The 72,089-nt window shown below is 37.8% G+C and overlaps 1 pseudogene; it reads left to right on the top strand.

Annotated features, from left to right (window-relative positions):
• Positions 1–24,101: 24,101 nt before the first annotated feature.
• On the top strand, positions 24,102–71,212 carry LOC148778846 (protein lin-28 homolog A pseudogene; annotated as a pseudogene).
• The last annotated feature ends 877 nt before the right edge of the window (positions 71,213–72,089 follow it).

Below are 72,089 nucleotides of genomic sequence, written 5' to 3'. Positions count from 1 at the left end.
CATACTGTTCATGGTGTTCTCAAGGGAAGTATACTGAAGTGGTTTGCCATTCCTTTCTCCAGTGGACCACATTCTGTCAGCAATTAAATAATCTGAAAAATTAATTTTAACCATGATTTCTAAAAAAATCATGTATCCACACTAGTAAGGTAGCAAATTAATGGCAAACACTAATTTTTAACAAAAGTAGTGCTTTGAAAATTTGCCAACATTGTTTTCTAGTGACAGAAAGCAAATATTTGACTTTTTTTTATTTTTGTGTTAATATGAATATCATTTATACATTTAGGAACATAAATATGGCAAAAATAACACTCATATTTTCTAAATTTTTAACTTTCCTAATAGTAGTACGATCAATTTTAAAGAATTATAATGTTTTACTAGGGAACATTTTTATTTCTTTTTATAGCTTACTGGAAAAAGGACACATAATTAACTCAAATAAAAAGGAAAGACGAAATAAACATAATGGTTATATCTGTGGTGAGCTGCTTTTCTTTTTAATTTACCTGCAATTATTTTCATTGCTGAAAAATTCTCTCTTCCACTATCTACTCCTGTGCATATTTCTTGAACTCCCAGACACTTGGTTTTCTTTACTAGCTAAACAACATCAGGGAAGATTTGCTGGCTTTCTATATATATATAGATGATACCAAGAATATTAGCATGCTTCTCTCCCAGGCTGACACACAAAATTGTGAATTATTCCATTTTTTGAAATTTATTTTGTAAAAATATTTTTGAGCTTTATGCTTATGATTTGTATGCATCGCTATGTATGTACTGATGCTTCAGTTTTACAAATTTACTTTAAAAAATGCAAAGGGTGGAATTTGAGACTGAAAAAATAGAATAGTGAGTTGATCAGATCTGGGCATGGAAACATGAAAGGGTATCTTTGCTTCTTTTTGAGGAGCAAGCAGGATGGTTGTCTGATTGCTGCATTCCAGATCTGCCCCCAAAGCAGCTCTATGAATCACTTTTAGGAAAACAATTTCAATTTAAACTTTTGAAGAAACATTTCCATTTTCCTCTTCCTGACTAACTTCCTTTCTCTGCAGTTCCAGATTCCTTTTGGTTTTCTTCTCCTTCAGTCTTTTTCTACCACAGTTACTTCAACTGGTTATGAGGGGCTCTGAGTATTTAAGAAAATCAAATGCAAGTTTTGGTAGACTCTAGTGATAGTGAAAGGAAAAGAGATAGATGGCTGACTTTAAAATGTCTATGCAATATCAAATTATCAGAAATAAGTATTGTGGGGTAGTTAATAATAAAGTACATTTATAGCTTATGAAGTACTGTTTAAATGTGGTTCTCAATTAATAGGGGCTCCCCTGGTGGCTCAGATGGTAACTTTTACAAGGTTAGTTACTAACGGAATCAGAATTTATCCAATATCTATCTGAATCTTTATTTTTCAGTCAACTGTTACATTTTCTTTGTGATTTCTTTAGATATAAAACATTAAACAACATATTATAATGCAAACAGAGTCAGTGCTAATAATTTCACCTAATGGACAACCATAGCAAAGGTAGTATGGGAATACAACTCTAATTGTACTCTTATCTTGGAGATTAGAGAATGTATGTGGGGCTTTTATGTATTGAAGGTCAAGGGGAAAAGGCCAAACCAAGTACATGCTCAAATAAGTAAACCTGGATTTTATGCTTTTAGGGAGACTGTCTCCCAAAGTCTGATCCTTTGACCACTAGTGATCAAGGCCTCCTGCCAAGCCCTCTACCTGTACCACTGAAATAAGATTCTCTTTTTACATTTACCTAACATCTTATGGAAAAGCCTGAAAGAACTTTTCAGCCAATCCAATATCTTCTCCCTCTACTTGGATGAGCGATCCACCACAGGTGTTATTTTAAATTCTTGTGAGACTTATTTAATGCCACGTCCCAGTGAATTTATTTGCGTGCTTAATATGGAGAACTTCTCTTTAAAAAAATTAAGGTCTTTAATAATGTGGTTTGAGTATAAGAAGGGGATGCTTGGCACATGGGCTATCTTTTTAAAACACTGTAAATGATACCATTAGATAACTACCTATTCTTTATATACAGCTCTGATTAGGAGGAGGAAGTGTATGTCAATTTATATTTGCTTGTTTTATTAAAGTCCCCATTTTTTCTTTTGCTGCATTTGTTTTCCTTCTCCCAAAGTTATTATTTTATTTCTGTGATTCTGCTTCTTGTGTGTTTGTTTGATATTTACTGCTGTATTTTTAAGATTTACTTTTCAGTATTTTAATTTAGAAGTTTATGTAGCATACCTGGTATGGACGTAACAGAAGCAGAAAATATTATTAAGAAGAAGTGGCAAGAATACACAGAAGAACTATGCAAAAAAGATCTTCATGACCCAGATAATCACGATGGTATTGTCAAGGAAGTGTCTAATTTCCTCGGTTCTGTCTCGTCACAACAAAAATTTGAAGCGATGGATCAGTGTTAGAGCTCCATATTATAGCTCAGTTTTATTTAGAAAATAAAGGAAAATATATTCTTGAGGCATGAGGGCATGCCAACCCAAAAGACATGAAGAGAAAGAGAGAGACAAATAGAGACAGAGAGAGAGAGATTGGCCCCAGACCCCTTGGCTTCTCTTTTATATGTTTTTTTCTCCTGCCCCTGGGCCTACCCTATGTAAATTGGGCTAGCCAGGAATGCTGTTTCTTATACCTGAGGTCCTCACTCTGGTCCTCGAACCTTCCTTTGTTCTATTTTTGTGGGCTTTTCCCTTCCTTGTGTTTTAGCCACTGCCATTCTGGACTCCTTTTTCCTATTTTAACTACCTAACATTCCCCCCTCAAGAGATGGGAAGCCCAATTCTTTTGGGAAGGGGAGAGAGCCCTCTGGAGTAGGCAGGATGGTGGCAGGGTTAAGAACCTCACAAGAGGATATAGTGAGGCCTGGATTTTCCATCAGCACTGCTTGATATCTGAGGATTCTTCGTTCAGACATCCATAAATGGCCTCTCCCATTCAGTAGTTGTTTCATTTGGTGGCTGGAAAAAATAGTTAGTTTGCATCCAAAAGAGTTTTAAAGCATCTTCTATCAGGATTGCAATAGCTGTAAGATTTCAAAGGCAGGGAGAAATCTCCTCCCAATAAGGGAGTAGGACATTCAGGGAAAATATTTGTCCATCTCAGCAACAAAGTGCTCAGGTGAATATTTTGTAATTGTTTTTCCTGTAGCACCCAAAATGGTACAAGTTTGAGAGGAGAAGGCTCTGGATTAGGAGGTCAGGACAGAGTAGGTATCCCTTATGTCAATCTAGAAATTCTTGGACCTACCTTCCAGATCCAGTTTCACCCTTGCCTCTAGCCATGTGATGGTTACCTGTGACAGGCAGGCTGGCTGGAGTGGGCCTCTTTAGTCCTGTTGAACCACTGTGAGGGAAAACTTGGCACTTGACATTCAGGCTCTTGGGTCCCAAGGGCAGACTGCTGCCCAATGTCCCAATTAATGGCATTTGTAGCAAGCCATTTTAGGAGACTTTTCATGATCTGGACACTCCTTGGCCCTATTCCCCGCCTGTCTACAGATTATACATTTGCCTATATTTGCCTTGTGCCTTGTCCTTCAAAGACTTGGGGTTTGCATTAAGCTTCCCTGAAGGGCAGGCAGCATCTAGGCATGCCTTGTCTCTTTCCTTTTCTCCTTCTCCTGGGCCTTGGCCTCCCTCTCCTCTTCTCTGTTATAAAAGGTATTGGTGGCTGTCTGTACCATCTCATCTAAAGAGGCAGCAGGGTCCTGCCACTGTAGCTGTTGTAACTTTATCCTGAATTCTTATACACATTGGGACAGGAATTTGTCCTTTAAAATCACCTGTCCCTCATAACAGTTTAAGTGCATATTGGTAAACTCTTGGAAGTCCTCTTTTAGCCTTTCCAGAAAGACAATGGGGTTCTCGTTGGGATCCTGAGTTATTGCTGAGACTGGGCACAGTCCCACAATTAATAGACTTCCTTCTGTTTCCATGGGTGGACTTCCTTAGGGGTGAGTCTTTCTGAAGCTTATCCTGCCCAGAACTGTTGCAACCTGAGAGCCAGGCATCCCCAGGTCAGGGTGCAGATCCCCAGGTAGGTTGAGGCATGATAGCCTCCAGGAGATCAAATCCTTGGGCAGGACGAGGCAGGTCAGCCTCCTGAGAATTGTGTCCCTGGGCAGGTCGAGGCATGATGTCTTCCCGGGACTCCTGAACTGGCGGGTCCCTGAGCAGGTTGAAGCATGACAACCTTTCTAGGGCCAGATCCCTAGGCAGGGCAGGGCAGATCGACCTCCTGGGACCCCCGGGCTGGAGTTATGTGTCCCCAAGGTCTCCAGTATGACCAGTTCTGTGTAGGATTAAGGGGCTGTAATCTTAACTCATTGCCAGTTTGTTCACCACAGATGGGAATAGGTATCATGATGTAAAGCGATCCAAGCCTGTGCCTTGAAACAGGGAATCTGGTGAAGCAGCCATAAGCCTTATCTTCTTACTGCTTTAAAGGAGTGTAAGTCACTGATTTCCTCCCCTAGTCCTCTATAAGAGCAGTTAGGGTGTTTCCAATGGTAAACATTTCATTGTCATGGACCCACTTTAGGTGATAACAGAAGTAATGACAAGGGAATGAGTTATTTGGTCCTGTTAGAGGCAGTAGAGTATTTTGATAATAGGTGGGATGAAGCAATGTTGCCTATAAGGGGCAGGGTCCTGCTTATACGAGTTAATAATTGGCTTAAAAACAAATTGATAAGAGGCAATGTTAGAGTCCGGAGTCGCCCTTCCCTCAAAGGAAGAGAGGACACTCACGATAATGCAAGACACACAGGGAGGTTTATTTCCAGCTAGGATCCAAGTGTCCAAGTGTCCGAGTCCAAGTGTCTGCTCGAAGCAGCGGGCTTCAACAAGGACCCCAGCTAGCTGGAAATAAACCTCGCTGTGTGTCTTGCATTATCATGAGTGTCCTCTGTTCCTTTGAGGGAAGGGCGACTCCGGACTCTAACAGCAACAGCCCAGATGTTCCATAAAAGTGGAGTGGAGATTTAATCCTGGGGTGTGTTTGTTACTTTAGGAGAAGGGTTGAAACGATTTTGGCCCAGAAGGCTTGCAGGAGTTAACTCCCAAAATTGCAAACATTATCCCTGGAAACCCAATTGCCTTTGAAGGGATGCCAACAGATGGACTTCTAGTAGGCATTGTGTGCCTGTCTCCCACCCAGCGGGTTCACTGTGAGATGCTGATGTTGCACATGTTTTAGGAAACATGGAAGATGAAGGTCTGAATATCTAGAGGGATAGAATATTATACAGTATTTCACTCCCAAGGGCCAGCTATTTTCTGGTTATTCGTCCAGAAGATTGTAGAGGCAATTTTGTGGGCCCACATGGGGCTCAGAAAAACAGCATGAAACAGGAAGGAAGAAGGAAGGGCACAGCTTTTGACAGAATAACATAGCACAAGGGCATGACATAAACTGATTAAAATTAAATGGGTCCAAGGTGACAAGTACCAGACCACCTGACCTGCCTCTTGAGAAACCTGTATGCAGATCAGGAAGAAACAGTTAGAACTGGACATGGAACAACAGACTGGTTCCAAATAGGAAAAGGAGTACGTCAAGGTTGTATATTGTCACCCTGCTTATTTAACTTCTATGCAGAGTACATCATGAGGAACGCTGGGTTGGAAGAAGCACAAGCTGGAATCAAAATTGCTGGGAGAAATATCAATAACCTCAGGTATGCAGATGACACCACCCTTATGGCAGAAAGTGAAGAGGAACTCAAAAGCCTCTTGATGAAAGTGAAAGAGGAGAGTGAAAAGGTTGGCTTGAAGCTCAACATTCAGAAAACAAAGATCATGGCATCTGGTCCCATCATTTCATGGGAAATAGATGGGGAAACAGTGGAAACAGTGTCAGACTTTATTTTTGGGGGCTCCAAAATCACTGCAGATGCTGATTGCAGCCATGAAATTAAAAGACGGTTACTCCTTGGAAGGAAAGTTATGACCAGCCTAGATAGCATATTAAAGAGCAGAGACATTACTTTGCCAACCAAGGTCCGTCTAGTCAAGGCTATGGTTTTTCCCGTGTTCATGTATGGATGTGAGAGTCGGATTGTGAAGAAAGCTGATCGCCGAAGAATCGATGCTTTTGAACTGTGGTGTTGGAGAAGACTCTTGAGAGTCCCTTGGACTGCAAGGAGATCCAACCAGTCCATTCTAAAGGAGATCAATCCTGGGTGTTCACTGGAAGGACTGATGCTAAAGTTGAAACTGCAATACTTTGGCCACCTCATGCGACGAGTTGACTCACTGGAAAAGAGTCTGATGCTGGGAGGGATTGGGGGTAGGAGGAGATGGGGACGACAGAGAATGAGATGGCTGGATGGCATCACCGACTCGATGGACATGAGTTTGAGTGAACTCCGGGAGTTGGTGATGGACAGGGATGCCTGGCGTGCTGTGATTCATGGGGTCGCAAAGAGTTGGACAAGCCTGAGCGACTGAACTGAACTGAACTGAAGGTGGCAATTCAAATTCAACTAAACCTTGATCCCCAGTCTACAAGCTAAATGATACATCCAGGTGGCAGGACTATTCCAAGGCACTGTCAAAAGACAGAGGAGTGGGTGGTTCCCCAATGGTTAGGATGATCCTCCCACTCATTAGCATATGAATTCACCCAGCTCACAACAACTAGCCACACCACATTCCATGGGAAAGAACTTGCCCTCTGTTATGGCCCACACCCTATGGAGAGTGCTTCTCTTTGAATCTAAACAAATCTACCTCTGAACTATCACTGTGTCTCTAACTGAATTTTTGCAATGAAATATCAGAGCCTGAGTTTCATTAAGTCCTGAAGTCGGGCATAATGGGTTTTGGGTGGGCTCAAGTCCTGGGAGAGAAGCTCAAGCAGTGGGAAAATTGTGCCAAGGAATCCCCTTCATAACCAACTGAAAAATCTGCTAAATACCTGATCTGTGCTCACAGTTTTCATTGGCCTGATCCTTGACACAAAGATTAAGGACAGAAGAACCCCCAACAGGTTGGGTAACAGCTACTGGGGGTAACAGCAGATAGTGTAGCCTTTGGGACATACTGAGGAGTAGCCTCTCCAGAGTCCTTCAGTTGTACCCACTGTAGCTCCCATTTTCATGGTAGGTTCAAGGAAATAAGAAATGAAAGATTGTAAAGGAATTAAGATTTTGTTAGGCATAGGTCCCTCCAACCACAGGAGTGAGTACCTCCTACCTTAACCAGAGGTCTTCTGGAATCTGAGACTGAGCCACGTGAGCTTTCTGCTGAGTTCGTTTTTTGCTGTGCAGTTTCCCAGCATGCTGGGCCTCTTGTCACTTCCCCTGCGCTGAGTTTTCTTCACCTTCAGCTTCCACCACGGGAGTTTTCACTTAGGTGGGCTCCTACTTTGCTTGGCCTACTCCTTGAGGGTGCTGCACCGAGTTTGTTTCAAACAGGTTAAATCGGAGTCATGGCACCATAGATTATGGGGGAGTGTGTAATTTCCTCGCTTCAGTCTTATCATAACAAAAATTTGAAGCCATGGACCAGTGTTACAGCTCCATGTTACAGCTCAGTTTTATTTAGAAAATAAAGGAAAATGCATCTTCAAGGCAAGAGGGCATGCCAACACAAAAGACGTGAATAGAAGAGAGAGAGAGAGACAGAGAAAGAGAGAGAAAGTGACCTCCGGCCCTTTGGCTCTTCTTTTTACATGTTTTTTCTCCTGCCCCTGGGACTCCCCTATGCAAACTGGGCTAGCCATGATTGCTGTTTGTTCTACCTGAGTTCCTCACTCTGGTCCTCGGACCTTCCTATGTTCTATTTTCACGGGCTTTTCCCTTTCTTGTCTTTTAGCCACTGACATTCTGGACTCCTTTCTCCTATTCTAACTACCTAACAGTATGATCACTCACCTAGAGCCATACATCCTGGAATATGAAATCAAGTGGGCCTTAGGAAGCATCACTATGAACAAAGCTTGTGGAGGTGATAGAATTCCAGTTGAACTATTTCAAAGCCTAAAGGACGATGCCATTACAGTGCTGCACACATTTGCCAGCAAATTTGGAAAACTCATCAGTGGCCACAGGACTGGAAAAGGTCAGTTTCCATTCCAATCCCAATGAAAAGCAATGCCAAAGAATGCTCAAAATACTGCAAAATTGCACTCATCTCACACACTAGTAATGCTCAAAATTCTCCAAGCCAGGCTTCAATAGTACGTGAACTACAAACTTCCAGATGTTCAAGCTGGTTTTAGAAAAGGCAGAGGAACCAGAGATCAAATTGCCAACATCCACTGGATCATTGAAAAAGCAAGAGAGTTCCAGAAAAACATCTATTTCTGCTTTATTGACTATGCCAAAGCCTTTAACTGTGTGGATCACAACAAACTGTGTAAAATTCTTCAAGAGCTAGGAATACCAGACCACCTTACCTGCCTCCTGAGAAATCTGTATACAGGTCAGGAAGCAACAATTAGAACTGCATATGGAATAACAGACTGGTTCCAAATAGGGAAAGGAATACATCAAGGTTATATATTTTCACCCTGCTTATTTAACTTATATGCAGAGTTCAGTTCAGTTCAGTTCAGTTCAGTCGCTCAGTCATGTCCGACTCTCCCCGACCCCATGAATCACACCACGCCAGGCCTCCCTGTCCATCACCAACTCCCGGAGTTCACTCAGACTCAAGTCCACAGAGTCGGTGATGCCATCCAGCCATCTCATCCTCGGTCGTCCCCTTCTCCTCCCGCCCCCAACCCTTCCCAGCATCAGAGTCTTTTCCAGTGAGTCAACTCGTCACATGAGGTGGCCAAAGTATTGCAGTCTCAGCTTTAGCATCAGTCCTTCCAATGAACACCCAGGATTGATCTCCCTTAGAATGGACTGGTTGGATCTCCTTGCAGTACAAGGGACTCTCAAGAGTCTTCTCCAACACCACAGTTCAAAAGCGTCAATTCTTTGGCGATCAGCTTTCTTCTCACATCCATACATGACCACAGGAAAAACCATAGCCTTGACTAGACGGACCTTTGTTGCAGAGTACATCATGAGAAACGCTGGGCTGGAGGAAGCGCAACCTGGACCCAAGATTGCCAGGAAAAATATCAGTAACCTCAGATATGCAGATGGCATCACCCTTGTGGCAGAAAGTGAAGAAGAACTAAAAAAACCTCTTGATGAAAGTGACAGAGAAAGTGAAAAAGTTGGCTTAAAGCTTAACATTCAGAAAACTAAGATCATGGCTTCTGGTCCATCACTTCATGGCAAATAGATGGGGAAATAGCTTAAACAGTGACAGACTTTATTTTTTTGTACTCCAAAATCACTGCAGATGGTGACTGAAGCCATGAAGTTAAAAGATGCCTACTCCTTGATAGGAAAGTTATGACAAACATTGACAGCATATTAAAAAGCTGAGAAATTACTTTGCCAACAAGCATCCATCTAGTCAAGGCTATGGTTTTTCCAGTAGTCATCTATGGCTGTGAGAGTTGGACTATAAAGAAACCTGAGCATTGCAGAATCTATGCTTTTGAACTGTGGTGTTGGAGAAGACTGCTTAGAGTCCGTTGTTGAGACTGTTGGGAGTCTCCATGAGACTTCAAGGAGATCCTACCAGTCCATCCTAAGTATGTCAGTCTGGAATATTCATTGGAAGGACTGATGTTGAAGCTGAGACTCCAATACTTTGGCCATCTGATGTGAAGAACTGATTCATGTGTAAAGACCCTGATGCTTGGAAAGATTGAAGGCAGGAGGAGAAGGGGATGACAGAGGGTGAGATGGTTGGATGGCATCACCGACTCAATGAACGTGAGTTTGAATAAACTTCAGGAGTTGGTGATGGACAGGGAAGCCTGGTGTGCTGCAGTCACATAGAGTCGGACACGACCGAGAAATTGAGCTGAACTGTAGCATAGCTGTTATGCTTTTCAACTGAAATTTATCGAATTTCTTCTGACCCCTGAATTGCATACAATACATATACAGGAGGGTCAGCCCAGGTGGCTCAGCAGTAAAGAATCCACCTGCAAGTTCAGGAAATGCAGGTTCTAGCCCTGAGTCAGGAAGATTCCTTGGAGGAGAATATGGCAACACACTGCAGTTTTCTTTCCTGGAAAATTCTATGGACAGAGGGCTACAGTCCATGGAGTCACAAACAGTTGGACACGACTCAGCAGGCACATACATATGCACACACTGAGAAATTTTACTTGAGTGTTTCTATCACTTCCAAAATTGTTCAATATATAATCTAGCTGCAAGCATGAGTACACATTAAAAAAAAAGATGCCTTGCTTTCTTTTGCTTGTTTTTGGTGTAAGAATAATAGTATGGTTCTTTTTTAACGTGAACATCTTCCATCTTCTTAGCACTAAATTGTCTAATGCCAAAAATGACGTATTAACTATTGTAGTCTTATGCATAGGATTTGCCTTTGCATTGAAAGCTCAAGCCATGGAAGAGCCAAGCTTAATACCTCTTTGATAATATATTTGAATGCTTGCACAGAGCATTTTAGTTTTGATCCTAATTTAATATAGATGTCCATGATATCAAATATGTATTAGTCTTCAAAAAATTACTCTCTGGCATAAGATAAATTCTACTCTAGAAAAAAAATTAGTAAAATAGTACTCTTAATCTCCATTACTATGATTAGTAAATCCTTTTATTATAAGACTTTCAAATACAGTTATAAATTAATTTGTAGTTATAAATGATAGCATGTATAATTGTGAATCTTGTAGAAAAATCACTTTGGTTTTATTGAATAATCTTTTCAAGTTTACACACATTGATTTTTATTTTCATGCTTTACTAGTATCCCTTTTTTTTTTTTTTTTTAATACAGGCACTTAGTGGATAAAATTTACTTGTTCTTCTTGACAGATCAGGAAACGGAATTTAAGCACTGTTTTAATTCTAAGAAATGGATAGAAATTTATATCAGATCCCTCTAGTATTTTTAATCTGTTACTTCCTCAAATGACATTCAAGCTGTCTAAAACTCTTGTGAAAGTTATCAGAGCCAAGACCTAATGAGAATTATTCCCGTTCACCTTTTAATTTCAATATAACTTTGACAACTTGAGCTTTCTACATGTTTAGCATTTAGTCCCAAACTTTTTTTCATAATCCAAATCCCTTGATGTAAAGACAGCAGTAAGTTAAAATAAAAGTTTCCTCAATAAGTCAAAATTTCTTTATGAATCTTGATAAGACCTGAGGATTCTTGAGTTTTATTTTATTTTGATATTTGCTGGAAGTTACTTTGTCAAAAAACGGAAGAGACATCTATTTTCATGCCTGGGTACTCTGTTCCAGTGTGGGTGTTTCTCTGCTTTAAAGCACTGTTATTAAACAGATAACCATCTCGGTCACTGACTGCCTGAGTTGTCAATCAGTTTACCTTAAAAATTCCATTAATATCATAATGTGAAAGTGCTGTTTTTAATGAAATATTATCTTTGAAATTTGTTGACTTGAAGCCAAACACTGTCATACACGATGATCATGTGTTCATCCTTCATAAACATGAATACTAACTTTACATTCTTTTGATTTAAAAAGTACTCAGTATTATAAATGTTGCATTAAGTTCAGATTTCTAATTATGAACATGACATACACCTGTCCCATTACCCTTATGGCAAATAGTATGCTGCTGCTGCTAAGTCACTTCAGTCGTGTCCGACTCTGTGGGACCCCATAGACAGAAGCCCACCAGGCTCCCGCGTCCCTGGGATTCTCCAGGCAAGAACACTGGAGTGGGTTGCCATTTCCTTCTCCAATGTGTGAAAGTGAAAACTGAAAGTAAAGTCGCTCAGTCGTGTCCGACCCCTAGCCACCCCATGGACTGCAGCCCACCAGGCTCCTCCATCCACGGGATTTTCCAGGCAAGAGTACTGGAGTGGCTTGCCATTGCCTTCTCCGATGGCAAAAAGTATAATGAGACATAAATTTTGAGTGTAAGGTTATAACAGTGTGGAGATATATTGTGGAAGGGCAGGATGCTATGGTACTCAGTGGGACATCACCTCTCCCAAAAAAGTTTTTCATTGGAAAGACTTATGCTGAAGTTGAAACTCCAATACTTTGGCCACCTCATGCAAAGAGTTGATCATTGGAAAAGACTCTGATGTTGGGAGGGATTGGGGGCAGGAGGAGAAGGGGACGACAGAGGATGAGATGGCTGGATGGCATCACCGACTCAATGGACATGAGTTTGAGTGAACTCTGGGAGTTGGTGATGGACAGGGAGGCCTGGTGTGCTGTGATTCATGGGGTCCCAAAAAGTCGGACATGACTGAGTGATTGAACTGAACTGAACTGATATCCCTGCTATACCTCCTTTGAAGAATCTGAGATTTTGCCAAAGGCAAAGGATGCACGAACTATGTGGTAAAAGAAAAAAATCATTAATACTATCCACAACCTAATAGTATGTTGCAGAAACAAAGCTTTTACTAGCTATTTATATTCTTCCATCTGTCATCTATCAGCATTCTTTCTTCTATCTATCTCTGTCTATCTATCCAAGTTCTCATTTCCTTCTCTCTCTTTATGTTACAGAGGATTATTACTTTACAATACTGTGATTACTGTAATGGATTTTGCCATAAATCAATATGAATCAGCATTAGGTATGCATATGTCCCCTCCCTCCTGGAACCTCACTCACCTCCCTTCCCATCCCATCCCTCTAGGTTGTCACAGAGCACTGGCTATGGGTTTCCTGCATCATACATCAAACACCCACTGGCTATCTATTTTATATATAGTAATGTATATGTTTCAAGACTTTATACAATATGCAGTTTTAGTGATGAATAATTTTTTAAAATTTTTTAAATTTATTTTAATTGGAGGTTAATTACTTTACAATATTGTAGCAGTTTTTGCCATACATTGTAATTTTTAAAATTTGATTCATAAGTCACAGGATATAAAGGCGGAATATTGACTTAACGGTAAGAGAATGACATCATCCAGAAATATGTTCAGTAACTGTTGGAATGTTGGGTCATCTCTTTTGGGATAGACGGTTTTTCATTTTTATGGGACATCACTGCACTGTGTTGAATGGTAACATGTTCTGTTGCTATAGTTCTTATGTGAAAGTTTAAACGTGGATACAAGTTAAATGAGAATGTGTAGTGGCCTGATAGGCAAGGTGGTGTATAGCAGTGAGCATTGATTCATTCTAGTGAAAAGCACATACTGCAAAATATGAAAAGCTCAAAACTGAGTTTCCTGAGTTTGCTTACATCTAGATGAATATGCTTTATTTTCATTAACTAGATGTAGTTGTGCAAGATATTGTATGCAAAAGCCTTGCACATCTGCAGCTTCTGTTGGTAGACTCAGTCTTATGAGTGTTTGCATTTCTGGGGTGAGCTTTTTGATTTTGGATATTTGCTAATGTAACTAGTTCATGACTGTGGAAGAAACTTGTAGTTTCCCTGGTAACCAAGTTCTATGATGCTTTTGAAGTCATCAGTAAAAGCTTAGTCTGTCATCTTCCTTCAACCTCACATTAACTCTATAAGCAATTTAATATCTGTAATAGATCCTTTGTGCTTTAACTAGCCATAGTGAATTCCATTTTTTGGAGCTGAATAGTGATCAATTCAGTGGAAGCATCAACTAAGAAAAAAATATTTTATATGTTTTATATTTTTTTCTATTTTTGAAAAGGGGAAACTTCTGAGTGTGATGTGAACAAGAACTCTTATAGTCAATCCCACTGGGGGGATGCCAGAAGGAAGAGATGAGTGAGAGAAATCTCTGTTTTGGTATTTAGCCATTTGTATTCTTGGATAGTTAAGAATTGTCTCTACTGCCATTATACTCAAATACTTCCAGATATGAAATTACTAATTGAGCAATTGATTAATAGTAATATGACAAGTTATTCATGGGTAAACAAACAGTTGACTTCCTCTTCATTTCTTCCTTACTTATACCACATTACAAATGAATCTATTGTTTTCTAACAGTAAGGGGAAAATCAGGAATTCCTAGTCCATAATTTTTCAGAGACGGCAAACAGTTTGGGTTACTTCAATTCAATGAAAAGTTTCATAGTATCTGAACTTTATCTAAAGTTCCAATGCACTTCAAACAGAAAATCAAAAGGGATGAATGAAAGAATCATGGACAGAAAGGAGACAGAACAGGGAGTGATATCAGCCATTTCTTTTTCTATTTTAGTGGTCAATCAGTTTAATACCAGAAAAGGCAATGGCAACCCACTCCAGTACTCTTGCCTGGAGAATCCCAGGGATGGTGGAGCCTGGGGGGCTGCCGTCAATGGGGTCGCATAGAGTTGGACATGACTGAAGCGGCTTAGCAGCAGCAGCATATATACTAACCTATCACAACAGAAAAAAAAAATGTATAAATGTTTAATTGCATAATAGAGGGCATAAAAAAGTATTATAGGTAAAAGATTTTGCTTTAGGGGCAACAGATCCAATGTGTAGCTGTTGGGAGTAATAAAGACAATTCAGTCAAGCTTTTCACTACACGGCATTTAAATGATCAGAGTAGCACTTATTACAAGCCTGTACTATATACACTAAACATCCGTTCCGTTCCGTCGCTCAGTTGTGTCTGACTCTATGCGACTCCGTGGACTGTAGCCTACCAGGCTTCTCTGTCCATGGGATTCTCCAGGCAAGAATACTGGAGTGGGTTACCGTTTCCTTCTCCTAGGGAGTGGATAATAGCATTTTCTTCGAACATCTTATAAAAGGTCCTGGACCTTATAAAGTAATGATATTGTTTAAAAATATTCCATTAAAGTGATTCCTCTACTCTACTCAGAGGAAATATTGAGGAATTCAATCAAATTATCTTGTATGGACAAGCATTTATAGTGGTAAAAAGCTAAGGAGAATAAGGTTTAAGTAATAAAAACTGCCAGTCTTAAAAACAGCTTCAAAAAATGTAGCTGCAATTAGTATCTTTGCCAAAATTTGATTTATTTACAGTAATTCTAGCTAGTCTTTGGAATGCCTATCCCCCCACAGTCTAATGAAAAAAGAGCTGAAAATTTAATTTGCCAAGGAAATTAAGGAGTTAAAGTGGCATAGGGACTATAGGCTGCTAACTGAGATAACAAGAAAAGCAAGTTCAGTTCAGTTCAGTTCAGTAGCTCAGTCGTATCCGACTCTTTGCGACCCCGTGAATCACAGCACGCCAGGCATCCCTGTCCATCACCAACTCCCGGAGTTCACTCAAACTCATGTCCATCGAGTCGGTGATGCCATCCAGCCATCTCATTCTCTGTCATTCCCTTCTCCTCCTGCCCACAATCCCTCCAAGCATCAGAGTCTTTTCCAGTGAATCAACTCTTCACATGAGGTGGCCAAAGTATTGGAGTTTCAGCTTTAGCATCAGCCCTTCCAACGAACACCCAGGATTGATCTCCTTTAGAATGGACTGGTTGGATCTCCTTTCAGTCCAAAGGACTCTCAAGAGTCTTCTCCAACACCACAGTTCAAAAGCATCAATTCTTCGGCAATCAACTTTCTTCACAGTCTAACTCTCACATCCATACATGACCATGGGAAAAACCATAGCCTTGACTAGACAGACCTTGGTTGGCAAAGTAATGTCTCTGCTTTTTAATATGCTATCTAGGTTGGTCATAACTTTCCTTCCAGGGAGTGAGCGTCTTTTAATTTCATGGCTGCAATCAGCATCTGCAGTGATTCTGGAGCCCCCAAAAATAAAGTCTGACACTGTTTCCACTGTTTCCCCATCTATTTCCCATGAAGTGATGGGACCAGATGCCATCATCTTTGTTTCTTGAATGTTGAGCTTCAAGCCAACCTTTTCACTCTCCTCTTTCACTTTCATCAAGAGGCTTTTGAGTTCCTCTTCACTTTCTGCCATAGGGTGGTGTCATCTGCATACTTAGATTGTGGCTGGGCCCCTTATCTTGGTTTTCCTGTAATTGCCTTGGGCTAGTCAGGGTTCCACTTATTTATTTAGTGTTCTGCTTATTTATTCATTCTTTTAGGATGTACCTGAGCTTATGTCCTAAAGGGATTTGAGGCAGTTTACAAAATTAAATACAATATGAAACACGAAATATAAAAAGTGAAAACCTGCTTGGATTCATGGCCTTGTTCCCTCCCTTTTCTGCAGTCTCAGGTTTCTCTTTAACCTAGACATCAGTGCCGATCTGGTTCTTACACAGAAGAAAAGAAAGAAATCCTGGAGTTTTGAAGGCAAGATGTGCTCAGCCACTAGTTGTTATTCAGTTGTTAATTTGTGTTTGACTCTGCAACCTCATGTACTGCAGCACACCAGGCTTCCACGTCCTTCACTATCTCCTGGAGTTGCTCAAATTCAGCCACCAGAGACAGCCTTCACTTACTGGAAACCCTGAGAAGAGGTTGCTTACCTGGATTTCCTGGATAGTCATCCAGTTTTTGTTTGTTTGCTTTTGTTTTTGGACTAGGCTTGAATTCCAGCATCTTAGCCTCTATCATGGTCATTTGCTTGTCTTACTTTTGGTTTTCCCTGGTAGACCAACTGGTAAAAAATCCACTAGCAATGCAGGAGACGCTAGTTTGATCCCTGGCTAGGGAAGATCTCCTGGAGAAGAGATAGGTTTACTTCTATTGTCTAGGAATCTAATTTTCTGCCACATGTGTGCCCTGCTTTATCCTGGCATCCTAATCTTTACACACTAACCAGATGAGCAAAAAATTATAGGACTCTAGCTAAATTTGAATTTCAGCTATTTGAATAACAAATAGCTTTTTTTACTTCTTAGTGTAAGTATGCTACCCAAATTACATAGGAATTTTCTCAGAATCTCAACTGCCCCCTAAAAGAGATTGTAGTTGGGGAGTTCCCTGGTGGCCACATGGTTAGGATTCTGGTCTTTCATTTCCTTGACCTGGATTCAATTATTGTTCAGGGAGCTGCGATTCTGCAAGTTCCTGCAAAGGAAAATAAATAAATAACAAGATTGTAGTCACCCATGCTTGGCAAGAATGTTTCAACAATACAGAGAGACAATGTATGGCATAGAACATTATTAATCTAAAATAATTATTTGTCATTGGTTGAAGTTCAAATTTAACTGGATGTCCTGTATTTTATCTGGGAACTCTACCCTAACTTCTTAAAAATTTCCCTGCTTCTGTCACTACTTACTTATGTGTCCCACGCTGACAACTATCAGAGAGCAGGTTTTTCTAGCCTTTTGCAACACATTTACTAGTGTCCCCTTTCTGGTCTTCACTGATTCATGTATGTTTATTACTTCCATTTTCTGTGAATGGTTTCCTGTAGATAGCATGCCCTATGTGTGTATGAGAATTTCCTGTAATTGCCTGCTGCTCTGTGTATTCCCCTAACACCCCTAGTCCCACAGACATTCCCCATCTGGCCTATTACTTTCACTTCACTGACATTAAGTCCTAGTTTTATCTGGGGCAATTCTATTAAGAGCAGCAAATAATTAGCAGTATTTACTTGGTTTCAGGCTTGGTGAGATGCTGCAAATACAAAGAGCAACAAAGTATGTGCCCTATCTTCAGGGAGTTTGGAGTCAAGCTGAGGAATAGTATCAGTCAGTCAGTCAGTCAGTCGGTCAGTTCAGTCACTCAGTCGTGTCTAACTCTTTGCGACCCCAAGAATCACAGCACGCCAGGCCTCCCTGTCCATAACCAACTCCCGGAGTTCACTCAAACTCATATCCATTGAGTTGGTGATGCCATCCAGCCATCTCATTCTCTGTCGTCCCCGTCTCCTCCCACCCCCAATCCCTCCTAGCATCAGACTCTTTTCCAGTGAGTCAACTCATCGCATGAGGTGGCCAAAGTATTGGAGTTTCAGCTTTAGCATCAGTCCTTCATATTGGGATTTCCCTAGTGGCCCAGTGGCCTAGGTGCTGCATGGTGTCCCCGCAATGCATGGGACCTGGGTTCGATCCCTGGTCTGAGAACTAGATCCGACATGCTGCAATTAAAATATCCCTTGAGTGGCCAAATAAGTAAATAATAGTATATATATATATATATATATATATATATTTTTTTTTTTTTTTTTTGAGTCTTCCCCCAATGGCTCAGTTGTTAAAGAACCCGCCTGATGATGCAGGAGACAAAGAGACACCAGTTCAATCTCTGGGTTGGGAAGATACCCTGGAGAAAGAAATGGCAATCCACTCTAGTATTCTTGCCTAGAAAATTCCATGGACTTAGGAGCCTGAAGGTCTATAGCCTTTGGGGATGCAAAGAGTTGGACACGACTGAATATCAATTCAATTAACAACTGAAAATAATTAGCAGCTTCTAGCTGGTTCCAAGTCTTGGTGAGATGCTGCAAATACAAAGGGAAAAATGGAATATGTTCTATCTTCAGGGTCCTTGGAGTCAAGCAGAGAGATAGTATTAGAAGTGGTGATAATGCTAGTAACCATCCTTTTTGGATACTTACTACAAGGCCAGAAACATTTCCTATTTTAGTTCTTGCAGCAACCCAGCCAAGAATATGTATCATCTCTTTAAGAAAGAGAAAACTGAGATTCTAAGGATAATCAACTTTCCTAAATCAATGCTTTTTAACTTTCTCATATGCAACGTGGGATGGGAATCTAGACCTCTGAGTGCAGATTGATTGTGCCATCACATTGGTCTACTCTCAGCTGAAATCATTATTAATCTATAGCATTTATTATACATCCAGCATACCTCCCCAGAGGAGACAGGATATAGCTGGTAAGCTGTTATTTGAAGTTACTCCTTTTTTGTTTTTTCTCCTATGACATTGATGACACAGGCTGGAAAGTCCTCACTCATCAGTTTCTAAATTTCTTCCTAACTTGCATGGAGTGACTTCAAGCAAACATGATTAATATCCATACTCTTAAAAAAGAAACCTATTTATTTAGATTGCGGTGATCAGAGCAGAAAGCATATTATAAGCCTTTCCTTTTCCTCCACCTTCCTCTAAGTCTAGGCCTGGATGACTTCTCAGTCAGAGAGTCACAGGCTTGCTGGTCTCTTTGTGGTAGAAATCATGATGCAAGAAAATTGCTTCATCTCTCTCGGTCTTAAATACTCTATCTTCTGCTTTGTTTCCAAAGTCATCTATCTTAAGGATGATGTTGGGAAACAGGTGTCATACTCTAGTAGTGATTTCTTTAGGTAAATAGAGAATTTGTATGTCAATGCCCACCCCCTACTTCTGGCTTAAAATAGTTGTTGTAATGGAGGAATTCAATGGTATTTGACTATTTACTTCTTATTAATGAACTTTGAACTGTGGTGTTGGAGAAGACTCTTGAGAGTCCCTTGTACCTCAAGAAGATCCAACCAGTCCATTCTAAGGGAGATCGATCCTGGGTGTTCGTTGGAAGGACTGATGCTAAAGCTGAAACTGCAATACTTTGGCCACCTCATGCGATGAGTTGACTCACTGGAAAAGACTCTGATGCTGGGAAAGGTTGGGGGCGGGAGGAGAAGGGGACGACCGAGAATGAGACAGCTGGATGGTATCACCGACTCTGTGGACATGAGTTTGAGTGAACTCAGGGTGTTGGTGATGGACAGGGAGGCCTGGTGTGCTGTGATTCATGGGGTTGCAGAGAGTCGGACACAACTGAGCGACTGAACTGAACTGAACTGAACTGAATGAACAATTGATCTACAAATATTCAGTGAATGCCAGACATGTAGCCAGAAACATGTTAAATATTTTCCAGTTTCCTTCCTGCAAGCAACTTCCCCTGGTGAAAGCTTGAGGTGGTTTCCTTAGCTCTGGACTCTGTCTGATGACTCAGCTCAGCTGTTCACAGCTCTTGTAGCAGTTTTTCTGTTTTGTTATTTAGTCGCTTAGTGTGTCCAACTCTTTGCGACCCCATGGACTGCAGCCTTCCAGATTTCATGGACTACAGCTCTCCAGGTTCCTCTGTCCACGGGAGTTCCCAGGCAGGAATACTGGAGTGTGTAGCCATTTCCTACTTCAGGGGATCTTCCCAACCCAGGGATTAAACCCAAGTGTCTTGAAAGTCTCCTGCATTGCAGACGGATTCTTTACCACTGAGCCACCTTCTTGCAGCTCAGCTGCTCACAGCTGTTTTAGCAAAAGTTCCTCAATTTCCCAATTCCACCTGTCCAGAGAGGATGTTGATTATCTTGGGTTCTATATGACATAAAATATTGACCTCTGGTACATGGAGTACCCTGAAATTAGGTTCCCAAGTTTGGCCTTAGGAACTGGGCTGAGAAAGCAAAGAGTTTATATAGAATTGGGCACTCACCAGATGCTGAGGGTGAGAGGAGGAATAGATTTAATGGGGTGGGGCAGAGGCATTCTACAATGTGTTTAGCATGGATGGGTTTCCAAATATGGAGCTACATTGGGAATTTAAGGTATCAGGACCCCAGGGAGCACAGAATTAGTTCCAGGATCAACAAAATGTCTGGTTGAACAAATGCTCAATGGATGCCTATTTGATGGGTATCGCATCCCTTACTATCAGCTCTAAAGAGCTTGGGTATGTTCCATTCTCAGAAGATAATAGAAGTTCACTGATCCAAACAAGAGAGTCCATGGGGGAGTACTTTGTAAGTGACTTTTGTTTTTCTCCCATAATCCAATAATTAGCCCAATTGTTGTAGACCCTATGACAGATAATAATTCACTAGCACTGCAATACCCTTTTATGCTTTTAAAATATGTTATGCTTTCAATAACCAAACACACAGGACACAAACAGTGAAGATGAAGAGGCATCTTGAAATATGATGTTTTTTGTTTAGGCTTTTAATTCCAGAATATGAAAAATCATATGAGAACATTGCTTTTTAACACTTTTAAACTTTTTTTCTCAAAAATTCATCTTAGGTCTATATTCATATAGTATTGCTCCGCAACATTTTTTTGACATAAACATTGTCAAAGAGAAAAATTGCTAGTGATTGATTCAATGAGTATTGCCATTGTTTACCATGAAACTTTAAGTCACTCTTCTATTGAAAATTTATCAGGGACAGTTGTCCATAGTGGTCATGAGCTATAGTTCAAGTGCTGATAGATTACCTTTCCTGTGCTTCTGTTTGTTTCTTGAGGTTGAAAATATTGAGGGAATGAAAAGGAGGAGAATTATGTAAGCAGGAATTGCTGGTGGGTACAGGAGCTGTACATAACTATTTGTAACAAAATAAGATGATAAATAACAAAATGAATATTAAAAACTTTCTGAGACTGAGGCAGTCATGACAGTGAATGGAAGCCTACAGTTTCAAGTTTGAATCCAAGAACCACACATCGCAATATAAATATCTTAGTGAAGCCAGAAAAATACATATTTTGGCTATTAGCGTTCTATTCAATACTTCTCCAGGCTACCACAGCACATGACTGCCATCATCACACTGCCATTGGAGAATGGCTCAGCATAAGGAACCTGCTCTAATATTTTCATGGGCAGGATAGTTGAAAGTAGTCAAACTATCAAGGTTACATTAAGGTATGTCCAATTACTTCATCTGCATTTCTGAGTAACCTGCTTATCTAGGAACCTAAGAGAATAGCTTTGCTGATTTGACACTAAATATGAAAGTCTTCCAGAAATTAAACAGTAAAAGGAAGTTTTATTGTACATGATCAATGGATCTCAAATACCCACTAAGTCTGAGTCAGACAGATGTGTCTAAAATAGTTTTAAGAAATCTAGCCCTCAGCACTTTCAAGGTGATCGAATTGCAAAGAGAATGCAAAATTTCCAGGTTGGTTAGTTTGTTACACTAAAGTTTTAAAGCTAATCGAAGCTTTAAAGTTAAGCTCTCTCTTCCTCCTTTTCTCTCTCCTTCTGTGCTTCTCTTTTAAGTGTATTATTAGGGCTGGGAATAAAACTCTGCCTCTAACGTAGGTGTAATCACTAATTAATTTTAGGTCTTGTCCTTTCCTGGCAAGCTTTGCTTTGTGTAACATCAGATGTTTTACCGATGAGATCTGCCAGTCTCAAAGGTCTTTTCAGTGAATAAATTTTTCATCAGCATAAATTTCTAGTTGGTGGGTTTTGGAACTGGATGCTGGTAGTCTTTAGGAACTGAGTCTACGTTAATATGGAGATGGGGGTTGGGAGCTGGTTTTGGGGTGCTATCACAGGCAACTTGTTGACAGCATGTACTCATTTAAGCCCAGGGGATGCTCTCTTAGGAAGATCCTTTAAGCAGGCAGTGAAGTGTGGCAGAATCATAGTATATTATATTCAGAAGAGAGTGTAGAAATCATTTAGTCCAATTCTGCACCCAAAATATGAAACCTTGTAAAAGATCATTGAAGATATATCTCTGAATATCTCCACTGAAATATCTTAGATGGCCAAAATTCTATTTAGAGAGAAGAAAACAAATATAGTTTATTAACAAAATTCTCACATCTAAATTATGAGGTGTAACAAATAAGATGTTTCTAAATATTTCAGGTACAATAAAGGGTAATGTTGTTGTTGTTGTTTAGTTGCTAAGTATATCCAACTCTTTTTGACCCCGTGGACTGTAGCCTGCCAGCTGCCTCTGTCCAGCAGATTTCCCAGGCAAGAATACTGGAGTGGCTTGCCATTTCCTTCTCCAGGAGATCTTCCTAACCTAGGGATCGAACTTGCATCTCCTACATTGGCAAGTGGATTCTTTACTGCAGAGATAGAGAAGACCCATAATAAAGGCTAATAGAGTAGGTTATTTCCCTTTCTAACTTGTGGTAGTGGTTTAGTCGCTAAGTCATGTCTGACTCTTCCTACCTCATGGACTGTAGCACACCAGGCTTCTCTGTCAATGGGATTTTCCAGGCCAGAATACTGGAGTGTGTTGCCATTTTCTTCTCCTGGGGATCTTCCTGATCAAGGGATCGAACTAGGATCTCCTGCATTGCAGATGGAATCTTTACTGATTGAGCCACCAGTAGAAAAAATAATTCTAACTTGTAAGAATTAACAAATGCCTCATCAGCTTATTCTGCTTACTTTTAGGATAATTTTAGAAAATAATAGAGTTTTTTTTCTTTTAATAATATATTTCTTATTAATATTGTTTCTTTTGTGTGTGTTTTACAATTTAAGAATATATTCTCGACATGTTCTCCTTATAGAAAGAAATAATTTCAAAAGTCAAGATGATATAATATTAAAGAGACTGCCTGCTTCAATCTTGGCTCACATTTACTCATTTTTTGACATTTAGCAAGTTACTTAACCTCTCTATACTTCATCTATAAAGTAGAGAAAATATTACCAACCTAATAGAATTAATGTGAGAATTAATTCATGTATACTGATTAGAACAGTGCCAGGGTATATTAAAATCTTCCTAATCCAATTAGTATTGCCTCCATTTAACTCATCAAGCAACAAAGGCCAGTCTAGGTCAACTGATCTTTTTATGATTACATGCTGATATTTGATGGTGATAGTGGTGGTGGTGATGATGATGTTGATAATGACAATATTGATGTTGATACCTGTTGACTTCTGTTTGCATAGAATCAACAGACCTTCAAAGAATTTTCACAAGTGTTATTCAGACAAATCTTGAGAGAGCAAAAAGCAAACTCTCCTCATAGTGATTTCAATGGATTTGAAGATGTAGAAAAAAATGAATTTGATTGCAATGATTCAGTTCAGTTCAGTTCAGTCGCTCAGTCATGTCCAACTCTCCGCGACCCCATGAATCACAGCACGCCAGGTCTCCCTGTCCATCACCAACTCCCGGAGTTCACTCAAACTCATGTCCATCGAGTTGGTGATGCCATCCAGCCATCTCACTCTCTGTCATCCCCTTCTCCTCCCGCCCCCAACCTTTCCCAGCATCAGACTCTTTTCCAGTGAGTCAACTCTTCACATGAGGTGGCCAAAGTATTGCAGTTTCAGCTTTAGCATCAGTCCTTCCAATGAACACCCAGGTTTGATCTCCTTTAGAGAAACAGCCAAAACCCCTAAGCCATGGGTTCCCAACCTCTGATATCTAATGCCTGATGATCGGAGGTGGAGCTGATATAACAATAATAGAAATAAAACACACAGGAAATGTAATGCACTTGAATCATCCTGAAACTATCCCTAACCCCCAGAAGCCTGTGAAAAAATTGTCTTCCATGCAACTGGTACTTGGTGCCAAAAAGGCTGGGGACTACTGTCCTAAACAAAACTGCATTAGGTAAATAAAAGTATAAATATAACTTATCTGTCTATTGAATACCTCAGTGGGTCAGGGAATACCTCTTGGAGGTAACATATGAGAAGAATCATGACAATTCAGTAAGAGGTTATCCAAGTATAAAAAAAAATGGGGCAGGAATACCTATGGTATGCAGAGTGAAATCCTATCATAGAATCAGGGCAAGAAGTGGAATGGAGCCTCCCACAAACCGAGAGTGCTTTGTTAGAGTAGGTGTGCATTTGGAGATGTTGGAATTAGAAGGGAAAATGAATAAGTGTTAGGTCATAAAGAACCTAGCACTAGCTGGTGAAATTCTTAGATTTTTTCTTGGAAAGAGCAAGTAGGCATTGAATTAAAGTATGTAATTCCTTATCAGTTTTGTCTTTTAGAGATACCACTGCAGAAGAAATTTTGGGTGCCTAAGACTAGAGACAGCAGTAGACTCAAGTTTGATCCCTGGGTCGGGAAGATTCCCTGGAGAAGGGAATGGCTATCCATTCCTATATTCTTGCCTGGAGTATCCTACAGATAGAGGAGTCTGGCAGGCTACAGTACATGGGATGATAAAGAGTCAGACACAACTGAGCGACTAATACTTTTTTTACACTTTCAAGACTAGAGGCAGAGAGACCAACTAGAAGGTAATAAATAAAAAGGGCTTGAATCACATTTGCTGGCCAACTCTAGAAATAACTTTAAATTCATTCAGTTCAGTTCAGTCGCTCAGTCGTGTCCGTCTCTTTACAACCCCATGAATCACAGCACGCCAGGCCTCCCTGTCCATCACCAACTCCCGGAGTTCACTCAAACTCATGTCCATCGAGTCAGTGATGCCATCCAGCCATCTCATTCTCTGTCATTCCCGTCTCCTCCCACCCCCAATCCCTCCCAGCATCAAACTCTTTTCCAGTGAGTCAACTCGTCGCATGAGGTAGCCAAAGTATTGCAGTTTCAGCTTTAGCATCAGTCTCTCCAATGAACACCCAGGATTGATCTCCTTTAGAATGGACTGGTTGGATTTCCTTGCAGTCCAAGGGACTCTCAAGAGTCTTCTCCAGCACCACAGTTCAAAAGCATCAATTCTTCGGTGATCAGCTCTCTTCACAGTCCAACTCTCACATCCACACATGACCACGGGAAAAACCATAGCCTGACTAGATGGACCTTTGTTGGCAAAGTAATGTCTCTGCTTTTTAAAATGCTATCTAAGTTGGTCATAACTTTCCTTCCAAGGATTAAACGTCTTTTAATTTCATGGCTGCAATCAGCATCTGCAGTGATTTTGGAGCCCCAAAAAATAAAGTCTGACACTGTTTCCACCGTTTCCCCATCTATCTCCCATGAAGTGATGGGACCAGATGCCATGATCTTCGTTTTCTGAATGTTGAGCTTCAGTGCTGGAGTAAAGGCTTAAAAATATGTATTTAAGTAGAGTATATACTCATACTAAACAATCTTCTGTCAAATTACCATTTTCCATTAAAACCATTATGGACTTTTTTTTCCTAACTTCTGTTTGCAAGCTTTTAAAAAGGGCTCATTTGCTGGCTCTTGATGCACTTGAAGAATGAACAAAGTCATATTTTGAAGGCTTGTAGTTCCTATGGAGGTAGCTTGACATAATGCTTGGTTTTGAAATACTTCTTCAGATAATATGGCCACAATAACCACTAAAATGTGAAAGAACAACCAGCAATCCACATTTCACAGAGATGTCCAGAACTGCTGGCCCTGGGACTACAGAAGATCCTGAAGTCTGATAGTTGCCAAACCAAAATTGAGATGGATGAAGCTGTAGCATTGCCAGGATTCACTCTTGAGACCTGTGAGGTTGTCCAAGCTTTCAACCTGCACAGGCTAAAGAGGGGAACATGAAAGACTAATGGAAAAGAACAGTCCTAATATCATCAGCCTCATTTAGTGCCCCAAATAGTGAATTCACACACTGCACATTTCAGAATGATTTCCCCTCACTGTTGATTTGTAATTCAAATAGTTCAACAAATTGATTTGGTGTTTTATAATGCTATTTATAGGGGATTTACAGATATTTAATGGGCATAATCCCTTAGGATCACAATTTTCATAGTAGAGAAACCATTATAACCTTCCTAGAGCCATAAGCAAAAGTTTATAGATACACATGAAACACCATCTTTATGCTCTTTTTCTCTTAGAAATTTTTGAGGTTTTCCTCTTTTAAAAGCCACTCTGACGTTTTATGGAAGGAAAACATTGAAGAAAAATATTACAGATCCAAATTTGCTGAAATTATCATTGCTTTTTGATCAGATTGGCCAAAGAGGAAAATTTCAGAGACTAAATATTCTTTTTCTTGGACTGATAGGGGCAAATGTTAGAATGTGAGAAAAATTTAAAGATAAATTACTAAACAGTAATCTTGTTATTTAGGAAAATGTCAAAAAGAAATAATTCTGATTTATTATATTCAAGTATCCAATAGTCTATCATAAGGATTTAAATTAAAGATTATAGTTCTATGTCAGACTTCATAGTAACTACTCAAGCACATAACATTTTAAGATACTGGGTACCTACACTTATTTAAGAAGAGGAGGAGACCATACACAGTTTTAATGGATGCTGATTCAGCATTTGGAGCAAGACATATGCAAACAACACTTTTTCCATGTTTTGAGTGTTATTTAAATTTTAAAATACATCAAATAAAAAGTTCTGAACATTCAGAGGAGTAAAACATCACAATTGGACTATTCTATAAAATATAATAAGCTTGTGAAAATGTGAATATCTAGAAGAATTCTCCAGGTAGAAAGATGAAATGTATCAAAAATCTCACATCTGAGAAACAGTATGGCATGTGGTGAATGAAATTAGATGTGACCAGAGAAAAAAGTGCATGGTGAACAGAAATGAAATTAAAGCTGGTTGGATCAGACTGTGAAGGGCCTTCAGAGTTAAGGAAAGAAGTCTAGGTTGTCTTCTCTGGCCATGATGATGTTGAAGATTTATGAGTGATGCAGTTATTCTCTTTTGTGGCAACAGAGTTGAAGAGAGTGGGAAATTTTCTAAGCTGAGCTAGGAAGGCAAAACTAACAAAACCCTGATCTCACTGGATGATTCTGACAATGGAGTGCTGTTGATAGATAGTAGAGTTGTTTCAGCTGTAAATTTGACATGACTAGGCAATCAAATCAGAAGTTTAAAAAATAGCATATAAAGACAGCTTCAGCCTACATGTCTAGATATGACTAATGCAGGACGTTTATGTTGCAGTTTCCCAGACAGCATCATTCCTGCTACATTATTAGATAACATAGAAGGAAGAAGAGATTTGAAAAGGGAAGTTGATAACCGTAGAATAGGATCATATTGTATTTACATATACACTTAAACTTGGTTGAGTTCATTATGGGTAGAATTATCTAAAACACTTTACAAAATGCATGGCAACTTGCTCATATCTTTTATTATCTATTAAAGAAATGACTTGTTCTGTGGACAGCAGAATTCAAATGGTTGAGCAAAATGAACTGAACTGGTGAGATAATTCAGAACATGCTTCATAGGGTTTGTGTGGAAGATTATTTGATACAATGTGTATGAGTACTTCACAGACTCTAAATTATAAAAATGGTTCATTTTTTCAACAAATACTTATTAAGTAACCTTACGGGGCAAATCTTATTCTGGGTGCTAAAAATAAAGACATGAATAAGAAATAGTCCACATATCACATTCATTTTTTCCCTACATTAAAAAAAATACTTTCCTATGTATGATATTTGCAGTGTCAGTAGAGGTTGAATGTTTAGTTTTGAATTTTTGTTTTCATATTCCACAAAATGAGAGTGAATAAAGAGAAAATTAGTATTAATTTTAGCAACAATACTTGCTACATGTCATTTATATCATATACATATTAATGTATAATAGCATTGACTTAATGTTTAGTGACTGTCTTCAAACTATGGTAGTATTAACTCCAATATTACATTATTTGATCAGAATACCATGAAGCCAGCACATATGTTATATACTTTTATAACTTTCTGTTAAAATGATCACAACCAGACACCAAAAAGATAAGTGTTTGAATGAAGACTGACTGGATTTTCTACTTTCTTGGTGAGTGTTCTTGAGCAAATTACTTATTGGTTCTAACGCTCATTTCCCTTCTATGTAAAATGGATATTGACATTCTTATGTCATAGGAATGTGTAAAAATAACTGAGATAATGCATATAAGGTACTCAACTTACTGCCAGACACATAGTAGGCAAATAATACATATTAGCAACACTGAATAATTAAATCACAAATATAGCTATAATTCCTCTTCCCTCTGTCCTCTTTTTCATCTCCTCCTCATCCTCCTTCATCATTTTCCTACCTCTTCTTCCTAGTTTGGATTTCTGCACCAACAAGAAAGCAAAATGGCTAGGAGATTATTATGAGTTGACCAGGCAACTTTTCCCCATCAGCTGCAGGATTACTTCCCCTGATTCAAGGCCAAAGCTTACTAGATATCTGGAAATAAACAGTTATAAATTTGGAAGCATGCTCATGTGCCCAATTGGTGGTTTCTAAGCGACTAGAATGTATTTTGAGCAGTGGGTGTGTTTGGGTGTATTTGGAGCAGGTAGGGGAAGCTGTTGCAGGGTTTCATGCAATGGAATTGATCAGAGACATTTTATATTAGCTATAGAGTAGTCCTTTTGAAGCCATTTTTAGAAATAACTGTATTCTTTTGTTTAGAAATAAAAATTCAAACTTCAAATGAAATCATAAACAAAACTTCCTATCTATACAATACAAATTTTAAGACCCTCTTTAGAATTCACCCTTCAGCCTGCCTCAGAGGAGCAAATTTTAGAAAACTTTTGATATAGAACAGACATCCTTTTCCTTGTGCTTCAGACAATAGGGCAGCAGAGCAGGAAAAGATGTCCGCAATTTGATAGAAAGGCACTATATGAATCTCCACTAACATCCAAAAATTATACTAGAAGCTGTATCAACCTGCTCTCTCTTTTACATCCATGTAGGAGAGTCTACAAGTGTTCATGTGGACAGTAGGTAGGGGTCAAATGCAGTTGGTATACCCTGCTGTTGGCTTGAGCCCAGCATAGCAGATGTTCCTTTGTTCAAGGATGAGCAAACAGGAAAAAAATCAACAAGAGGTCTATAAAAATTCTGCACCATAAGAAACAAGAGAGTATTACCCTGAACAAGAGTTACTTCTAAAGATCACTTTCTAAACAAACAGAAAAGTGGTCTGTTATGTTCATAGTAAGATACAAGAAAATATTGTTACTTCTTAAATAATAATAATAGTAATAATAACAATGCTAATATTTGCATAGTATTTACAATGTATATCTGTCAGGCCAAACACTTTATATATAAAATATTGCATGTATATATGCATACATGTATCCTATATGTACACATCTTGGCTTCCCAGGTTGCTCAGTGGTAAAGAATCTGCCTGCCAATGCACAAGACTCAGATTCAATCCCTGGGTCAGGAAGATCCCCTGGAGAAGGAAATGGCAACGTGCTCAAGTATTCTTTACTGGGAAATTCCGGGAACAGAGTAGACTTGTGGGCTACAGTCCATGGGGTAGCAAAGAGTCAGACACGACTAAGCACAGATGCACACATAAAATATGTGTATATATATACATATACCTATCATTAGTCTAAAGCTTGATTATTTTTTGCAAACTGAAAGCATTCATGTAATCAGGATACAGATATACTGGACAAACATACCTTCTCCTCCCTTTCTGTTGCCGTCTAACTCTAACTCCACTCTCATGAAGGTTAAACATTACCATCTAACAGTGTAAATTCACTTTACTTGTTTTCACTTGGTTATCATCTTTATAAAATGTATGTCTTTTTTTTTTTTTTCTATCATGTTTTCCAACTGAGTTGTCAAGTGGTACTGCACATGGAACAACAGACTGGTTCCAAATAGGAAAAGCAGTACATCAAGTTTGTATATTGTCACCCTGCTTATTTAACTTCTATGCAGAGTACATCATGAGGAATGCTGGGCTGGAAGAAGCACAAGCTGGAATCAAGATTGCCAGGAGAAATATCAATAACCTCAGATATGCAGATGACACCACCCTTATGGCAGAAAGTGAAGAGGAACTCAAAAGCCTCTTGATAAAACTGAAGGAGGAGAGTGAAAAGGTTGGCTTGAAGCTCAACATTCAGAAAACAAAGATCATGGCATCTGGTCCCATCACTTCATGGGAAATAGATGGGGAAACAGTGGAAACAGTGTCAGACTTTATTTTTCTGGGCTCCAAAATCACTGCAGATGCTGATTGTAGCCATGAAATTAAAAGAGGCTTACTCCTTGGAAGGAAAGTTATGACCAACCTAGATAGTATATTAAAAAGCAGAGACATTACTTTGCCAACAAAGGTCCATCTAGTCAAGGCTATGGTTTTTCCCGTGGTCATGTATGGATGTAAGAGTTGGACTGTGAAGAAAGCTGATCCCAGAAGAATTGATGCTTTTGGACTGTGGTGCTGGATCTTCTTGAGAGTCCCTTGGACTGCAAGGAGATCCAACCAGTCCATTCTGAAGATCAGTCCTGGGTGTTCATTGGAAGGACTGATGCTAAAACTGAAACTCCAATACTTTGGCCACCTCATGGGACGAGTTGACTCACTGGAAAAGAGTCTGATGCTGGGAGGGATTGGGGGCGGGAGTAGACGGGGACGACAGAGAATGAGATGGCTGGATGGCATCACCGACTCTGTGGACATGAGTTTGAGTGAACTCCGGGAGTTGGTGATGGACAGGGAGGCCTGGCGTGCTGTGATTCATGGGGTGTCAAAGAGTCAGACACGACTGAGCGACTGAACTGAATGAACTGAACTGAACAAGAGGTAAAGAACACGACTGCTGATGCGGGAGACCCAGGAGACGTGGGTTCAATCCCTGGTTTGGGAAGATCCCCTGGAGAAGGGCATGCAACCCTTTCCAGTATTCTTGCCTGTAGAATCCCATGGACAGAGGAGCCTGGTGGGCTATAGTCCATAGATTCGCAAAAAGTCCAGCACAACTGAAACAACTGATCACGCATGCGTGAAAAAAATCTTTTTTCATATGCTTTTTTTGCTTAATATAGGTATTGTGGGCATCTTTTCCAACTCTGTGGGCTGTATTTCCATTCTGGTATGGAATACTTTTGGTGACCTAATTTCTGAATCTTTATATACCTGATTTCACTTCTTCGTTGTTTTTTATTTTTGTTTTTTTTGGTTGTACTCTACATGTGTGTGTGTGTAGGAGAACTTTGTCTACTCCAAAGTTGTAATGATGTACTCCTGTGTGTTCTTTTAAAAGCATTATTGCTTTCCCTTTAAGATTAAGATCAATAACTTTAAAATTGTTTTGTGTTTATAGTGTGATTTGCATATATATCAAGCTATATTCTACCCAGATAATAATCCAACCTGCCCTTTGAAAAGATCAAGGCTTCTGCTTATGACGTCACCCCCATATTTGCAATAAGTCAGTTGATAATACATGTATGAATTTGTTGCTAAACTCTATTCTATTGGTCAGTTTTCCTATACGTGGTTTTAACTGCAACTAATTATTTTGCAGATATTAAGTAGCTTAATTATTGCAACAACACAATAAATCAGTTCAGTTCAGTCGCTCAGTCGTGTCCGACTCTTTGCGACCCCATGAATCACAACACGCCAAGCCTCCCTGTCCATCACCAATTCCTGGAATTCACTCAAACTCATGTCCACAGAGTCGGTGATGCCATCCAGCCATCTCATTCTCGGTCGTCCCCTTCTCCTCCTGCCCCCAACCTTTCCCAGCATCAGTGTCTTTTCCAGTGAGTCTAATAACTTCATATTATAGTTGTAGAAAGTAGAGCATTGAAATGCTGTTACTTTACAAAAATCACATTGTTTAGTCAATGGTAAATCCAATCATATAAGCTCTGATAAATAATAATAAGCTGAGATGTGGGTTGAAATGGAAAGATAATATAAAGTTAACCCTAGAACAACAAAGGCATTATGAACTCCAACCTTGCAGTCAAAAATCTGCTATAACTTTAGAGTCAAACCCCATACATAGATGCTGCACCTGTTCAGATTCAAGCAAATTCTGATCATCTTGCATGGTAGTGAGTACCTAGTGAAAAAAACCTATGCATAAGTGAACCTACCCAATTTAAATGGTGTTATTCAAAGGTCAACTGTATTTAAAGAGTGACTTCAAGAAAACCAAAACTCAACAGCAAATGTAGTGTTTAGGTATGAATTGTGAAATACGGAATTAACAGTGCAGAAAACTCAATGTTCTTTCAATTATTCATGAATCTACACCATTTTTGCATCTTAATGTGTACTTTACCTCTACTTTTTGAAAGCATAACTCATTCTCAAGTATTATTTCTATGGAGAAATTAAAATGGTCCATACTACCACCTTCCAGGTAGAGGTAAAATATGATAAATATTGAAAAACTTTCAGTTATTAGCAAGAAAGTTTTAATGGATTTATAGTGAAATGTGTCTAATATTTAAGAGTTAATGGAAAGCAAGAAAATTCAGATATTTAAAAATATCTGTCTGTGAATATCATGCATGAGACTGTAGCATTTACATGGAGAGACAAGGTTGAAAGAGTGTATTCTTTATTATTTTGTGTTGCTTTGTTCTTAACTACTTGGAGAAGAAAGGTGCTAATGTAGAAGAAGATAAAGCTATAGGGGATAAGTTTGTCTTCAAATTCTATCTGGCTACTTTATGTGCCTGTGCCATCTGGGCAATATAGAAAGAAACTAAGCCATAGATCACTGAAATTTTCTACATTTAAAAGAGACAAACTTTAATGAGAAAAAGAAAACAGAAATTAGTTTCTGAATTATTTAGAAATATAACAGGAGATGAAAACTGCTTAGTAGTTTCCATTGTGTAGATAATGCATCATGATCAATAGATAAATGCTAACCTTACCTTAAGAGCAAATATAGGAATGCATTATTGAAGAGGAATAAAATTGGTTGACTTCGTTATTTCTGCAAATTTAATGGTATGTGTATGGCTTAGGAGCCATACTTAAATTTTAATACAGCCCATTCTAATTGGACTAATGACAAATCAAAAGAAACTTTATATGTAGTTGTTCTTCAGGAAACTTTAGTTTAGTTTTAATCAGGGACATTTCTCTTGTGCATCGTGAAAACTCAAATCATGCTTTGGATCTGCAGAGAATTGAGTTTTCTGATAACAACCTTTCAGGGAACAGATGTTTAGATGCAGCTCACTTAAATGCTATAATAAAGATACTGTTTACCTTTACTATTTATTTGTAAATGATTAATTTTAATTTTGAAATATTACATTTATTAAAACAAAAGATACAGATACCTAAGTATTCATTGTTAAGAATAAGCAAACTAAACATAGATTTAGCTCTCTGCTCTGTTCTTTATGTTTCATTTTCCTTTTTTTTTTTTTCTTAGCACCAAAAACATTTTGTATTGGGGTGGAGAAGACTCTTGAGAGTTCCTTGGACTGCAAGGAAATCCAACCAGTCCATTCTAAAGGAGATCAACCCTGGGTGTTCATTGGAAGGACTGATGCTAAAGCTGAAACTCCAATACTTTGGCCACTCATGCGACGAGTTGACTCACTGGAAAAGACTCTGATGCTGGGAAGGATTGGGGATGGGAGGAGAAGGGGACGACAGAGAATGAGATTGCTGGATGGCATCACCGACTCGATGGACATGAGTTTGAGTGAACTCCGGGAGTTGGTGATGGACAGGGAGGCCTGGCGTGCTGTGATTTGTGGGGTCCCAAAGAGTTGGACAGGACTGAGCGACTGAACTGAACTGAGAGCCAATTAACAATGTTGTGATAGTTTCAGGTGAATAGTGAAGGCATTCAGTCATACATATACATGTAATTTTTTTCCCTCCAAACTCCCTCCCACCCAGGCTGGTACATAAGCATTGAGCAGAGTTGCATATGCTATATAGTAGGTCCTTGTTGGTTATCAGTTTTAAATATAGCAGTGTGTACATGACCTTCCCAAAGTCCTTAAATATCCCTTCACCTGGGAACCATGAATTCATTTTCTACATCTCTGAGTCCCTTTCTGTTTTGTAAGTAAGTTCATTAGTGTAATTTCTCTTTAGATTCCACATATAAGGGATGTCATATGATATGGCTATCATCAAAGAATCTACAAACAGCAAAGTCTGGAGAGGGTGTGGATAGAAGGGAACCCTCCTGTACTGTGGGTGGGAATGTAAACTGGTACAACCACTTCAGAGAACACAGTCACTTTAAAAACTGAAATTAGAGGTACTATATGACACCACAAGCCCACTCCTGGGCATATATCCGGAGAAAAACATGGCTTGAAAGGTTACATCAACCCCAATGTTCATTGCAGCACTCTTTACAGTGGCCAAGAAATGGAAACGACCTAAATGTCCATTGACAGAGGAATGGATAAAGATGATGTGGTACACACACACACACACATACACACACAATGAACAGCCATTAAAAAGAATGAAATAAGGCCATTGGCAGCAACATGGAAGGATCTAGAGAGTGTCATACCAAATGAAGTAATTCACAGAGAAGGAAAAATATTACTATGTTTTTCTTTTTCAGAAATAAATAATTGCAGATATTACCAAAGCTCCATCACTTATATTTTACCTCCCTCCCAGTAATAATCACTCTCTTAACATTTGTTTGTGTGTATTATTCCAAAGTGTTTTTAAAAAATTTATAATTATGCATTCATATAACAAATTATATTGTTTTTCATTTTATTTGAATGGTTGCCCACCATACATGAACTTTTGCAAATTGTTTTTTCTTCCTATATTATATATTTTTAGCTTTATTTATGTGAATATATGTAGATTTAGTTTTCTAATGGAGAATTTCATTATTTGAAGAAAATATATCAATTATCTTAATTAATTTGTTTCTACTTTTTCACTACATTAAATATTAAATAATGACCTGCCTCAACCATGTAAACTCTTAGTTATATCCTAAAGTATTTCTTAGACACAAAGTTGAATGGCAATTGATTTCAAATGTGGCTGTAACAATTTGTACTTCTAACAGATATGTAAGCCATTCTGTTTGCCCCACATCCTTAGAAAAACTTGGTGCTATCAGATGATAATGTTTGCCAATATGATGGTTTAGAAATGCCAAAATGAAAAATGATTTTTGGTTCACAGTTCTCTGACTATAATGTAACGGTGCATCTTTGCACAGCTTTATGGGCCTCTTGTTCTTATTTTTCTGTCAATTTTTTATTGATAGGCTTTCCCAATTTTTTCTTTTGAATTGTTCAATGTCTATTGGTTGTTGTTATTTTAAGAATTAAAGCAGTATTATTGCATATTATAGATAGCAATATTTCTTTGGGTTTTGAAATAAAACTATCTCTTCCTGGTTTGTAGCATGTTTTAAAATTTACTTAACATATCTTTTGCACTAAACAAGTTTTTATATTTCAATGTAACAAAATTTATAATATTTTTTCTGGATGTTTGTGCTTTGAACCACATTTAAATGTGATACAAATCTTTTATTACACCAATATCATAGTAATCCTCATAACTATAGAGCAATTTTACATCTTTTATTTTTAATATTATTTAAGTATTTTAGTATGTATAGTGTGAACTAGGAATTTTTTTGTCCTATTTGATATATAATTGTCTCAGTTTCATTTTACACTATTCATTATGCTACAACATCTCTTTTCTCTGTTTTATTCCTCATAAAAATACCATCTAAGAAAAATATTTGAGTATCTGCTCTACACAATCCATAGTACTAAGTGGTATGAGGGAGAAATAAGTAGGACCATTACACGGTTGAAAGCCTGTATTTGCAGTTTCTGGGTCTGGTGATGATTTGATTGAGATGGTAGAAGACACGGTGGTCGGAAAGTGAATTTTCAATTTGTATTGCATATACTTCTAATTGTTATCTAAATTTTCCTTTATCACTAAAAAGACCCCATAAATAGAGCTTAAAACAGCCTTGAAGAATTCTCTCTAATAATGTTTTTCTAAAAGAACTTTACAAAGCAAATTTTCAGGTAGTCAACTGATTGTTAAATTTGCAATTTGATCACTGTTACCATATCCAATATCTGTGGAATTTCTTTAGCTTTAATTCTTGAAGATCATTAATCTTTATGCATGTGCTCTTTCCCAATATCTTTTCCACTGACTGGTGGGTAATTACTTCTGATGTCTCATCATTAATTTAGGTTCCACCTAGCCATTTGATTTAACACTTTATTTTCCCTAAAGAACAAGCCATTTCTCTACTGTCTTCTGTTTGAAATAGATTTTACCATTTCCCTTATCAGCTGGTTTCAAAATTTTGATGAAATCTTACTGCTTGCCTCTCCTTCTTCCATATTCAGTTACCACTTCTTATTGAATCTACTACAATATGTCTTGCAAATAGTGCTTTATTTCCATGGTTTCCTCGGGAAAGCTGTAATAGTCTTCAAACTGTATCTTCCCTCTGTGGTCTTATTCTCCTCCAATGTTTCCTTTTATTCATTGCCAATTAATATTCTTAAAAATTTTACCTGATCATTGAACTATAATGCTGAAAAATGTGTACTAGCTATCTAGAAGATGAACTCAAACTTTGCAGTAAGCGATTCAACAACCTTTAAAACCTATCCATTATTTAACCTTCCCACCAAATCCATAATTCCAGGATAGAAAATTTTCTGCTTCAGGTAAACTTGTTTAATCTCACTATTCTTTTACTTTCTGCTTTGGCTATGAACCTGTTCATGCTGTTCTATTTACCAGCTTTTCCAAATATACTATGGTAAAGTTGTTTTAAAACCTCTTTTTATATTGCTTGCTTTATAATATTTCATCTGAGTCTCAGGGTAAATTGATCACACTCTTGTTTATTTATGACACTTTTTGCACAACATATGCATTCTTCTCATTTTAATGTTTTATTTATTTTTTAAAGTGCTTTTCTGTATTCCCATGTTCTGAATGTTTGTGTATTGCCAAGATTTACACTTTATAATGTAAAGGCGATGGTGCTAGAGGTAGACATTTTATGGGGCAATTAGCTCATGAAGGTGTAGCCTTTATGAATGGGATTATTGCTCTTCTAAAAGTGGCCTTACCCCAACAGCTGGCTGTTAATGTCAGTCTTCTATCCTCCAGAGCTGTAAGAAATATGTTTCTGTTGTTCTTAAGCTACGCAGTCTATGGTAGTTTATTATAGCAGCCCAAAGAAATCAAGACATATGTTCAGTGTGATGAGTTTAAAAAACATATCCAGCAATAATTTAAAAAATAATAACACTTTTAGAACAAAGTTTTTTTTAGTAAAACAAAGTAGAAAACATTCAAAATATATAGCACTTTTTTTTTTTACTATTTAAAATTTAACAGTATAATTCACCTGAAAGGAGAAAACCGTGTAATCATCTCAATAGTTACCAGAAAAAGCATTATAATAAAATTTTCATAGAAAAAAAGAGGGGAAAACTCTGTATTTAAAAAAACACCTATGGAAACTATTGGGTTAAATCATCCACAGTAGTGAAAATATGAATGCTTTTCTTTAGAATGTGAAGGAAGGGAAGATTTTCTGTTTACATCATTCTATTAAGCATCTTGCTCCTTCCCAGGCATGAAAGTAATCAGAGAAAAAGAAATAAAAGATGCAATGATTGGAAAGGAAAAAGTAAAAGTGCTTTATTCATAGAAAACATTTTGTGTGTATTAATAACATCTTAAGTAATTTACAAAAATGAATCAAGTGAATATTGCAATATTAATGCTAAAAGTCAATATGTAGAAATATATTGTTTTTCTAGTACTATCAGTGAACAAATGGAAAATATTTCTTTTTTAAAAGAGATAAAGACTGTTTACAGTAGAATCAAATACGATTAAAGGTAAGAAAATGTTTGCAACACCTCCATATTTAATTATTTCATTTATGTGTTTTTAAAATCAGGCAAAACTAATCTCTATGTATGGTTTCCTCTCACTGAAATGCCAATGTTTAGGAAAATTATCAACATATTTTTACAATATGAAAATATCGTTAAATAAAATAAATCTTGTCAAAGATTAACTTAGATCCTTAGTGTGCAAGTCTAGAATAAATCTACTTTTAAAGTCCGGTATGGACTTCCCTGGTGACTCAGTCAGTAAAGAATTCGCCTGCAGTGCAGGAGACCCAAGTTTGTTTCCTAGGTCCGGAAGATCTGCTGGAGAAGGAAATGGCAACCCACTCCAGTGTTCTTGCTTGGGAAATCCGATGAACAGAGAAGCCTGATGGACTACAGTCCATGGCATCACAAGAGTCAGACATGCCTTAGCAATTAAAACTGAAAAGGAAAAACTAAAGTCTACTATATTTCAATCTACCTCTCTCTCAATCTACTATATATATAAATATAATCTATTTTTATTTGCTAAATAAATGACTAAATTAAATAATCTGAAAATGTATTTGTTCTGTTGTAATTATTACTGTCACAAACCGATTTTAAATAGCTAGAGTTTCTGCAGTAATTAAACAGCGTGATATTATTTATTATCAATGTGGACTCAAACATTAAAAACTACAGTTTCAAACTCATATTCTAATGGCATTGGTTTTTATGTTTCTCATTTTTATTATATTTAAATTACATTCAAAGGAGTAATCAACAGATCATTATAAACTTCATGTTGATTACAGTAGTCTATTTTAAATCCTTGTGTATAGTCTAATTGTGTTTTGTGACTATATGATAAATTAATATGCAAAACATGTTTTGTAGCTTCTTTAGCATAGTTGCATTTTTCAGAAGTTGAGACAAAATCAAGTATTTCACTTCAAATGATTGCTTAATATTTTTCTCTAGCTTTCATAACTTGAATTCAGAGGTCAGAGACTATAGAAATAAATTCTTACAGACAATTGATATTCTTAACAACTTTTGAAATTTTCCTCTGACACTGTGTTTGGCAATTGCTATATCTGTTGTTCTAAAAGTTTTATCAGCAATAACATCTGCTCTCCATTATGGTGACAGTACTCTTGCGCATAGTCTGGATTTTTGTTATTATCAGAAGCAGTTGTATATATTCCAAAGTCATGAATTAAATCTTACTTCTCCAATCACAGTTTCTGATTATTTCAATTCATTTATGCAAAGGCTTCTACAATCAAAACTCTACTTCTAAAACCACCCTAGGCAATTCCCGACTATCCAGTGGTTAGGACTCCATGCTCTTACTGCCTAGGGCTGGGTTTCAATCCCTGGTCAGGGAACAAGGATTCCACAAGCTGTGCAATGAAGCCAAAAGACAAAAAGAAAAATACATTCTGGACCACATGGCAGTGGGTTTGGGGGAAATGCAATGTCTCCTGGGGGAGATAGAGCCTGTATGAAATGGAGGGGAGTATAGACAGAGGGTTGCCCAGCCAGCACAGCCCTGGTAGGTGGCTCTTCTGGATCATGTCCTGATAAATTAAATGTGAGGACATTGGCATTGAGATACATAATTTTTCTGTTGTGAAACTATGAGTCGGTCCCAATATCTGCAACATAGTTACCCGATAGTCATTTGTTTTCTCCATTTTCTTATCTATAAGCCCTCTTTTCTCCTCAGCTCAATGTATAAGTTGATTTCTTACAAGAAATTTCTGAAATATGTACATATTTTGACGGAACTGTGAGTCAAGTTTATTACTGCCAGAGAAGGGAGAGACAAATGAAAACTGGGAAAAACTAAAATGAATATTGAGGTATTACAATATTTGATGCTAGTATCTACACCAACCCTCTGCCACACCCAGTATACATTCTATTCTCTTCCCATTGAGACTCTGAGTCACTCAGCTTTTGTTGTTGCTGTCGTTCTGTTGCTGTCATGTTCAACTCTTTGTGACCCCAGTATGCCAGGCTCCTCTGTCCTCCACTATCTCCTGGAGTTTGCTCAAACTGTGGTGCTGGAGAAGACTCTTGAGAGTCCCTTGGACAGCAAGCAGATCAAACCTAAGTCAATTCTAAAGTAAATCAACCCTGAATATTCATTGGAAGGACGGATGCTGAAGCTCCAATATTTTGTCCACTTGACACAAAGAGCCTACTCATTAGAAAAGACTGATGGTGGCATAATTTTAAATTGTATTATTAGTCTTTTGGCATATATAATTTTAATTAGTTCCAGCCAGAAACATTTTGTTGGCATCAAATATGAACAATTAGAAAGGGAGGAGAGGGAAACTTCTTTCCATTACTTTAAGTCAACAATCACTTATATTCATAATTTCTAACAAATTTCTGAAAAAAAAAATTTAGCTTGTAGCCTCCTACATGAGCTGTTTATTTTCAAAGCTGATTATCCATCCCTCCCCAAGAAAACTTCAATGGTAAGTGAAATTCTAGAGATATAAGTTAAAGATATTTCCCATATTCTCATTTCTATTATTTTTCAAGTGGCTGGTATTGCAAATCATTTTACTCTCCAGTATCCTTTTTGTTAGTTTCTTTCATGAAAATATTTCTTTTTTGGCTTTAAGTTCCAGATATCCATTTCTTTTATTTTCTTTTTGTCAGCATTCAATGTTCTACCTATTATAAATAAATAATGTATTTATTGGATTTAAATTAATGTAAATAATGGATTTATTTGTCAATAAATCAATGTATTTTTTATTATTACTTTAGTTGTTTTCACCTTGCTTTGAAATAATGTATGAATTTTATCATAAAAAGTAGTATTTAGAGAAACTACATGTTCTTTTGGTCATTTACAAGGGAAAAACACATTGGTTTCTTATGCATAAAATTTAAATATTAATTAGTATACTATAAAATTATGAAATTATTTTGCCTTTTCCGTTTTGTTATATTGTTGAAATCATACAGTATGCAAACTTTTCTGATTGCTTTCTTTCACTTAGTAATATGGATAAAATGCCCCTTTATTTCTCTTCATATCTTGATAGCTCATTTCTTTTTAGTGCTAAATAATATTCCACTGCCTAGATATTCTATAGCTTATTTATCTATTCATAGTTTATTTATTTACCAAGGAATTTTGGTTCTTCTGTCTTTTGGTAATTATGACTAAAGCTTCTATTAATATAAACATCTGTGCAGGTTTTTGCATGGATATTAGTTTTCAACACCTTTGGGTAAGTACCAAGAAGTACAATCGCTATACTATGTGGGAAAGTATATACAGTTTTGTAAGAAACTACCAAAATATCTCCCAATGTGGCTGTACCATTTTGCATTTCCACTTGAATGAGAGCTCCGATTGCTCTACGTTCTCTCCACCATTTGGTGTTGTTGGTGTTCCTAATTTTGACCATTCTAGAAAGTTATGACCAGCCTAGATAGCATATTAAAAAGCAGAGACATTACTTTGCCAACAAGGGTCCGTCCGTCTAGTCAAGGCTATGGTTTTTCCCATGGCCATGTATGGATGTGAGAGTTGGACTGTGAAGAAAGCTGAGCGCTGAAGAATTGATGCTTTTGAACTGTGGTGTTGGAGAAGACTCTTGAGAGTCCCTTGGACTGCAAGGAGATCCAACCAGTCCATTCTAAAGGAGATCAATCCTGGGTGTTCATTGGAAGGACTGATGCAAAAGCTGAAACTCCAATACTTTGGCCACCTCACGCGACGAGCTGACTCACTGGAAAAGAGTCTGATGCTGGGAGGGATTGGGGGCAGGAGGAGATGGGGATGACAGAGACTGAGATGGCTGGATGGCATCACCGACTCTGTGGACATGAGTTTGAGTGAACTCCGGGAGTTGGTGATGGACAGGGAGGCCTGGCGTGCTGTGATTCATGGGGTCTCAAAGAGTCTGACTTGACTGAGCTACTGAACTGAACTGAACTGAATAAGTGTCGAGTGGTATCTCACTGTTGTTCTAAACTGCATTTCTCTGATGACATATGATGTGCATATGCTTATTTGCCCCTTTATATCTTCCTTGGCAGAGGTGTCTGTTAAAGCCACTGACCTAAATTTTGATTGGGATGTTTGTATCCTTATTGTTGAGTAGTAAGCTTTCTTTAAATATTTTAGATAACAGTCAGATGTGTCTTCTACAAATATTTTCTCCAAGTCTGTGGCTTGTCTTCTCATTCTCCCAACAGTATCTCTTCAAATTAGAAATTTTTAATTTCAATGAAGTCCAGATTATCAATTATTTCTTTCAAGAATTGTGACTTGACGTTGCACTCAAAAAGTCCTGGCCAAATACCGGGTTATCTAGATTTTCTGGAAAAGATAAAACTGTGAAGATAATAATATCAGTGGCTTCTGGGGTTAGACAAAAGATTTGGAAGAATAGGCTGAGAACAGATGATTTTTAAGGAGGTAAAACTGTTCTGAATGATGTTATACATATATGTATGGTATATATATATTCTTTTACATTTGTCCAAACCAACAGAATGGAAGATGCCCAGAGTGAAATCTAATTTAAGCTATGGACCCAGGGTGATAATGCTGTGTTAATGTAAGTACAACAGTTGTAACAAATGTACAACTCTGGTGAAGGATGTTGAAAATGAAGAGGCATGCATGCATGGGAGCAGGGGCTACAGGGAAATTTCTTACTTTCTGCTCAGTTTTGTTATAAACTTAAAAGGTCTCTAAAAAATAAATCCTATTAAAATTTACAAAATTATTTGTCACTAACAATTTTGTACTTTAAACAAACATAATATGTTATTACCAAAATCTTGTCTAATATATGCAGCAAATCTCATTTTGCCAGTATTTTTTACTTTTTATATTTGAAGAGGTCAAATGAGTTTTGTCAAGCATTTTCTTCCTCTGTTTTTTGGAGATAGTTGCCATTGGGGGCAGGAGGAGAAGGGGACGACAGAGAATGAGATGGCTGGATGGCATCGCTGACTCGATGGACATGAGTCTGAGTGAACTCTGGGAGTTGGTGATGGACAGGGAGGCCTGGCATGCTGTGATTCATGGGGTCGCAAAGAGTCAGACACAACTGTGCAACTGAACTGAACTGAACTGACCTGGAGTTATCTTAATACTGTGTAACAAGATCACTTTTTACCAATTTTCCATAATACTTCAGTGCTTTATTTTTCCTATCTCAATTTTTTCAGACAGTTTTTGCATGACCCATCTTTGTTTTAATACCAAATTAAATCTCTCTATGTATCTTTTCTCACAGGAGATTGATTGTGGGCATAGTTACATAACACTTCACATGAAATGAAAGTGAATAGAATTATTTATACCTGCACACACACACACACACAAATAAATTCAAGCTTTAAAAATGATAAAACTGAATAATAATAATAATGCCTGCTGCTGCTGCTAAGTCACTTCAGTCGTGTCTGAATCTGTGCGACCCCATAGACGGCAGCCCACCAGGCTCTGGAATCCCTGGGATTCTCCAGGCAAGAACACTGGAGTGGGTTGCCATTTCCTTCTACAACGCATGAAAGTGAAAAGTGAAAGTGAAGTCGTTTAGTCCTGTCTGACTTTTCGCGACCCCAAGGACGGCAGCCTACCAGGCTCCTCCATCCATGGGATTTTCCAGGCAAGAGTACTGGAGAAGGGTGCCATTGCCTTGGTCTAGTAAAATGTGTACCAATATACCAATGTCAATTTCTTGGTTTTGATATTGTACTATAGTTTTATGTCTCCATTGGGAGAATCTAGGTGAAGGTACAAAAATATCTTTGTACTATTTTTTCAAATTCCTGTGAATCTCTAGTGATTTAACAATGAAAAGTTAAAATGTTTGTTACATACTTAATAATCAGTATTATTAAAACCCTGTTAATCTTTCCACCTTCTTAATTAACAATTTAAAAAGTTCTAATTTTAGTAAAGAATACTTGTTTAATTGCAGTTTCATGCCATTTAACTACACATTTTATGAATATGTGGATGGGTGTGACCTTTTAAAGCCAGAAAAACTGAACTTAAAACACAGAGAGATTTAGTGGTGAAAAGGAGGACTGTAAAAATAAGTTAATGTTTATAAACAGAATTTATTTCCACTGATACCAAATTTGGGTTTAATTAAATATAATTCCTGTAAATCAGCCTATAAGCGAATCAATTGAGAGAGTACACTGGAAAGTTACTCTTTCTTTTATAAATAAGTTCTTTGTATTTATCTAATAGAAACAGTGTTTTAATTAGCTGACAAGATGTGCCTTATCAATGTTTAAAAAGAATATTAATAATATATTAATACCTTGCTGCATAAAGAGACCTTCTGGATTCTTAGATTATTGATAATGTAGCTGATGGTTAAGCATTAATGAACCATCTTTTTTCCTAATGATCAAGTTTCTCCCTAGTTAGGAATCCTGTTCTCAAGGAGACACATTTATTTTTGCAGGTCATCAATGTGCCATTTTGTGCATCATCAGTTTAATAGAGAAAGTCTGTTCTAGTGTACTAAACGCTATCCCAGAAGCCAAATTTTGTTTAGCAAATATAACGATAGTCTGGAATTTTGAGGAAACAATGTTGGATTCCAAAGTGAATAAGCCAAAATTTGTGTTATAACTTGCATTGTGAATAAAGCCAGGTAGGGCTTCAAAGGAAACCAATCACTGCTTATAGATCATGAGTCTTAGAAGAAACTAGTAACCTAGTATGAAATAAGAATGTAATGTAAGAGGATGAGTTGAAAAACAATTCTTTAAGAATCCTAAAGTCTAAAGTTTGAGTTAATATTCTTTCAGTATATCACCTAATAAGAAATGGAAAACAAAAGCCTAGTGATATTAAATATTGGAGTGCTACTAGTGAACAAATCTAATACTTTTTATTCATAGTCATTTTAAAGAAGAAACTCTATCTAATTTTCTGTTGCTCTTCTTTTTTCATGATTCTACTTTTTCTTGCCATCTTACTGTTTACTTTTTCTATGTTATATATGGCATTCATTATGTTCTTTTGTAATTTATAAATCTTTAAATTATTAATGTTTGATCTATTTTTTCAACAAATATTCATTGAACATCTATTATTTTTCAAGTACATTATTTTGCAATAGGAACAGAGATGAATGAAACATAGCTGCTTCCATCAACTAAACTGATTCAACTAGAAAATGAGTTAAAGTATGAGTATTTATCGTATGGTGCTACCAGTACTATTTTTGTATTACCTTAATTGCTTACCATATATTTTTGTGTTACCTTGTTACCATATCTATGTTGCATCTATTGATGCCCAGCTATTGAACTGCACAAGAAAGAAAGCTATAGATAAAATTAGATTTCTTGATGTTTGCAATAACAATGAGCTTACTTCCTTTCACGGGTTATATGGGAAAGCATGAAATGTCTCAGTAAGAAGTAGATTATATTAGAATTTAGTCAATCCACTCCAGTACTATTGCCTGGAAAATCCCATGGACAGAGGAGCCTGGTAGGCTACAGTCTATGGGGTTGCAAAGAGTCGGACACGACTGAACGACTTCACTTCAAGGTAATTTTAGTAAAGGATCAATGGATTGAGGATTAGTTTTAGATTGGTAATTGTCAAGAAATAGAGATAAGTCTCCTTGGGTATTTTAAATACTTTGTTAAGGAAGCTGGAATAATGGAAGGAAGCTAAAGTTCCAACTGGTTAAGGAGCAAAAGTGACTCAAGTTATCAGGAAAAGGTATGTCTAGTAATTTTTATGGTTTGCATAGTATCTTTATTCTTAGGCATGATTAAGGAGTAGTTTAATACTAGATTCCCTTTGTCACTGTAGCAAAGTTAACTTATCTAGTTAGCAATCTGTAAGAATGATTAAGCTCAGCAGATATACACCAAGACCCAGCAGATCCTGCCACACATGCTCTTGGTTATCCAACTGCTTTTCTTATTCTTAGGGTACTATTACTATCCTAACAGTTTTAAGTTAGGAGACTGAAGCTTAAAGAAGTAACTAAATTTCAATTCTACAAGCAATAGGATGAAGGTCACACTAGTTTATTATTATTATTATTTCTGGGAGATATCAAATTTTCAAAAAATTAATTCTATCTAGAAAATTTATAAATTTTTTATGCAAGACTTCAAAATTACATATATATCCAGAGTTTCAAAATACATGAGGCAGTAGCTAAGAGATTTTGTAGATGAAATGTTCAAATTCACAATAATCTTTGGAGACTTTGAAATTTCTTTCCCAGTAATTGACAGAATAGGTAGAGAAAAAAAAATCATCAACTTCATTGAATTTATATTTGTAAAATACTCCAGCCAATAATAATAGCCTGATATATATCCTTCTCAAAAGCATATAAAATATTCACCAATGAAAGTCATATTCTGGCCATAATGCAAACCTTTACAAATATAAGAGAATGTAAATAATACCAAGTACATTCAGTAAATAATAGAGTCAAACAAAAAAGTTAATACCAAAAAGGTATCTGGACATTGAAATGCACATTTCCACATATGAGTAAAAGAATACATTTCAAAAAAATTTTTAAATTGAACTGAATAATAAATGAAAATGCAGAATAATAAAATTTGTGGGATATAGCTAAAGTGGAACTTAGAGGGAAAGTGTAGTAGTAAATGTATATGATAGAAAGGAAGCCGTCTATGGGGTCACACAGAGTCGGACATGACTGAAGTGACTTAGCAGCAGCAGCAGCAGCAGCAGAAAGGAAGCCAAATCTAAGATAAGTATCCTAAGCTTCAATTTTAAGAAACTAAAGAGAGAGAACAAATAAAATACAAAAAAAAATAAAAAGAAATAACTGGGATTTCTCTGATGGCCCAATGATCAAGACTCCAAGCTACCATGGCAGGAGGCCAAGGTTAGGGAAATAAGATCTCACATTCTGCACAGTGTAGGCAAGAAAAAAGAGAGAGAGAAAGTAATAATAAAGACAAGAATAAAAATACATCAAATTGAGAACAACAGTAATAGAAAAAATGAATGAAACTACTAACTGGTACCTTGAAAATATCAATAAATTGATAAACCTTTAGTCATACTTCCCTTCCCTGGTGGCTCAGACAATAAAGTGTCTGCCTACAATGCGGGAGACCCGGGTTCAATCCCTGGGTCAGGAAGGTCTCATGAAGAAGGAAATGGCACCCACTGCAGTATTCTTGCCTGGAAAATCCCATGGTTGGAGGAGTCTGGTAGGCTACAGTCCCCAGGGTCGCAAATATTAGGACACGACTGAGCAACTTCACTTTCACTTTCTAGTCATACTGACTGTGTTTAAAAGACTCTTGAGGTGTCCCCATGATTACTGCTTCCTCTGTTTTCTCCCTTTGTGTATGTGTGGGACCTAAACTTTGCTTCTAACAATTGAATATGGAGAAAGTGATGGGATGTCTGTTCCATGATTGCTTTACATTCCATAGGTCTCTGTCTTACTAGCAGAAACTCTCCTCGCTGGAAATAAGGGGTCCTGTTGAGGAACCCCACATGGAAAGAAACTATGGACAGCCTTGGGGAAGTGGGGTTTGACTATAGAGCTGAGTGTTGCTTCAGCTGACTACCAGCAAGAAGTTAGGGTCCTCAAGCTACAACTGTGTGTATGTGTGTGCTCAGTTGTGTCTGATTCTTTGTGACTCCATGGGCTGTAGCCTGTAGGCTCCTCTGTCCATGGAACTTCCCAAGCAAGAATACTGGAGTGGGTTGCCATTTCCTCCTTGAGAGATATTCCAGATCCAGGGATCAAACCTACATCTCCTACATTGGTTGGCTAATTTTTTACAACTGCATCAACTGGGAAGCCCCCAGTGCTACAACTCAGTTCAGTTCAGTCACTCAGTCATGTCTGATTCTTTGCAACACCATGAATTGCAACACGCCAGGCTTCCCTGTCCATCACCAACTCCCAGAGCTTACTAAAACACATGTCCATCACATTGGTGATGCCGTCCAACCATCTCATCCTCTGTCGTCCCCTTCTCCTCCTGCCTTCAATCTTTCCCAGCATCAGGGTCTATTCCAATGAGTCACTCTTCATATCAAGTGGCCAAACTATTGGAGTTTCAACTTCAGCATCAGTCCTTCCAAAGAATATTTAGGATTGACTGGTTTGATAAACTAGTAGGAATCTACAACTACAGAACTACAACTAGTAGAAAATAAATTTTACCAACAACCTAACTGAGCATAGCACATAGTGACACACACACACACACACACACACACACACACACACACACACACATTTATATATGAAGGTGAAGGTGGAAGTCGCTCAGTCATGTCTGATTTTTTGTGACCCCATGGACTCCACATTCCATGGAATTCCCCAGGCCAGAACACCGGAGTGTGTAGCCATTCCCTTCTCCAGGGGATCTTCCCAACCCAGGGATCAAATCCGGGACTCTGGATTTGACTTCAGGTGGATTCTTTACCAGCTGAGCCACTAGGGAAGCCTATACATATATGTATATGTAGTTTGTGATATATACATGCAATTTGTGATATATATATGTGTGTATATATATACATGTTCAGTTCAGTTCAATTTCTCAGTCATGTCCGACTCTTTGTGACCCCATGAACCTCAGCACACCAGGCCTCCCTGTCCATCACCAATTCCCAGAGTCTACCCAAACCTGTGTCCATCGAATCAGTGATGCCATCCAACCATCTCATCCTCTGTCATCCCCTTCTCCTCCTGCCCTCAATCTTTCCCAGCATCAGGGTCTTTTCAAATGAATCAGCTCTTTGCATCAGGTGGCCAAAGTATTGGAGTTTCAGCTTCAACTTCAGTCCTTCCAATGAACACTCAGGACTGAACTCGTTTAGGATGGACTGGTTGGATCTCCTTACAGTCCAAGGGATTCTCAAGAGTCTCCTCCAACACCACAGTTCAGAAGCATCAATTCTTCTGTGCTCAGCTTTCTTTATAGTACAACACTCACATCCATACATGACCACTGGAAAAACCATAGCCTCAACTAGATGGACCTTTGTGGGCAAAGTAATGTCTCTGCTTTTTAATATGCTGTCTAGGTTGGTCATAGCTTTCCTTCCAAGGAGTAAGCGTCTTTTAATTTCATGGTTGCAATCACCATCTGCAGTGATTTTGGAGCCCCCAAAAATAAAGTCAGCCATTGTTTCCACTGTTTCCCCATCTATTTGCCATGAAGTGATGGGACAAGGTGCCATGATCTTAGTTTTCTGAATGTTGAGTTTTAAGCCAACTTTTTCACTCTCCTCTTTCACTTTCATCAAGAGGCCCTTTAGTTCTTCTTCACTTTTTGCCATAAGAGTGGTGTTATCTGCATATCTGAGGTTATTGATATTTCTCCCGGCAATCTTGATTCCAGATTGTGCTTCTTTCAGCCCAGCGTTTCTCATGATGTCCTCTGCATATAAGTTAAGTAAGCTGGGTGACAATATACAACCTTGATGTACTCCTTTTCCTATTTGGAACCAGTCTGTTGTTCCGTTTCCAGTTCTAACTGTTGCTTCCTGACCTGCATACAGGTTTGTCAGGAGGCAGGTCAGGTGGTCTGGCATTCCCATCTCTTAGTTTGTGATACATTGTACAGAATAACCAAGTAAGTTTTAACCTAAGAATTCAAAGCTGATTAATAATCAAAAAACAGCCAATATAATTTGTCATATCTACAAAACTCAACAGGTACAAAAAGAGTATTTGTCATCCAGTTATGATAAACACTCTCTATAAACTAGCAACAAAATAAACTTTAATAGAACATAATTTAGCAAGAAATAGCAGCTAATTATTAATTTATGGTCCAATATGAATGATTCTTAAATGCATTTTGATAAGCATAAGCATCCAGACCCATAAAGCTACATATTGTGTGATTCCATTTATGATGTGACTTTCTGGAAAAATCAAAAGTCTTAGGAAAGAAAATATATCAATGGTTGTTAAGAGGTTGGTGAAGGGGGAAGTTTTAACTCTCAGGGAATTTTTATTTTTATGAAACTCTTCTGTAAGGTACTTGCAATAGACACACCTCTCTTTAGGTTTGTCAAAATCTGCAGAAGTATATGTCATAAATAGTAAACCATAATGTGAGCTAATATTGAAACATTAACCAGTATGTGGGAAGAAACTGTATGAACATCAAACTATAACAAATGAAACTATATTACCAATGTGCTTGATAAAATACAATCCATAACCTCATTAAAGAAAACAGGGAGAAGGAAACAGATAAAAGTTACTTAGGATAACTTTTTGAGCTAGATACAGTAATGCAAAAAACAAAAATCTATACATAAATACCCTACTATAATTGGTAAATGGGTTTCTTGTAGAGATATAATTAGCAATTGAATCTGTTTAATATGTAAACTAGGGTTGAAAAGATACATGTACATATTTTAAATAATGAAGGCCAAATTTCTTACTGTAAAAAACAAGTTATGATAATCAAGGCAGGAAAGTTAGATGAACCTTATATTTGTGGAGTAAAGTCTTAGATATTAGATAGACTATCTAATATATATATACATATATATATATCTAAAATATATATACATATATATATTTATATGTGTACATGGATTTTACATGTATATATACATATATATTAGCTACTGTTAATATTTTTATAACTGTTTATATATTTGTTGTATATAGTACAACTAGGAAATATATAAAACATAAATTAACATATGTAAATATATGTATTACATTATATATAAATATATATATATTCTAGTTTTGACTGTTGAAAAAAACATAAAATTAGACACCCTGGTAGCTATGATCACATCTAGTATACAGATCTAGGTTTCTAATATTATCTTTCAAATAAAGAAACCAGTCTTGATTCCAGGAAAGGGGTAGGGAAAATATGAGTCTGATGCATTTTGTACTACCAGAGTATGTAAAGGCAAAACAAACTAAGAAACAAGTGGTGTCATGTTCAAAGGACATAGGAGCCAACATGAAAGAGCTGAGACAGACTTAAGCAGGAATAATTTGAATAAATAAATAAATAATGATGATATTGACTTATAGTATAAAATAAGTGCAGTGAGTCCATATGATGTAAATAAATAATTGAATAAATAAACAAAGGAGTGAAGTAGCAAATTTTCCCTACAGAATAGTTTTAATTAAAAAATGTAAAAGTAATGAGATAAATGAAAAATGACTGTGATTCAACATAGTAACAATTCTTGCCAGTAAAATACATCAGTAAATGCTTAAATTAGTGTACAAAAATTTAAGAAGAAATAAGATATCTAAAGAGCTTCAAAGCATCTCCCTCCAAATATATATTAATTAATTTTAATTTATATTTACAAATTTGTTGATACCCCTTCTAGCAGTTAGAGCTTAATTTCCCTTCTCTTGAATATAATCTGTCTTAGTTATTTGTTTCCAATGAATGGAGTATGGCATGGGTAAATATATAATTTTACATGGGGAAACCTGCTAGCACATTAGTCAAAAGATCAAAATTTTCATTATCAGTGATGTTGTATTGATATCATGTACTTCCTAATATGGGACTTCCCTGGTAAATAAGATGGTGAAGAATCTGCCTGCAAAGAAGGAAACCCAGGTTTGATCCCCGGGTCTATGAAAAAGGCATTCTTCCCAAAAGTTTATAAACCCAGTCTAATAAGAAAATGTCTTATACACCCAAACTGAAGGTCATTCTATTGTACACTTCACTAATATTTTGGTGAGTATTAAGTGGTAGACTCTTTTTGAAGGCCAATCTGTTCTTGTCTCAAGTAATTTTTCTGTGGATTAAAACTTCATCATCCATTTATCAAGTCAAAAGTATCCGAGTTCATGAGATTCACACATTTCACAAAGCAGTTGGGTTCTTACTCACCGATCCAAGTGGTATGTTAAAACATATAACCCAAACTCTCATGGTACTATTTCTGGAAGCAAAAATCTGGCAAAATATTCATATTAGGCCATCTCATTTCTATCCCCAGGATTTAAAAAGGAACATGATATTCTTTAATTTGGCTAAACTAGTACTTCCAGCAGTGTTTTCTTCAGGCAAATGGTCAATAAGACAATTTTTATTTACTCCATTTTTTTTCCTCCATCCTACACTTCTTGGCAATGGATTCTCAAGATATATCTGATATTTTATATACATTGCAGTATATAAGATTGTCAACTGGAAAAATACTATAAAGTCTGGACCCTGAGTCTTTTTGAATATTCACTTAGGTTGAAGTCTTTAAGTGAGAAGCTATTACTTACCAGTGATATGTGGATGACAACACATTCGGCCAGCCAATGGTGATAGTGCTGACATTTTTTTAGAAGGATATCAGAGATAGTTTTTTCAATAATTCTCAAAGGCTTTCATTATCTTTTACCTCTGGCTAAGAATGTAATAGAACTTCTCACTTTTTTGCTTCTCCTTACAATGTATGAGAATGAGTTTTGCTGACAAAATAAAAGCTTAATGTTTAAAGGAGCATCAATATTTATGACCATAAACTCTCAAATATTCATGGAGCAACAAGTAAATTTAACCATGAAGGCAACAACTATGACTGTTGTTTTGGTGCTCTGGGAGGAGGGCCATTGGTAGCACTTTGAGGTCAGAGTCCAGAATCAGAGTGCATCTAAGTTAGCTGTGACCAGAAAACTGATGATGGGGAAACAAAATTCAAGAAGGGAGATGATGTCTAATGTGAATACTCTCAGAAGCAGGGATTCAGTTTTTCTGTGTTAACACAGCAGCAATCAATAGAAACCCAGGGATTTGTAGGGAATCACAAGACAGGGCAGAAAATAACCCATATATATCTTCAAGGACCTATCAAATGTTCAGGTGAAATAGATACATAAAATGATTATCACAGTATCTGATGTAGCAAAGCTAGATAAAAATTATAATTGGAGAATAGAGGAAAAATATATTATCTATACATTGAGAGATGGAGTAATGTATTAAAGAAAGACTTCTGAAAGAATGTCCTGAGAGAGATGGCAATATGAGCCTACATGGAGTCCCAAAACAGTATGCTGTATGTGTAGAGAACTCTGAGATGTTCTGAGCAACAGGATTGTCAAGTTCAAGACTGACAGCAGCAGACACAGATGCTGGAGAGACAGACAGTGGAGACATTCTCCATCATCCAATCTGAATTCTGTCATCTAATTTAAATAAATTATCAATTTACTATTGTATGATCATATAAAACTGATTCACAGTTTATTTCCACTTACAACATAACTGATTTTATATTTCTTTATGTCTAATTTCTCCATAAAAGATAGTAAGGAGTTTACTTATAATATGATTACTTGATCTGATGTCTTCATTTTATTTATTTATTTTTTTGTATTGTCTTCAACACTTTTCACTATACATGTCAGGAATTAAAGGATTAAATAACTATTGATTGCTTAAACTGAACCCCAGAATATTTCAAAAATTCAAGTTTCTCACCCTATTTAATTTATATGATTAAACTGACAATTCATGTGAGTGAACCATTTACTGAAGATTATTTGTCACTGATGAGTTTAAAAATCTGGATACTTATGAAAATCTGACACAGTTGAGAGCCAAATATTCCTACATTTTCAGTGTGTAAAATGTGTTAGAATATGATATGTGTCAGTTGATTGCTTCTCTAAAAAAAGACAAAATGAAGTGCTAGGAAAAAAGAGGAGAGTGTTTATATCACCACTACAGATTTGCATGCTTGCTGTTTTTGTTTTTATCCTTCAACTTTCGTAGTTTCCAAGGAGAGGGAAAATGTGAAAAGAGTAATCTCTGAAGAACTCAAAGTAATAAAATTGCATTAACATTTTTTCCAATTATTGTGGAAATTCCTTTTTGTATTTTATTTTTCATTTTGTATTAAGGTGTTATAATTGCCAGATGACATGTGGGTAAACTGAACAAAGGAGAAAAGGAAAGATATACCCATATGAATGCAGAGTTCCAAAGAATAGCAAGGAGAGATAAGAACGCCTTCCTCAATGGTCAGTGCAAAGAAATAGAGGAAAACAATAGAATGGAAAAGACTGGAGATCTCTTCAAGAAAATTAGAGATACCAAGGGAACATTTCATGCAAAGACTGGCTCAATAAAGGACAGAAATGGTATGGACTTAACAGAAGCAGAAGATATTAAGAAGAAGAGGTGGCAACAATACACAGAACTGTACAAAAAAGATCTTCGTGACCCAGATAATCAAGATGGTCTGATCATTCACCTAGAGACAGACATCCTGGAATGTGAAGTCAAGTGGGCCTTAGAAAGCATCACTACAAACAAAGCTAGTGGAGGTGATGGAATTCCAGTTGAGTTATTTTAAATCCTAAAAGATGATGCTGTGAAACTGCTTCACTCAATGTGCCAGCAAATTTGGAAAACTCAGCAGTGGCCATAGGACTGGAAAAGGTCAGTTTTCATTCCTATCCCAAAGAAAGGCAATGCCAAAGAATGCTCAAACTACCACACAATTGCACTCATCTCACACACTAGTAAAGTTATGCTCAAAATTCTCCAAGCCAGGCTTCAACAGTACATGAACCGTAAACTTCCAGATGTTCAAGCTGGATTTAGAAAAGGCAGAAGAACCAGAGATCAAATTGCCAACATCTGCTGGATCCTCAAAAAAGCAAGAGAGTTTCAGAAAAAAACATCTATTTCTGCTTTATTGACTATGCCAAAGCCTTTGATTTTGTGGATCACAAAACACTCTGCAAAATTCTTCAAGAGATGGGAATACCAGACCACCTGACCTGCCTCTTGAGAAATCTGTATGCAAGTCAGGAAGCAACAGTTAGAACTGGACATGGAACAACAGGCTGGTTCCAAATAAGGATAGAGGTACATCAAGGCTATATTGTAACCCTGCTTATTTAACTTCTATGCAGAGTACATCATGAGAAATGCTGGGCTGGGTGAAGCACAAGCTATAATCAAGATTGCTTGGAGAAGAAATATCAATAACTTCAGATATGCAGATGACACCACCCTTGAAGAAGAACTAAAGAGCCTCTTGATGAAAGTGAAAGAGGAGAGTGAAAAAGTTGGCTTAAAACTAGACATTCAGAAAACTAAGATCATGGCATCTAGTGGCAGAGTTTATTATTTTGGGCTCCAACATCACTGCAGATGGTGACTGCAGCCATGAAATTAAAAGACGCTTGCTCCTTGGTAGAAACGTTATGACCAAACTAGACAGCATATTAAAAAGCAGAGACATTACTTTGCCAACAAAGGTCCATCTAGTCAAGGCTGTGGTTTTTCCAGTGGTCATGTATAGATGTGAGAGTTGGACTATAAATAAATCTGAGCACTGAAGAATCTATGCTTTAGAATTGTGGTGTTGGAGATGACTTTTGAGAGTCCCTTGGACTGCAAGGAGATCCAACCAGTCCATTTTAAAGGAGACTAGTCCTGGGTGTTCATTGGAGGGACTGATGTTGAAGCTGAATCTCCAACACTTTGGCCACCTGATGTGAAGAGCTGACTCATTTGAAAAATTCCTCGTGCTGGGAAAGATTGAAGGTGGGAGGAGAAGGGGATGACAGAAGATGAGATGTTTGGATGGCATCACCTTCTCAATGGACATGAGTTTGAGTAAACTCCAGGAATTGGTGATGGACAGGGAGGCCTGGCTTGCTACAGTCCATGGGGTGACAAAGAGTTGGACATGACTGAGCAACTCAGCTGAACTAAACTGAAGCTGGATCTACATAGATGTTTTCTCATGTCAATTGGGAAATATAAAATAAGCACATTGAGCAACATATATCCAGTGTAATCTGGGGTAAAATGAAGAGCTCATTTTTGTACGTGCAAATAAAATTAGTATTTTCAAAATAGAAAACTCATTCATCTTTTGATTTTTTCAGAACTCAATTCAATTTGTATTTGTGTTTCTGTTTCTTCATTAGGACTCCATCAGCTCCAAGAAAGAGGACAAAGCAGGTTAAGTTACAGTCATAAAGGATATTCTTGGAATGATATAACATGAAGATTCTTGGATTGGTATAACATGACACAGTGTTGTAAAACCCCACAGGGAGGTTTTTGAAAAGGCTGACTCCAGGAACTAGCAAGTCCTGAGAAATAAAAAATGTTGCTCTCTTTTCTCAATCTTCATTTTGTTCTTGCTGCCGCTACTGTCTCTGTCTGCCTCTCAATATTCCTCTTTATTGAAAGTTATATCTTTCTCTGTTTCTTTCTCATGTTTTCTTTTTTATTTGCTCTGTTCTTCTGCTTCATCTGACTGGCCTTCAATGCACCCAGCCTGTCCTTTCTTTTACATGACTTTATGGTTCACAGGTTTGATATAAACTCACTAGAAATAATCGATTCCAGTTTCAGATTCCAGACAGTGATTCCAATTGGTATGGCTGATCAGGCTATTCATCATGGTTCAGTAACCCTTGGTTCTGAAGCAGGACCTTATGACTTGGAAAGTGACTCCTTAAACCAGTCACTTAGGGGTCCTTGAGAAGGACGCATAAGAGTGGGAAGAAAGTGGTTGGAGGAGAAATGTTTGTTAATTCTGATAAATGGAATCTGTCTTGAGTTTCCACATGATGAATGTAAATTTGAGGAGGATTTTTCTTCCTTTTGAGGCTGAAAATGTTTTTTCCCCCCAAGAATTTTCAATTAATACATTTTACAAGACAGATCAAGGCCCGTTTGCTCTCCCAAGAGATGAGTTTCTGCATCATAATATCAGGGATTCTGCTGATCCTCCCTTAATTGAATGGAAAGATCAAGACATTTAGACTACAATAACCTGATAAGCATGAGTGCTTAGTCGTTCAGTCATGTCCCATTCTTTGTGATACCATGGACTATGCCTGCCAGTCTTGTCTGTCCATGGGGATTCTCCAGGCAAAAACACTGGAGTGAGTTGCCATGCCCTCCTCCAGGGAATAAGCATGTAGACTTCAGATTAATTGGAACCAGAAGGCGGATGATTAAGCTTTCCTAAACATTACATTTTTCCCTCACCACCAACCGATCATAAGGAAGCCCGTGAACTGATAACACTTCCTGCAACTCTTCCCCCAATGTTGCTTTAGAAACATTGAAGAACATCAGGAGTTTGGGTCTTTTTAGCATTCGCTGTCTGTTCTGCTTCTCAGTGCTCTATAATAAATGCTGCACTTTCCTTTGCCACAACCCAGTGTCAGTAGATTGGCTTTGCTGCACACAGGAGAACTTTCCCAAGTGCAATTTTGTAACACCTGTGGTGACTTAGTCTTTTTCTAAAATAATTCTGTTTAAAAAGATAATGAATTTTTGAGAATAAATGAAGTCAGAGTATATATCCACATATTAAAATGTATCTATTGCTTGGGGAAGTGTACTCATGTGTAGTTAATATTCTCCTGGTCACCAATCTAGTATGTAGCTAAGTAATTAAAGGATAAAACATCAAGCAAAAATATAAACTATTTAACATCAAACAAAAACTAGTATTTTACTAATGAACAAGAAATGTGGACCGCTTGCATCTTTTTGTAACTCAGAAAGGAAAATTTGTGTTAGAATCTATCACAGTTTCCATCTTAGGGAGTGACGTTAAAGTGGCATTTTAGGACTATTAAAAAGGCAATAAATAGGATCAATCACAATTTAACTGCTTCAAATCTTATGTCCTTGTATGAATTTTATGAATTTGGCTAACTATGCAGAAGATGTATCTAAATTTACCTTTAGTTTAAAAATTTCCATGTGAAGACTTTCATCTTTCTGGAGTTAATTTGTGTTGCTTACATCAATTTTAATGAATTTATGTAGTGTTTCTTTTTCTGAAAGTACAAAGGTTATTTCAAGTTTTGTTTTTTATAGTTTTCAAAATAGATGAGTAAAAAGATTCATTCACTGTATTTATTTATTTTTTCTTTTTTTATTGGAGGCTAATTATTTTACAATATTATATTGGTTGGTTTTGCCATATATATAATATCATATTATATTTCTATTCTATATTAAAATTCAAGTGGTTCACATTTCTTGTTCATTAGTAAAATACTAGCTTTTGTTTAATGTTAAATAGTTTATATTTTGTCTGATGTCTTATCTTTTAATTACTTAACTACTTGCAATGTGGGAGACCTGTGTTCAAACCCTGGGTTGGGAAAATTGCCTAAAGAAAGGAAAGTTTACCCACTCCACTATTCTTGCCTGGAGAATTCCGTGGACAGAGGAGCCTGGCAGGCTACAGCCTATGGGGTCACAAAGAGTTGGATAAGACTGACTGACTAGCACTTTCACTTTTCATATAGTTATGTGAGAACATATGATGAAGCTAGGAGCAAAAAAGATGAAATAAGCCTGAATACAAAGTTTCTTGTATTCAAGATGGCAAAGACAAAAAAAAAAAAATGTAAAATGGTGGCTTCAACAGGTCCAAAGATAGTTGACTTCATGCTTGAAAATGTTTGAAAGAGCTTAGGTAGTTAATCATTGTTTTGCGATACTGAAACAGACATAAAAAGACCAGTTCTATATTGTTATGTGAAATTGCTTGTTTCTGTTGCTGTTACTCAGTTTCTAAGTCCTGTCCGATTCGACACCATGGACTGCAGCACAGCAGGTTCCTCTGTTGTCCACTATCTCCAGGAGTTTGCTCAAATTCATGTCATGCTATCTAATCATCTCTTCTTCTGCTACCCTATTCTCCTTTTGCCTTCAATCTTTCCCAGCATCAGGATATTTTCCAATGAGTCAGCTCAAATCTTTGTTATTTAAACCACTATTAGTCACTGATTTAATCACCTCTTCTTAATCCCACTAATGTGGGTGGATTCCTACCCTAGGGTTATGAAAATGGCTGAACTGCCCACTCTGGCAATATGTGATCAACAATTGATTAGTCACAAAATCATAGACTAGGTCCATGGATGCTGCAGGTCATGTAGGGCTACAAAGTGGTTGCACTGGGAAATAGGGCTAAGAGAGGCAGGCAGCCCTGTTTAATGAAGACAGTGTGGTGTCCTCAAAGAACATGTGATTGTGAAGAGCCAACTCTTTGGGAAAGGCCCTGATGCTGGGTAAGACTAAAGACAAAAGGAGAATTGGGCAGCAGAGGATGAGATGGTAAGATAGCATCACCAATTCAATGGACATGAATTTGAGCAAACTCGCAAAGATAGTGGACAACAGAGGAGTCTGGCATGCTGCAGTCCATGGGGTTGCAAAGAGTTGGACATGACTTAGCTACTGAGCAACAACAACAGCAGTTTGAATAATCTGGGTATTAGCAGTGTACTGAAAACGGAAAATTCAGGGATGAGCAGGACCTGTAATTGGTCCATTTAGTAAGGATAGTTGTTTAGCTAATGGCCTTTCTCCGCAGGAGCAGAATGAGGAGGGGAACTTCTGGTGGTAAGGCCATTAAAGCAGCACAGAATATGGAACCTTGATTTCAGGGCTTTTGCCATAGTTGCATATTCAGTTACTTATAACTAAAGGCATTCTCACTGATAGACAACTTGATGAAAGTAATTCTTAGTGAGCAGCTTCATTATGGTACATATGAACTTAGCTCTGAAAGCCACAGCAACAAGGGCATCAAGATATCATTTCATGCAGAAAACTTCAATTGCTAGTATATACCCATATTAATATATTTTGCCACTAATCTATACTGTGGAGCATTTAGAACATTCGGATGACCATCTCAGTTAGTTCAGTCCCTCAGTCATGTCCTGCTCTTTGTGACCCCATGGACTGCAGCACGCCAGGCTTCCTGTCCATCACCAACACCTGGAGCTTGCTCAAATTCATGTCCATTGAATCAGTTATGCCATCCCACCATCTCATCCTCTGTTGCCCCTTCTCTTCCTGCCTTCAGTCTTTCCCAGCATCAGGGTCTTTTCTGAGTAGTCAGTTCTTCACATCAGATAACCAAATTATTGAAGCTTCAGCTTCAGCATCAGTCCTTCCAATGAACATTCAGGACTTATTTCCTTTAGGATGGACTGGTTAGATCTCCTTGCAGTCCAAGGGACTCTCAAGAGTTTTCTCCAACACCATGGTTCAAAGGCATCAATTCTTTGACACTCAGCTTTCGTTATGCTCCAACTCTCACATCCATACATGACTACTGGAAAAACCACAGCTTGACAAGACAGACCTTTGTTGGCAAACTAATGTCTCTGCTTTTTAATATGCTGTCTAGGTTGGTCATAGCTTTTCTTCTAAGGAGCAAGTGTCTTTTAATTTCATGGTTGCAGTCTCCATCTGCAGTGACTTTGGAGCCCCCCCCCCCAAAAAAAAATCTGTCACTGTTTCCATTGATTCCCCGTCTACTTACCATGAAGTGATGGGATTGGATGCCATGATGTGATGGGACCTGATGTCATCTTCATTTTTTGAATGTCGAGTTTTAAGCCTGTTTTTTCACTCTCCTCTTTCATTTTGATCAAGAGGCTCTTTAGCTTCTCTTCACTTTCTGCCATAAGGTTGGTGTCATCTGCATATCTGAGGTTATTGATATTTCTCTGGGCAATCTTGATTCCAACTTCATCCAGTCTGGCATTTCACATAATGTACTCTGCATATAAGTTAAATAAATAAGGAGAATGACAATATACATCCTTGACGTACTCCTTTTCCAGTTTATAACCAGTCTGTTGTTCCCTGTCTGGTTCTAAATGTTGCTTCTTGACCTGCATACAGATTTCTCAGGAGGTAGGTAAGGTGGTCTGGTATTCCCATCTCTTTAAGGATTTTTCACATTTTATTGTGATCCACATATTCAAAGACATTAGTTTAGTCAATGAAGAAGAATTAGATGTTTTTCTGGAATTTATTCAATATCAAAAACAGTTTATATAGGCTTAATTTAAATATTTGATTTTAAAAGAGAAAACCCTGCTAAATAGACAAAAGAGTCTAATTATTCTAGTAAGAATTAAACCTGACCATTTTTTATGCTTCTGGATTTTATCTATAGGTTAAATACATATTTTTAAAATATTTGAGGTAAATATACTGCTCATAGGGTTCCCAAGGCAAGAATACTGAAGTGGTTTGCCATTCCCTTCTCCAGTGGACCACATTCTATCAGACCTCTCCGCCATGACCCAACCCTCTTGGATGGCCCCACACGGCATGTCTTAGTTTCATTGAGTTAGACAAGGCTGTGGTCCTTGTGATCAGATTGGCTAGCTGTCTATGAGTGTGGTTTCAGTCTGTCTGCCCTCTGATGCCCTCTCTCAGAGCCTACGGTCTTACTTGGGTTTCTCTTACCTTGGACATGGGGTATCTCTTCACCATTCCTCCAGCAAAGCACAGTCGCTGCTCCTTACCTTGGACATGGGATAGCTCCTCTCCACCTCTCGTGCACCGTCAAAGTCACCCAATTGCTGCACAATTGCACTCATCTCACATGCTAGTAAAGTAATGCTCAAAATTCTCCAAGTCAGCCTTCAGCAATACGTGAACCGTGCACTTCCAGATGTTCAAGCTTGTTTAGAAAATGCAGAGGTACCAAAGACCAAATTGCCAACATCCGCTGGATTATGGAGAAAGCAAGAGAGTTCCAGAAAAACATCTATTTCTCTTTATTGACTATGCCAAAGCCTTTGACTGTGTGGATCACAATAAACTGTGGAAAATTCTTCAAGAGGTGGGAATACAAGACTACCTGACCTGCCTCTTGAGAAACCTGTATGCAGGTCAGGAAGCAACAGTTAGAACTGGACATGGAACAAAAGACTGGTTCCAAATAGGAAAAGGATTACAAGGTTGTATATTGTCACCCTGCTTATTTAACTTTTATGCAGAATACATCATGAGAGATGATGGTATGGAGGAAGCACAAGCTATAATCAAGATTGCTGGGAGAAATATCAATAACCTCAGATATGTATATGACACCACCCTTATGGCAGAAAGTGAAGAAGAACTAAAGAGCCTCTTGATGAAAGTGAAAGAGGAGAGTGAAAAGGTTGACTTGAAGCTTAACATTCAGAAAACTAAGAGGATGGCATCCAGGTCAATCACTGCATGGCATATAGATGGGGAAACAGTGGAAACAGTGGTTGACTTTATTTTTTTCAGCTCCAAGATCACTGCAGATGGTGATTGCAGCCATGAAATTAAAAGACGCTTACTCCTTGGAAGGAAAGTTATAACCAACCTAGACAGTATATTAAAAAGCAGAGGCATTACCCTGTCAATAAAGGTCTGTCTAGTCAAGACTATGGCTTTTCCTGTGGTCATGTATGGATGTGAGTTGGACTATAAAGAAAGCTGAATGCTGAAGAATTGATGCTTTTGAACTGTGGTGTTGGAGAACACTCTTGAGAGTCCCTTGGGCTGCAAGGAGACCCAAGCAGTCCATCCTAAAGGAGATCAGTTCTGGGTGTTCATTGAAAGGACTGAGGTTGAAGTTGAGGCTCCAATACTTTGACCACCTGATGCAAAGAGCTGACTCATTTGAAAAGACCTTAATGCTGGGAAAGATTGAGGGCAGGAGAAGAAGGGGACAACAGAGGATGAGATAATTGGATGCTATCACTGACTCAGTGGAAATGGGTTTGGGTGGACTCCAGGAGTTGGTGATGGACAGGGAGGCCTGGCTTGCTGCAGTACATGGGGTCACAAAGAGTCAGACATGACTGAGCAACTGAACTTAACTGAGGTTCAGTTCAGTTCAGTTCAGTTCAGTCGCTCAGTCGTGTCCGACTCTCCGTGACACCATGAATTACAGCACGCCAGGCATCCCTATCCATCACCAACTCCTGGAGTTCACTCAAACTCATGTCCACAGAGTCGGTGATGCCATCCAGCCATCTCATTCTCGGTTGTCCCCTTCTCCTCCCGCCCCCAACCTTTCCCAGCATCAGAGTCTTTTCCAGTGAGTCAACTCGTCACATGAGGTGGCCAAAGTATTGCAGTTTCAGCTTTTGCATCAGTCCTTCCAATGAACACCCAGGATCGATCTCCCTTAGAATGGACTGGTTGGATCTCCTTGTGGTACAAATATAACTAAATAAATTTTAATTTGTATTTATTGTATTTCCATTTGCTTTTTTGACCAGGATTCAGCTTATCTATTATACCCTTTTCCACCACCCCGTTATACAAATTTCTCAAAAGTTTAATTATGAAATAATTGTGGTAACCTGTTTCGAGTATATGTTTGCCTCCATCTCCCCAAGACAGTCTTTTAGAATTTCCCATTCATAATCTCTCCCCTTATTTCCCAGTTTCTAGTAAAGCATCTTAAAATGGATGCTACTCTTTGTGTCCCTAGCTATACTTCCGTAGCTTTCTAGGTGAACTTCTGACATCCTGCATGTATTTAACATAGAAACCCTACCCAGACACTGAAGTTTTGTCTGTAAATTTGGACTACTGTCCTTCCAACTGACTCCACAATTTTGGTAACACTGACTTTTACCTTCACTCCATGTCCCATTGCTCAGTCCCAACTGCCACTCAGCAATTCATTCCAATATATAACCCTATCATTCGAGGCTTCAATTATTCATTTTTAGGCTTAGCACTTTTTCCCCTCATTTCCTTTACAGTTTGCCTGATAAAACTCTCTGTATAATTAGATCAGCTGAGTACTGGTAGTTTCATCTTGATCCAGGAACCTAAAATGGGGCAAGGGTAAATGCATACCATGCAGCTGACTTACTCTTATTGGTTTTCACTAATGGATTGGATTCACTAATTGGATTTCTTCAAAGAGTGCTTTCACTATTTTGATAAAGACAGTTGACCTAATAATTGGAGAGACGTAACTAAGCAAAAAGTTATTCATGCAACATATACAGTTTAATGATTTCCAATTCCTTACCAAGAAACCATTATAGAAACATGCTGTCTGATTATCCCATAAGCAGACATATGCTTCTTCAACTTTAGTCTCTGTTCAGTCTAGGCATTAGACCAACTGTCCACACAGACTGTGGGAAGAGAAAGCCAAGAACCCTGTGGTACAAGTCAGCCAACTGTGGATGACTGGGAAGGAATGACTTACCCAATTCCTAGAACAGTATTTAATAATTAACAGTGACTTACTGCAGTTATGCAATTACCTAGAAAGTCCCCAAATCATGATTTAATCAAGTAGAAAGGACAGGGAAATGAGTTGAGACTGATTAGTGAAAAAAGGTTCTATATCTTGGTTATAGACACGTGTCTGTAAATGGAATGATTTTGGTATCTTCAGTAGATACCTGTGGGATATTCATAGGTCTTAGGGGAGGAATTACACAGAATGTTCTTGTTACAATGAGAAAGGCTGGAATTCAGAGTATCAGTTTTAAAGGGGCTGCTAACATATCTGTTAGATTCACTGGAGGTGAGAAACATCACACAGCTATGGGGTCAAGGAGAATTCTAAGAAGCATGTTTGAGACACTGTATCCTGAATCCAAAGATTTGGATCTAAATTTCTACCAGAAAGAATGGCTAAGGCTACCAGATTTCTTTGTAAATATTTAATCAAGATAAGGATAAGCCCCCAAAAAGATGAATTTGGGGAAAAGGGTACCCAAGGTCAGAGTAAGCAGGGAAGAAGTCAGAAATATGCTCTTATCTTTTATTGGGTTGGCTAAAAAGTTTATTTGGGATTTCCCATTACATACAATGGAAAAACCTAAACACATTTTTTGGCCAGTCCTATGCATTCTGTGTGCTGTGTGCTACTACAGGTTAAGAACTTAATCATTTTTCCTATTGTATGTTTTCAAAGGCATTTCAAAAGCATTTTCCACAAATTATACAATTTTATTGATAAAATAACTTTTAAAACTAATATCATCATCCATTATAAATGAAAGTGAAGCTTGAAAAAAAAACACTGAGAACTAGCAAAGTACAAATGTAGGAAATAGGACCTGGGTTTCAGACGCCTTGTCATGGATAAGTCCACAGCACAGGAGTTTCTAAAGACACTGTTACAGGTGTTTCTAATACTATTGTCATATTCAGTGGATAGTAGATTAAATAACCACTTAATTTTACCATGCTAATACACATTTGTTATATACTAGTACACATTTGTTAGCATCTCCTAAAGACTTATTTTTGGGCTCCAAAATCACTGCAGATGCTGATTGCAGCCATGAAATTAAAGATGTTTACTCCTTGGAAGGAAAGTTATGACCAACCTAGATAGTATATTAAAAAGCAGAGACATTACTTTGCCAACCAAGGGCCGTCTAGTCAAGGCTATGGTTTTTCCAGTGGTCATGTATGGATGTGAGAGTTGGACTGTGAAGAAAGCTGATCACTGAAGAATTGATGCTTTTGAACTGAGGTGTTGGAGAAGACACTGGAGAGTCACTTGGACTGCAAGGAGATCCAACCAGTCCATTCTAAAGGAGATCAGTCCTGGGTGTTCATTGGAAGGGCTGATGCTAAAGCTGAAACTCCAATACTTTGGTCACTTCATGCGAAGAGTTGACTCTTTGGAAAAGACTCTGATGCTGAGAGGGATTGGGGGCAGGAGGAGAAGGGAATGACAGAGAATCAGATGGCTGGATAGCATCACCGACTTGATGGACATGAGTTTGAGTGAACTCCAGGAGTTGGTGATAGACAGGTAGGCCTGGCGTGCTATGATTCATGGGGTTGCAAAGAGTCAGACACGACTGAGTGACTGAAATGAACTGAAAGATATTAGCCTATGTGGTATTAACATGACATTGGTCTCATGAATAACAAAATAATGTTTTATTTATTGATATCCCCTTAGGGGATTTCTATGACCTCAGTAGAAAATCTAAAGAATAGCTATTAGTTATACACATATGAATAAATATAAGTGGATTATATATATATATATACACACACATATATGTGTGTGTGTGTGTGTGTGTGTGTGTATAGATTTAGAAGCCCCCCAGGCTCCTCTGTCCATGGAATTCTTTCAGCAAAATACTGAAGTGGATTGCCATTTTGTTACTCATGATCTCTTGTGTCTCTTGCATTGGCAAGCAGATTCCTTACCACTAGCACCACCTGGGAAGTCCTTGAAAAGCTCAATCAACTTAATTATTATGTGGTACATTTTTACCATTAATAAATAGAATTCAGACATGCTTGGTTGAGCATACTGGCTAAAACGAAAGGAAATACTAAAGAGAAATTCCTCATTACATTTTAATAATTATGCTTTTATTTTACAATTTTTTTTTGGTTTTGGTTCCATTGGCTATTACACAAAGAATATATAATTTTGGAGGAAAATATTTTGATTAAAATGTGTATTTTTGTATAGAGGTCTTGTGATTTTGAGTATTTTAATATCAAATGTATTTTAAAATTATACAATTAATTACAATATGAAATTAGCCAGTTGAGAGTTTAGTCCATAAATTGACACATAATATAAATAATTTCCTCTAATTTATTATTGGTTATTTTGGACATTTATTACTTAGCCTAACTATTGTTTTCACAGTTCGTGATATTCAAGTATGTTCTGAATACCGTTTACCAGTCTGCAATAACATCTAAAGTAAATATTGCAAACTTTTATAACAATCTGGCATTGTTGTTTCATCCATGCTTGTGATCAATGGATGCATATTACTGAACAGGCTGTAGATCAGACAGGGTGTGGATACACTAGTAAATTAGCATGCTGGGTTGGACATGATGCAAGATACATTCTAGACATAAGCAGTCGGAGCATATTACAACATGCTGTGTCATAAAGTTATTTTGCTAACTCTAAAGTAATCAAAATCTTAAAAAATAAACATTTACTTTTAATGATTTCCATTTATACAGGCATTTAAGTCAAACAAATTTTTACTATTTTAATTGAATTAGTTTTAGTAATTTAATTTTTTAACCAAATATGATTTTAAAATCAATTTTAAGTACAAATTACAATAAAATAAATACATTTGTGTGTAAATAAATGAAATGTGAGAAGTTTATACTATTGTGGAAACATCCAAATAAACAATGGGAAATTTCCATCACCCCCAAAAGCTTCCTTGTATCCCTTTGCAGTCAGTTCCACCATCCCTGACCCCAGGCAGCATTTATTTGATTTACTTTTAATTATTATTTTTGCCTGTTCTGGAATGTCTTATAAATCAAATCATGAAATATATATCCCTTTGTGACTAGATTTTTCTGCTGAACATATTTTTGAGATTCACTCACATTTTTTGTATATCAGCAGTCATGTATGGATGTGAGAGCTGGACTGTGAAGAAGGCTGATCGCCAAAGAATTGATGCTTTTAAACTGTGGTGCTAGAGAAGACTCTTGAGAGTCCCTTGGACTGCAAGGAGATCCAACCAGTCCATTCTAAAGGAGATCAGTCCTGGGGGTTCATTGGAAGAACTGATGCTAAAGCTGAAACTCCAATACTTTGGCCACCTCATGCGACGAGTTGACTCACTGGAAAAGACTCTGATGCTGGGAAGGATCGGGGGCGGGAGGAGAAGGGGATGACAGAGAATAAGATGGCTGGATGGCATCACCGACTCTGTGGACATGAGTTTGAGTGAACTCCAGGAGTTGGTGATGGACAGGGATAACTGGCGTGCTGTGATTCATGGTGTCACAAAGAGTCGCACACGACTGAGTGACTGAACTGAACTGAATTGAGTCCCTTATATTGATAAGCAATATTCCATTTTATCAACATCCCTTAATAATTTTATTCACTCCATTGATAAACATCTGGGATATTTCCGTTTGGGGTTGATATAAGTCTTTGTGTGGACATACGTTTTCTTTTCTCTTGGGTGGTTGAAATACTTATTTACATGGTAAGGTGTGTGGGAAACTGCAAAACTCTTCTAAAATGGTTGATTTATGTATACATCTGCCAGCAATGTTTGAGAAATCCTGTTTTTCCATACCTTTTCTTAAACTCTTGATACTATCCCTCATTTTGACTTTAACATTCAAGTAGAAATGTATTGTTATTTCATTGTAGTTATAATCTGAATTTCCTTGAACACTAAAGATGCTAAGCATGTTTTTAGGCAATTATAGTCATTCATATATCTTCTGTAAAGCGACTTTTCACCTGTCACCCATTTTAAAATTGTTTATTTGTATTCTTATTGATAAGTTATGTATAAATCCTTTGTCAGATATGACTTGCCTTTTCATTTCCTTAATAATGTCTTTTGATCAGCAGAAGTTATAAATTTAAAATTTACTTTTATTTTATAATTTAACACTATTACCTAAATTGAGAAAGTGAATTTTACATTCTCTTTTTTAACTGTGCCTTAAATTTAATAAGTTTCATTTACCTTCTTTTGGTCAAGAAAAAAGAACAACTCTTTGAATGTAATAACATTATTAGAACACATGTTAATGATGAAAATGCATCAATAAATTAAAGATCCAATATTTTGACTAGCTTTATTCAGAAATATGAGCTCACATTATAGAGTACCAGTTTCCTACATAACTGATAGTGAAGTGGTAAAACCATACTGTGCTATCAGTGATTTGGCTAATGAAGAAATAGAAGAACAAAACACAAGTGGTATTTGCATGAAAAGCACAAATGAGATCAAAACCAAAATAACTCATTGAAAAAACACTGAATTTTGAAAAAGCAAGGAAGCAAATAAACAAATGTTCATTATTTCACATATAAACATTAAGTCTTTCACTTTTTTCTAGTAAGTGGTATATCAGACTGCTAAGACACATATGTAACATATATGAATGCATGTTTATATAACATATGAATGCATATACATACACACACAATTTCTAAAACATTAGTGAAAACTTCAAACTTCATTAGTGATTTTGTTTTGGAAGTGTTTGGTGAATCTACTACATTCAGGTACTGCTAATAGGAAGGAACACCAACTCGTAGGATAAGCACATGCTTTGTCAAAGCAAGATATGGCTAACATGGCAAATCCTTTAGTAGAAATAGATTAAATGTGATAGTGATATGAAAGAACTATTCTTTTCTCAATTTCGTTGCCAACAAGTAGAACTAACTGATCCATATTATAAAGGTTTATGTTGTCAACAAATGTTGCTTGGAGTTTTAACTGTTTTTAGGAGTATGTCCTGATGGCACAGATGTAATGACTTAAAAACATTCTGGAGTAGCTAGCCTAAGAAAGAAACTTATGCCAGATTGCAAGGCAGCACAGTAGTTTCTCCACTGAAACTGTTTTGCTGTGAAAAAACCGTTGGCTGAACCAAAGTTGTTTTATGGTGTCTGTTAATGTGTGAACTTAAAGATTGCAAACAGCAAGTGTTATTATATGTTGTGGTAAGGGTAAGATGACTATAATGCGTAAGAGTTCTCACAAGAATATTTGATCTAAAAAATGAACTCTGTGTTTCTTCACAAGTAGAAATCATTTTGAGCTCAAAATGTTAAAGATTTGAAATGAACATCAAGATATCTATACTGTTTTTAATGATCTTTACATTTCAAAGCATGGAGGGAAGACTTTCCAAAAATTTATAATAGAAATATAGAAATAGATGGAAAAACAGTGGAAACAGTGTCAGACTTTGTTTTTTTGGGCTCCAAAATCACTGCAGATGCTGATTGCAGCCATGAAATTAAAAGATGCTTGCTCCTTGGAAGGAAAGTTATGACCAACCTTGATAGTATATTAAAAAGCAGAGACATTACTTTGCCAACCAAGGTCCGTCTAGTCGAGGCAATGGTTTTTCCCGTGGTCATGTATGGATGTGAGAGTTGGACTGTGAAGAAGGCTGATCGCCGAAGAATCGATGCTTTTGAACTGTGGTGTTGGAGAAGACTCCTGAGAGTCCCTTATACTGCAAGGAGATCCAACCAGTCCATTCTAAAGGAGATCAATCCTGGATGTTCATTGGAGGGACTGATGCTAAAGCTGAAACTGCAATACTTTGGCCACCTCATGCGACGAGTTGACTCACTGGAAAAGACTCTGATGCTGGGAAAGGTTGGGGGCGGGAGGAGAAGCGGACGACAGAGAATGAGATGGCTGGATGGCATCACCGACTCTGTGGACATGAGTTTGAGTGTACTCCGGGAGTTGGTGATGGACAGGGAGGCCTGGCGTGCTGTGATTCATGGGGTCGTGGAGAGTCGGACACGACTGAGCGACTGAACTGAACTGAACATATGGTGACAAATTCCATAATTTATCAATAGTTATATATAAACTGGGTGAATATTGATACTGAACATTTGTAGAATTTGTTGCAGATCAACTTATAAATTAATATTCTGAATTTGGTTTCCTCTTAAAGATAACCTATTAATGAACTTTATGGAGCTAGAATCCATTTCATTCAATAGAATTTGGTTTCAACTATAAAATATAAATTAAGAAGGTAAATTGTTGGAATTTGCTACTTTAAAAAGATTGGACTTCTCTGGGGCCAGCAGCCGCCCAAGCAGGGGCCCGGTGCTCAGCCGACTACTATTGTCAAACCAGCAGTTCGCAGGTGGCTGTGCTAAGGCACCAGAGGAGGCGCCGGAGGAGGCCGGCCAGCGAGCCGCAGCTGCTGCATGGTGCCGGCATCTGTAAGTGGTTCAACGTGCGCATGGGGTTCGGCTTCCTGTCCATGACCGCCTGCACAGGGGTCGCGCTAGAACCCCCGGTGGATGTCTTTGTGCACCAGAGTAAGCCGCACATGGAGGACTTCTGGAGCCTGAAGGAGGGTGAGGCCGTGGAGTTCACCATTAAGAAGTCCACCAAGGGCCTGGAATCTATCCGAGTCACCGGACCTGGTGGGGTATTCTGAATTGGGAGTGAAAGGTGGCCCAAAGGGAAGAATATGCAGAAATACAGATCAAAGGGAGACAGGTGCTACAACTATGGAGGTCTATACCATCATGCCAAGGAGTGCAAACTGCCACCGAAGCCCAAGAAGTGCCATTTCTGCCAGAACATCAACCAAATGGTAGCCTCGTGCCCACTGAAGGCCCAGCAAATTCCCAGCTCCCAGGGAAAGCCAGCCTACTTTCAGGAGGAGGAAGAAGAGATTCATTGCTCTGCCATGCTTCCAGAGGCCCAGAATTGAGCCACAGTGGGTAGGGGCTATGCTTTTGTGACCAGAAAACTCTGAGGAGCAGGCATCAATCTGCAGAGTGGAGAAAGTGGGGACAGGGTGGGTAGGGGGCAGCTGGCACTGCCATATATCTGAGGCTGGAGTCCACAGCATCACCCCTTCTTCCCTCTTGGTGGGAAGAAGGGGTGAGGCAAAGAAACTCCAATTAGCTCTTTCCAAATGCATATGAGGGCTTTGGGGGTTAACCCTCCCTGCATGCTTTATCTGAGTCTCCACCCCCAGAATCTCCAGCTTTTGAAAGTGGCCTGGGTAGGGAAGTTGTTTTACTCTTAAAGAAGAATGTGGAATAATATTTCCCATATCAAGTGTAAAGATTAAGAAGAGAACAGATTGATGGACCCAACCAACAAGCCACTACATTCCATGGGAGGAAACATCTCGTGGGGGCGACAGGGTTTTCCTTCTCTTCTCTCCTCATAACCCCCTCTTGGGACAGAATGCTAAGAACTGTCCCAAGTAATGGGTTATGATGACAGGTAAAGGGGTGATCAAGGGAACAGCTGCAGACTTGCTGCTTCTAAGCTCACTGTCACCCCATTCTGGGCCAACACAATTTTATTTATTTGCTGCATTGGGTGACTGTACCTTGGGTTCCACTTTCTCCAGGATGCCAACTGCACTAGCCGTGTGCGAATGACATATCTTGTGCATTTTAATTTTTTTTCCATAATATAAATATTCTGGTTTTGTGAAAAAAATAAAATAAAAAGATTGAAAATGGAGTTTGAAAACAACATCATTATTTGATATAAAAGTTAAATTAATACCTAGAAGTTGCTTTAAAATCTCTTCTTTCACTCCTGTCAACATATCTCTGTGAGATAAGTTT

Source organism: Moschus berezovskii, chromosome 1 (assembly GCF_049115385.1).
Source record: "Moschus berezovskii isolate FMDL1 chromosome 1, NW_MosBer_1.0, whole genome shotgun sequence".
Taxonomy (NCBI): domain Eukaryota; kingdom Metazoa; phylum Chordata; class Mammalia; order Artiodactyla; family Moschidae; genus Moschus; species Moschus berezovskii.
This window is presented reverse-complemented; position numbering and strand designations above follow the sequence as displayed.